At 46.8% G+C, this 72,089-nt stretch overlaps 1 protein-coding gene across 2 annotated transcripts; it reads left to right on the forward strand.

The window, feature by feature from the left end:
- The first annotated feature begins 13,999 nt into the window (after positions 1-13,999).
- Positions 14,000-57,605, forward strand: Steap3 (STEAP3 metalloreductase). 2 transcript variants are annotated; one of them, XM_027417788.2, is made up of 5 exons: positions 14,000-14,088; positions 34,557-35,056; positions 37,018-37,545; positions 45,840-46,004; positions 54,161-57,605. In XM_027417788.2, exons 2-5 carry the CDS (start codon positions 34,565-34,567, stop codon positions 54,440-54,442), a joined length of 1,467 nt encoding a protein of 488 aa, XP_027273589.1. In that variant the 5' UTR covers positions 14,000-14,088; positions 34,557-34,564; the 3' UTR covers positions 54,443-57,605. The 2 variants fall into 2 exon arrangements, with proteins under 2 accessions (XP_027273589.1, XP_035301554.1); XM_035445663.1 differs by lacking the exon at positions 14,000-14,088 and adding an exon at positions 30,844-31,096.
- Positions 57,606-72,089: the final 14,484 nt, after the last annotated feature.

Consider the following 72,089-nt stretch of genomic DNA (forward strand, 5'->3'; position numbering starts at 1 on the left):
GTGACTCACACCTTTAATCCCAGCACTCCAGAGGCAGAGGCAGGTGGATCTCTGTGAATTCGAAGCCAGCCTGGTCTAGAGAGAGAGTTCCAGGACAACCTCCAAAGCAATACAGAGAAACCCTGTCTCAAAAAACCAAAAACAAAAAAAAAAAAATGAGTTAACATCAACCCTTTCTCCTTCACAATGCTTTTGTCAGAGCATTTTATCACAGCATCAGGGAAAAAAGCTAGACGGCCAGAACTTCATTCTTCTTGATAGCTGAAAACAATTCCTGTGTGTATATATACCACATTTTCCTTATATGCTATCCTCTGTTGATGGACAATTCTAATTAGTTCTATAACTTAGCTATTGCCTATAGGACTGCAATAAATATGGGTATGCAAGTATCTTGAGTATGTTCCAGGAGAGGTACACATGGACCATACTGCATATTTATCTTTAGGTTGCTTTTAGGAAGCTTCATACAAATGTCCATAGTGACTGGCCTGGCTTGCTTTCCCACCATCAGTGAGTAAGGGCTCCCTTCTGTCCACATCCTGGTCAGCATTTATTGTTTAATGACTGCCATTCTGACTGGTGTGAAGTGGACTCTCAATGTTGTTTTATTTACATTTCTCTGGTGGCTGGTGAACTGAACATCTTTTCTTGAGTTTATTGGTTATTTGTACTTTGTCTTCTTAAATGTTTTTGAGATTTTATTTATTTTTACTTTATGTATATGAGTGGTTGAAGTGTCCGTGCACCACCTGTGTGCAATGCCCGAGGAGGCCAGAAGAAGGCACTGGATCCCAGGGGACTACAGTCACAGACTGCTGAGGGTCACTGTGTGGTTCTGGGAACTGGACCCATGTCCTTTGGAAAAGCAGCCAGAGCTCTTAACTTCTGAGCCATCTCTCCAGCCTCATCTTTTGAGAATTTCCTGATCATTCATTTCTTTAGCCAATTTATTGATTGAGTTGCTTGGGGTGCATATGTGCATGGGTGCTTGTGTGTGTGTGGTTTATTTTTAGTTATTTTTATATTATAGATATTAATTGTCAGATATCAAGCTAGAAAAGTTTTTCTCCAATTCTCTAAGCCATGTCTTCACTTGATTGTTTTCTTTGCTGTTTTAACTTTAAAACACTGAAGAAATTGAAGAAGCTACTAAAAAATGGAAAGACCTCAATGCTGTTAGACTAGAAATTTTTGTTTATAATAATGTTTTTATTAATCTTTTGAGAATTTCAGGCAATGTAGTTTTTAAGCTTTGAGAATGCAATTTAATTACAGTATTTCTCCCTTCCCTTTCTTCTCTCCAAACTTTCCCATATACCTTCTCACAATTCTCTTTTGAATTCATGGCCTCTTTTTCATTAACTGTTATTGCATGCATATATGTATTTGTGTGTATATATATTATATTATATATATTATATTATATAATTATTATATTATATATATTATATATATTATATTATATTTAAGGATATATATATATATATCCTTAAATATAATCTGTTGAGTCCATATAATGTTACTTGTATGTATGTTTTCAGGACTGAGGTTTTAGATTAGAAATTTTAATATTGTGAACTGGCTGTACTACCAAAACCAATCTACAGATTCAATATAATAGTCATCAAAATCCCACTATCATTCTTCACAGAACTAGAAAACCAATCTAAAATACACACAGAATCACAAAAGGCCCCAGCTAGCCAAAGCAAACCTAAACAAATAAACAAACAAAATTATTCATGGTACTGGAGGTATCACCACATCTGATTTTCAGACCTGCAGGAACAAAAATAGCATGGTTCTGTCACAAAATAGCATGTAGATCAATGGACTGGACCAGGAAAACAAAACAAAACAAATGCAAAGCCACGAAGCTGCAATAAACATTGAAATAGACACAATCTCTGCAACAGATGGTGCTGGGAAGCTGATGTTCACACGCAAAAGAATGAGACTGGATCCCTATCTTTCATTGTGTACAAAACTCAATTCCAACTGGATCAAACACTTTAACATAAGACCTTCTGGAGGGGGGTACTTCGAGATGTTGGTGTTATGGTTAATCTTGTTTGCCAACTTGATTCTAGATGTACTAGAATCAACCAAAATCATAGTGGAGGGGCACACATAGTGGGGGGGGTTCTTGATTGGATTATTTGAGGTTGGAAGACCTCCCCTAAATCTGGAACCTTCTTGTGGCAGCCCACAGAAGGACATGCCTGTTTAACCTCACTCACACTGGCAAGTTTATCTATCCCATCTCCGAGGCATCCTCTACTGATATTAGAGTCTTCTTATGGGGATTCCAACATAGACTGAAGACCAGCTGAGACATCCAGCCTCCTGGACTGAACAACGATTATATTCTTGGCCTTTCTAGTGGAGACAACCATTGTTGGAATAGCTAGACCACAGACTGTAAGCCACTCTAAAGCAACATCCTCTTTTAAAGTGTGTGTGTGTGTGTGTGTGTGTGTGTGTGTGTGTGTGTGTTCCTTCAGAGAACTCTGACACAGTTGGCATAAGCAATTACTTCCCAGCAGGACTCTAGTTGCTCAGGAAATAGCTCTCACAATTAACAACTGAGAGTCCATGAAAAACATGGTTTTAAAACACTGTTTAAATGATTAATCCTTTGTACATTTCTATACTTCATTTTGAACCTTTGTACATTTCATAGCATTTCTGATGTTCATTGCTTTACTGTTTTCAGTTTAAAGGATCTGGCTATGCAATTGTTTATGTGCATGTTTCTCTCTTTTTAGATTTTCTTAGACGTACGGCTTAAACAATGAAAAGTCAATTTAAAACTGTAACAACAGTTGAGAATCCCAATGAAGAGGATCATGGTGCTGTCATAGAAGCATTTAAAAGGTATTTAATTTTTAAGAAGTATGCATATGTATGAGTCTGTGTGGGCATGAAACAACCTGTATAGGTCAGAAGAGACATTTGAGCCCCCTGGATCTGCAGTCACTGTGGTCCTACGACCCGAACTCTGGTCCTCTGTAAAAACAGTGTCTTAGTCAGGGTTTCTATTACTGTGAGGAGACACCATGACCACAGCAGCTTTTATAAAGGAAAACATTTAATTGAGGTGGCTTACATTTTCAGAGGTTTATTATCATCTTGGTGGGACATGGCAGCATGCAGGCAGACTTGGTGCTGGAGAGGTAGCTGAGAGTTCTATATTTTGACACTCAGCAACAAGAAGTGGCCTGAGACACTGGGCGGTATCTTGAGCATGTATGAGACCACCTCCACAGTGACACTCTTCCTCCAACTAGGCCACACCTACTCGTACAAAGCCACACCTCTTAATAGTGCCACTTTATTTGGAGGCCATTTTCTTTCAAACCACCACAAATGGCAAGTGCTTTAGCCCCTGAGCCATCTCTCTAACAGATATTGTGTGAAACATTTAAAACATAAACTTTAGGGCTCAGTGGTGCTGTGATTGCCCAGCCTGCACAAGGTCTTGGATTTCCATTTACAACACTGGCAAACTAACTGAATGAATGGAATAAATGAATGTATAGCTCAAAGGAAATTCCAACTTATTTTTTGCTATTTGCCATAAAGTAAGAAAAAAATACTGGAATATAAGTGTCCTCAACTGAGAGATAGACATTTGGGAGCCATTCTAACAGAGTTATTGTGTAAGTTTTTCTGGAAAAACTAGGACAAATGTCTATTTACCACAAACAAAGTATCAGGACAGACCACAGAAAACCCAAGGTCTGGCTTGTTGAATTTATGGGTTTGCTGAGGTTACATATAGGAGTGTTGGTGAAGGGATACTTAGGAGAGTTCCTTGATCTAGTTCCTTGATCTAGAGAACATGAGTGACTGCATAAGTGGTGGATGACTCATGAAAAAAGCAAGTCTGGAGCCTCTGCAGGACTTGGAGTCAGGTCCACAGTAGCCTCCTCTCCATGGCAACAGTTACTGCTTATATATCCTTGGCCAGGGCATTTATAGCATGAATAATAAACCCCAGAGACAGATATTGAGGTTTAAGCTGAAGATTAGAGAAGCAAAGCAGCCAGCCACTTGAGAGTTCTCACCTCTACCAATGCTCAAACCAAAGGGGCGAACCACAGATTGCATCTCCAGACTGCACTGCCCTCCACCAAGCCCTGGGACCTAGACTGGCTCTGTTCTCCTCAAAGTGACACATGAGCCCTCTCTAGTGCTGGGGTTAAAAGTGTAAGGTCTGTTACTCTTTTAAACTGATTCACTGGGAGTAAATCAGAGAAATCCAACTGCCTCTGTCTCCTGAGTCCTGGGGTTAAAGATGTGCGCTACCAGTGCCCGGTTTCTATAGCTTTGCATTCAGATCTCTGGTGGCTTTATTAGATCAAAAACAATGTATCACCACAGAGGGCCTTATGAATCTTGCACCTTTCAGAGCTTTGTGAAACTTGTAAGTTTTATTTACTTCCTGGGTGGTACATGCCTTCCTCCTCTAGGAGGGAAGGTTTCTGTTCAAATGATATAGAGCTATACAGCAGGAAAAGAAGTCAGCATGATAATCTCAAAAAAGTCCAAGCATGGTAATCTCAGCATCCCGGAGGTAGGCAGGTGGATCCCTAGGACTAGTGGCCAACCAATCTCGTCCGTTTAAAGAGCTCCAAAGCATTGAGGTAAGTTGTCTTCAGAAATGGTGTTCTGTGTTTTGTGAGATGGCTCAGAGGTGAAGCGTGTGCACTGCTCTTGCAGAGGACCCCAGTTTGGACTCAGCATTCAGAGCAGACAGCTGTGGACTGCCTGTAACTCTTTCTCCAGCCCCAGTCCCCCACCATCTCCAAAGGCACCTACGCTATGTCTATAGAGCCTAGCCTGGGATATATAGTGACTTCCAAGTCAGCCTGAATTATAGCTAAACTGTTCCAAAAGCTAAGATACAGTTCAACAGTAAAGCATTCCTTAGCTTCCTTAGCACACTCAAAACCTGGGGTTCTTCCCTCCACAAAAAAAAAAAAAAAAAAAAAAAAAGCCTAAAGCAAACTTTAAGGATCTGATGGCAAGTTTTCATGCCCTAAGCCATGCACAGGACTGGCATGGAGAGAATCCAAGACTGCTGTGTTCCAGCATACCTGGGTCTCCTACAACATAGGAAAGACTATCCAAGGGGATCTAAAGTGACCCCACAGCCACATGTATAGGCACATCAGCTATTTCCAACATTTATTTCCCTCCTTCTCTTCCTCTTTCCCTCCCGGGCTTCTCTTACTCTGATGCTGGTGATGGAACCCAGGGCCTCATGTACGCCAAGCCAGAGTTCTCCCACTGACACACACACATGCATAGGTGCCCATGTTCATACTGAAAGACCTGGGAGCCCCCCAGGATCTTGGTCCAGGACCATGGTCACCCCAATCACCAGGCGGAGTTGAAAGCTTGATGCAAACTGCACAAGGCTTTATTATAGTTGTTTAATGAGCTAACCCCATGTTAGCTCGGGTCTTTCATCCACCCACCATGGTGGATAGCTAGGAAAGACAGCTCGAAGTGTCTGCATAGAGATCTTATAGGGCAGCATAAGGGGAGTGTCTAGGGGTACACACAGGCTCAGGATTGGTGTGGCTCCAGGCTTGGAGTGTTTGCCCTGTGTTGTTATGGCCCATAGGCCCTCCCAGGGCGGTTGCTATGCTCTGTGTGTCATTGCTGTGCACTTGTCCGTAAAGCACACCCAGAGCCATAAAGCATAGCACCACTAGCTAACTTCTGATTGGTTCTTGCCACGAGGCAGGCATCTGACCTGCTAGTGACCAAGGCAAGGTCAGACAAGCACATGTTCGGCTGTTATGGCTGTTGAAATGGGGAGCTGGTCCCTTCAATACCACATCTGTTCCTTCAAGAGTGAGGCTGCAATGATAGCAAGCCATCAGGCAGGCAGGTGTGGTAGGATTGCAGCACCACTACCCTTTGGCTATGGGTCAGGAAAACCTGCAGCATCTTTCCAAGAACCACAGACTTCCCTTCCTATTAAATGAGGTCACTCCTGAATCACACTGTGCTGCACCTAAGGGTTCACTTGAGGTTGCCCCTCTGTTGTCTTTCAGAACCCTTGCTCTGTGGAGCCCACTTACAGTAAGTGCTCTACAGTTGCTTATTGTCTCCTGCTAACGCCCACTGAGAAGAGGAACTGTGCAGAAGGAAGCCAGTGGGTCTGTCCCTGTAAAGTCCTCAGAGGCTTAAGGCAAAGTCAGTAGGAAAAGAGAGGGCACACCCCATCCTCAACCAGCTGCCACTATCCTTGGGTAAGTACCCTAAGGGTAGCTTCATTTGCATGTTATTTGCATAACTCTGCTCAAGCTCTCTATTCCCTATGGGTCTTGCAGCCTCTCATTTCATTCAGACAGCTCTGCCTTCCATAAAGGGACATCATGGGACTGGGAGATGACTCAGTTAGTAAACCACTTGCTTCATAAGTGTGAAGAGAGGAGTTTGATTTCCATAACCCACAAAAAAAGCCAGGCACAACTGGACATATTTGTGATCCCAAAAGTGGCTAGATGGGTGGAGACAGGTGATCTCTGGAAGCTTGAGGGGTCCAAAACTACTGAGTTCCAGTTATCGAGAGACCCTGTCACAGATAAAAGGTTGCAAGCATCTAAGGAATGACAACTTATAGTGTCCTCTGGCCTTTACATTCATGCTTACCAGTGCGCATAAACACACACACACACACACACACACACACACACATGCAAGTGCATACTTGTAATAAGGAATCTAAGTTCTCAAATTCTGTCTCTTTGATATACTCCTGTGAGGCCTTGTTTGGCCTCGTGGAGCTTCTACACTCCAGGGATCAATTCCCATCATCCTCTCCCCTGACTACAGAAAAGAGAAGCAAGATGGAAAGAGACCTTTCCACTCAAGAAGCTGGTAGGTGGACAGTATCACCTCTCCCTCCTGTTAGCATCAGAGAGAGATGATCTTGGCTCAACTGCCAGTTCAGTCTGGGCCATAGGGCTTCTGCAGGCAGTTGTTTTGAACTCTCAATGTGTCACTCACTATAAGCCTCAGGGACAAGTTGCCAAGCCACAAGATCTACTATGTCTTCTGAAAAACTTCAAGATATAAGGACTCATCCACCTGACTGTTGCTAATTATCCCAGCCTCATTTCTTCCCATTTTGTTTTTGCTTTTGTTTTGTTTTGTGACCCAGTATCATGCAGCACTAGACGGGCCTTAAACTTGCTATGTAGCCAAGGATGACACTGAACTTCTGAGTCTCCTGCCTCCATTTCCCAAGTGCCACCCACGCCTGGTTTATGCAGAGCTGGGCATGGAACCAGAGCTTTGTGCATGCTAGGAGTGATGGTTTAAATAGGAATGGCCCCCATAGACTCATGTGTTTGAATACTTAGCCCATAGGGAATGGCACTATTAGGAGGTGTGGCCTAGTTGGAGTGGGTATGGCCTTGCTAGAGGAAGTGTGTCACTATGTGGGTGGGCTTTGAGATCACATATGCTCAAGCAACACCCAGTGTGGCACACAGTCTCCTTTTGCTTCCTGCAGATCAAGATGTAGAACGCTCAGCTCCTTCTCCAGTCCCATGTCATGCTGTCATGCTTCCTGCCATGATGATAATGAACTAAACCTCTGAACTGTAAGCCAGCCCCAATTAAATGTTTTCCTTTATAAGAGTTGCCTTGGTCATGGTTTCTCTTCACAGTAATAAAACCCTAATGAAGACACTAGGCAAACACTGAGCCACATCCCAAACTTCCTTTTTGGATCCACTGTCTCATAGCTGGGAGGAAGAGAGTCATTTCTGGAGTGAGCATAGACAACTAGAACACAGTGGTAGACAAGACATGGGTAGCATGCCCCATAGATGTCACACTGTGTACACCAGGCAGCTGATATAATCTTCTTATGCCTCGAGGCCCTTGTTTGAAAATGAGAAAATGCACTAGAAAGATTAAATGAGTAAACACAATTCTAACACCTAATTCAAAGTACAACCCATGCTGTGTAGCAGGCACAAAAGGCAGTGCAAGCTATTTTGTCACAGATGCTGGCCCTCTTCAACCCTCCCTGGATTCCACTGCCCACATGAGGTAGCAAAAGCAAGCCAGGCCTTTCCTCCCCTGTACCTTTTCTCCCCAGTCTCTTCTTGCAGAGTTATGGGGGTCCTGGCAGTTCTAACAATCAAGACTGGGATACTGGTCCTCAAGACATCAATTAAACATACAAGTAATAGTGAAAACTGTTGCATAAGTTTTCCCTGAGACTGAAATACTTGGTCCTGCAGGGAAGCTCCTTAATACAGAAAATAGGCAACGCAAAATAGCTTCAGGAAGTCCCTGAAACCAACCAGATTCACTAGTGTTCTCCTTTATTGTTTCCAAAAGGAAACAATAAAGACTGCTGAGAGTCACTCTTAGATGAACTGCAAAAAAGACTGATAACAGACCAGCTGAGTTGCCTTGAAGGGGCTTAGGACAACTAAGTTACCTGGAAAGGACATTTTCCAACCTGTTGAGCTGCCTGCAGGATGTGCAATGTGCTCCAGGTTTCCAGATTTTACTGTGGGCATTGGTAATACAACTGTATTTGGATTGTTTTGGCTCCTGTAAGTAACCCCTCACCCATGGTACTGTAAGTAACCTGTGGTGGTTTCAATAATAGTGGCTCCCATAGGCTCATATATTTGAATGCTAAGTCACCAAGGAGTGGAACTCTTCAGTAGGATTAGAAGGATTAGGAGGTGTGGCCTTGTTGGAGGAAGTATATCACTAGGGTGGGCTTTGAGCTCTCGCTCTCTCTCTCTCTCTCTCTCTCTCTCTCTCTCTCTCTCTCTCTCTCCAGATCAGGATGTAGGACTCTGAGCTGCTGCTCCAGCAACTACCTGGCACCACGTTCCTCGCCACGATGATAATGGACTAAACCTCTGAAAGTGTAAGTAAGCCCCCAGCTAAATGCCCTCTTTTATAAGAATTGCCTTGGTTATGATGACTCTTCACAGCAACAGAACCGTGTCTAAGACTTGACTCCACTAAAACTCATCGGTTCACCAAGTTGAACTTTGGTATTGTCCATTCTTTGGCCTGTGGTGGGCTCCCAATATGGGATGAGTAGATGTGGTGTGTTGCATCTCCTCAGGAAAAGCCTGTCACACGGCAAAGCAGAGAAATGGGGGCTTATTCAGTGCAGTAACATTGGAAAGAGGAACAAACAAAGAGGTCCAGTGACACTTCAAGTTCATCTTCCAGGTCCTGACATGAGGTTTAGGTTTAAACAAAGGGCAAGAGGTGTGCATAGCTAATAAGTCCAGGTCAAGTGGGCCTGCTTATTGTGGTTGTCTGGCCTTCAGTCTCTCCTGCCAAGGTAGTCTGACATGGTGTCAGAGCTGTGGGACATCTCTTTCCAGGAAACTAGCTCCCCAAAAAGCCACCAGGCTTCAGGCCTTTTTTTCTCCCAGTAGATTCCTGGGGGGAAATTCTAGTTTCTATAAGTCCATTGTTTCAAAAGTTGTATAGCTGAAGAGTTTCTTTAGGCTGGGCATGGTGGCACATGCCTTTAATCCCAGCACTTGAGAGGCAGAGGCAGGTGGATCTCTGAGTTCCAGACCAGCCTAGTCTACACAGAGAGTTCCAGGACAGCCAGGGCTGTTATACAAAGAAACCCTGGAGAGAGGCTGAGAGAGAGAGAGAGAGAGAGTCTCTTCATTACTGCCTGGATGGTTATAGAACCTCTACAGTCCCCCACCTGTCATAGAGTGGAGTCCTTCCCTGTAGTTTTCACCACAGCTGGGAGTTGAAGCATGGAGCTGCCATCCCGTTAAGAGGCTGGGGACAGTTGCTGAGATCTCCCTAAGCAGGGTGGGGTGTGTGGTAAGCTGCTGTGGAGAGCATTATCTCCTTCCAGTCACTCAGCATTCACTACCCCTGAGAGGCCACGCCCTCAACATCTCAGACCTTGAGCTTAAGGAGTCTCCAAAGGCAAGGAGGCCACTGACTGCTGGAGCCCTCCACCTGAGAAGTAAAGGTGATCCTGGATTCATAGGAACCCGGTTCAAATCTCAGGTATGCCACACATTTCATGATGGGGAGTCACTCTGTTATCTGAATATGGGCCTGATCTATTTTTTTGTTTTAACATTTTTATTTCATTAACATTTTTATTACCTTTATTTACTTAATTGTATACATGTGTGGGGGTACATGTTTGGAGGTCAGAGGACAACTTGAGGGAGTTGGTTCTCTCTACCATGTTGGTCCCGGAGATGGAATCATAGTTGTCAGCACTGATTGCAGTCAATGAGTTTTCTCACTGGCCTTGGTCTATTCCCTTTTGTTTGTTTTGTCTTGACAGCCAAGGTCTCATTGTGTAGTCCTGACTGGCCTTGAACTCTGCCTGCCTCCAAGTCCAAGGGCTAGGATTAAAGATGTGCACCACCACATCCAACTCTGATCTATTCATTTTTCAGAGTTCTCAAAGTAGCGCTGTCACCAGCTCAGCTCAAATGTCACTCCCTCGCTTCCCCTCCCCTCCTTCTGCAGGGCCAAGTCCCAGGAAGCAGAGAACAACAGGACAGGGGGAACCACAACCGTTATACTAGAGGCTTTCTGTCCACCTTTGAACTCAGTGTGGTTGCAGATGACCTGAGGCCATTGACCAGCACTCTCGACATCCCACCAGGCCTGGGTGGGGCTGTGACCTGCTTATTCACCACTGCTCAAGCGGTATAGTGAGCTTCAACCACCCAGCCTGGGGGGGCCAGCTTCAGAAGAACAACATACAGAGACATGGCTGCCAAGGCCCATGGTCGGCAGGGCTCTTGTCTCACCATCCCCTCACAAAGCTACGGAGAATCACCAGAGAAGGACAGTGCAACCTACTCTAGACCTGGTGAGCTGGGGTCTATGGGGCAGGGAGGAGGCAGGGCATGGCAGGAGTAAGGTGTTGTAACCAACTCTCCCAGCAAGCACTCATCCCAGCTGCAGAGGTTCAAAGACACCCCCAGCAAGTGCGTACTCTCCTTCCTTTTCTTTTTTGTGCATGTGTGGACTCGTGCCTGGTGTGTGTGTGTGTGTGTGTGTGTGTGTGTGTGTGTGTGTAGACAAGAGGTGTCAACCTCAAGTGGCATCTGCCTAACTTTTTGAGAGAGAGTCTCATGGTCTGAAACTCACTGGGTTTAGCCAGGCTGGCCAGCCAGAGAGCCCCAGGGGATTATTGGTCTCTGTTTCCCTGGAGCTGGGTGCACCTCTAAACCTGTCTTTGTGTGTGTATGGAGAGAGTTTGGGGAATCAATTTCTGGTCCTCGTGCTTGCATGTCAAGAACTTTACTCACTCACCATACGAAAGCAATATCCTACTCCTTGTTGTGCCAAGGAGAAGATGAATCTTGGTTTTCCTCCTGGATATTCTTGTCCTCCTAGCCACAAGGCTAGCTAGCCTTATCTTCAAGTGAAAGAGTTACCTTAAGGTCTCTGTAAATAGAATAATAGTCAGCAACTGGATGTGCAAACACTGTTTGTGTGGCCTGTGCCCATTCTGCCACATTCCAGTGCTGTTGGGTACATGGAAGAGGAACAGGGTAGCTAGGAACCCTCACAGACAGAATTTCTATATATGTGATCATGCATGCATATGTGTGGTGGTGCATGTATGTGCTTGCATGTGGAGGCCAGAGGTCAACCTTAGGTGTTGTCCCACAGGATGTCTTACCTTGCTTTCCAGGCAATGTCTCTCATTGTACTGGCCTAGAGCTCAACAAGTAGGCTGCCCAGTGAGGCCCAGAATCTGCCCATCTCTGTCTCCCTAGTACTGATATTACAAACTTGTGTCATTATGCCTGGCTTTTTAATGCAAATCCTTAGGTCCTCATGCTTGCAAAACTTTGCTGACTGTCATCTCCTCAACTTCCCTAGACAAATTTTCAAGGTCAAGCACTATGTGTGGGCAGCATACCCAGGGGTATCATAGAGCTTGAAACACTGGTTCTTATCTACCCAAAGCAGGGGCCAGCCCTGGCACTTTGCCTAGCCCCCAGAACACTACATAACAACTTGGAGCATTATATGGACAGAGAGCCTTTAAGAATGGCCAAAGGAACAGAGATGTGTTTGCTGGGGCATGTTTGGACATTGGAACTCTCTAGACTTCAATGAGGCCCTGGGGTAGCCAGAATAAAGAGTTGGGGGTAAGCATTGTGGAACCCTGAAGGGAGCCCCTAACCAAGAGAAAGTTCAAGATGCTCATGGGAGCTCTGGAGCAGCATTCCCTCCACAGAGAGCACAGAACTTGCCTTCTTTATCCCACTGTACCTTTAAGGAAAACAGGTCACCTATTGCGTGTGCACACAAGGTTGAACAGTACACATATGGAGGTCAGAGGACAACTTTTAGTTCTCTTCACTTTGCAGGTCACAGAGACTGCACTGGGATTGACAGGAATTGACTTTACCTACTGACACCATCTTGCTGGTTCTCCCTTGATACTTTTAAGCAGCTGGTTTTGGGTCATTCCTGAGGCCCAGCCCCCTCACTTCCGACCTCTCTAAATCTTATCTCCCTGTTATCCCCGTGGGTTTCCTGGAAAACAGGATTCTCAGAATTCTTCAAAGTGACTTCAATTGAGGTATGGTGCCTCGCACCTATAATCCCTGCTGTGACAGGGTGACTACTGCAAGTTCAAAGGCAGTCTGGGCTACATAGGGAGGCACTGTTTCCAAACCAAAGGACTGGGGAGATGGTAAAGCCTTGCCAAGCAAGCTTGAGGATCTGGGTTCTGGTGTGGGCATCTAGGTAAAAAGCCAGCCAGCATAGCATGCTTGTAATACCAACACTGAGGGAAGGAGACAGGAGGCTCCCAGGGCTCCGAAGCCAGCCCAGCCGAACCAGTAAGCTCCAGGTTCTTCCAGGGACACTGTCTCAGAAAATAAAATGGAGATGCAATAAAGGAGAAGACCTAACATTAATCTGTGGCGTTCACACACGTATATTTGTGCAACCTTCCCCCACACACACATACGTGTACATATACAAACACTTCTACGGGCTCCTCACCCTCCCATGTGCACTGCAAAAGTCTAAGTTCCTTATTCTTATCAGGAGTTAGTGGAATATTCTTCTGAACTCTAGGAATGTCCCATGAGTCAAGAAAGCCATACCCCCACTTCCCATAAACTGGCCCCCAGAGCCATCAGTAGAGGGTAGGTGAGGCCATAACATAAGTTTAAAACAACAACATTATGCTGTGGCCTAGTGTGTTGCTGCACAACAAAGCTGGGGGCATTGTGTGTGTGGCGGGGCAGCATCAGGCAGTGTCCTAGGGCAGAGGACATCTTTTACCAGGAAGGGTGGCATCTTGGAACTCAGAGGTGTGTGTAGGATTCTTGTTTAGCCAGTAGTTCCCAGAGAGCCATGACAGACCAACACAAAACCAACAGGCCTTGAAATCTGCAGACTTCTTAGGGCAGGTCAAAAGTCATCTCTAAGGGAAGCAAGGGATGGAAATGTGATCCAGGTACAGCCACCCCCATTCTCCTTCCGGATGTAAGCCTGTGCTCCCTTGCTGTTGTTTCTACTTTCACTGCAGAAGAAGGAAGAAACCCACCCCCACTTGCCACCTTGGACTCCGCCCACCCGTGCAGCACTAGTTTGCCCGCCTAAACTACTACATTGACCTTGATCATAAACTGCGCTTGGATTTGAAGTGTTCTTCAAGTGGGGGAGGCAGGCAGAGTTCACCGTGTCTTCTCACTCCCTTCTCCTTGTCGGGGGTGGTCGGTTCTGCTCACTTTACTGTGGGCAGACAAGGAAGCGACAAGCCCGACTCTGAGACTCCCTAGGGGAACTGAGGAGGATGGTGGCTGGTGGCTTCCTCCACTTGTAGTGCAGGGCGGGGACCAAGGGCCTTGCGCTGGGTGATTGAGGGCGGGAGGGGTGGCACTGCTAGATAGGCGCCTGCGAGCTGGCGGGTAGCCACCACCAGGTCAGGTCCGGCCCTACGGGAGGGCGGGCGGGGCGCAGGGAGAGGAGGAGTCTGGGGCTGAGCCACCGCCTCCGCCGGCGACCTGAAGCTGCCACGGCTCCTCCAAGCGGCCAGCCGCCGAGGTGAGTGACCCTCTCCAGGCTCGGGTGCCTTAGGCAGTGCATTGTCCCCGGGACCCCTGGCGTGTGCCTGCTCTGACTCAACCCTGAGCGATCGCTACTGGTCGGGCAACCTCGTCCTGTAGAACCAAGCCACGTGAGCCTGGTGGCAGAAGATCCCAGCGGGGTGGCCACAGAGAAGGGGGAAGCAGGCGTCCAGAGCCCGTGTTGCACTTGTCAGTCACCCTCCAGGCAAGCCCTGGACTAGCACGGGTGCCACGTGCTCTTCGTTTTTGCTCAGCGGGTTTCAGGGAAGGGAGTGCCTAGCACCAGATAGGCAGGTCTGCCCAGTGCCCGCCTCTGCCCGCGGAGCCTTAGCCTGGAAAGTTCTTCCTCTTGCCCACTGAAACTTGGGAGCAAGCTGCCGGGAGGAGTATAGTGGTAACTTTGGTCACTCTGGTTAGCTAAAGTGGAGGCTGTGTCTTAGGCTGTTCGGGTCAAGAGGCAGCTTGTGTTGGTGGGGGGCAGGGGGCGATTAGGAGTGGTACAGGGCACCAAGAAGTCTAATAGGTGTTCTGAGCCACTTCTGAAACAGGCTCCAGAAGTAGGGGGTCGTGAAATGCCCTAGGGAGGTATGTCTGGCCGGCAGAGTGCCATTGTGATATAATCAGCAGCCAGCATTTCTCAGGCACTTATATGTGTGCCAGGCTGCTTGCTAGGGACTCTGCACATACTAGTCCAACTAATGCTGGCAGCCAGGAGGCCCTGTTCTTGTCTCTGGTTATTCAGGGGAATTCTGAGCCTTCCAGATCCCTGGTGTTTTGCAAGGACACACAGGTAGCAAGACATAGAAAGAAGTGGCAGACCTTTTGGACAAAGGTACCTTCTAGAAGCAGGCCAGATCCTCAGACTGGATAGCCCAATGAATGCAGTGCTGGGCAGACACAATGCCCACAAGACCGAAGGGCATGCCCTCTCAAGTCACTGCAAGGACTGGCTATGTGTAGTGTGTCCATGTTGAGGCCAGAGGTGGATGCTGGGCGTTTTCCTTTATCGATGTGCCCATTTTAAAAGATGGGACCATTCATTGAACCTGGAACTCACCAACTGACTAAGCTATCTGACCAGCAAGCCCTGGGAATCCTGCTGTCTCTACCTCCCCAAATGCTGCCATTCCAAGTGTTCATGAGTGCACTAGCTTTTTACCTGAGTTCTAGGCATTTACACTCAGTTCTTTGTGCTTGTATAGGAAACACTTCACTGACAGAACCATCTCCCTAGTCCCTGCAAAGGCTGTTAAAGACACAGATGCCCCAGTTCCCCTGGGCGGCTGACTGAATCAGTCAGATATACATGGAGGGCCCAGCTGTGTGTCTGTCTTGCTCATCTCTGTCACCAGTGGTCTGCACAGGGCTTGGCAACAAGCAAATGATTAATTAATGTCTGATGGATGGATAGATGGAATGGGACAGGCAATGTCACTGGGGGAAGTGGTGGGGATGGGAAGGAAGACTTTCTAAGGGAGGCCTTGGAATGGGATTGGAAGTATTGGCCTCAGGGCCAGCTGGGAGTTCAGGCCGGCCCAACTGGTCACGTGGAGTTTGACCAGACTGCCCCAAGCCTGCTGAAGTCCTGATCTGCTGAAGTTTGTATTTCTCCATCCTAAAGACATCAGAGCCATGAATTCCCCGCCTGTCCTGTTTTATCTCCTTTGTTATTCCTGGCCTGTCCTGCCTTCTGCCCTTGTTTCATGGTTCTTCCTTCCTCGGAATTATCAGACAGAGACCAGGTTTCAGGGTGTTAAAGAGTGAAAGTTCTTGATAGAGCTCCAAAGCCACAGATGCCTTCACTGTGGGTGGGTTGAAGGCAGGTAATTCTTGGTAGGGGAGTCTGCCAACACTGAAGTCTTCTGGCTCTCTGAACTTGGTTCTTCAGTTGTTAAGCCTTGCCCAGGGCTTTGGGCACCACATCTGCATAAAGCAGGGGGCGTGACACCCCAGGCAGTAATTAGATAGAACCCCAAGCTGTAGGAGTTAGTATCAGATCCCTCCCTCTGCTCCCGAAGGTTTGAATATCAATGTCCTGTGTTTGTGCTCATGTCTATGTTGAGGTGTGTGTACATATGTGTGTGCTCACATGAGCGTGAAGACCAGGGGTCAACCTCAGCTGTCCTTCCTCAGAAGCCATTCATCTTGTTTTTTCAAGACTGGTTCTCTCACTGCTCTGGGACTTGCCAATTCAAGGAGGCTGGCTGGCCAGGGAGCCCCAGGGTCTGCTGTTTCATCTGCTTCCCCCCACACACACACACACACAACTCTGTGATTACAAGCGTGTACCACCATGCCCAGGCTTTTTATATGGGTTCTGGGGATTAAACTCAGGTCCTGGTGCTTGAAAGGCCAGTGATTTATCAACCGAACTATTTCCCCAGGTCAGATTTGAGGATTAATCTGGTTGGGCCTTCTAGGTTCATTTGCTCTAGACCATAGAGGCCTAGAGCAGACTCTGAGATGCCCTTCTCTGTGATAGGTTTGGCCCTAGCTCCAGGCCCCAGGAACCCTTCTGCCCCAGAGCCTTGCTGCTTCCTGCTGTCTGCAAAAGGAAACCTTCCTTAGTAGGCTGGGGCAGGCATGGATGGCATTATGGGACTTGGGTTCTCTGCCTTCCAGCTGACACTGGATCTGCCTCTCACTGCCTTCCCTACCCTGCAGAGTGCTCAGGACTTTCTGGGTTGGGCAGGCAGTAGCACAGTACCTTGAGTAATCTATGCAATCTCTCTCTAGTATCTGGACTATCCATGTGCCTCTGGATTTAAAAGGAAGAAGTCTGTCCATTTAGAACCTTCATTGGCCCCTTGCCTATAGTCTTTGTGAAGGGATGAATGTGTGCCTCTGCTTGTGATGTGTGAAGACATGTGTGTGCCATGGTACACGTGTGAAGATCAGAGGGCAACCTGAGAGACCTCGAGGTTCTCCCTTTCTGTGTTTACATGGCCATCAGGTCATTGGGCTGGTGGAGGAATCCCTTTATCTACTGAGCTATCCTACCTGCCCACGTGCCTGTTTCCTACTTCCACCCCACCATGAAACCCCATCCTAATCTGTGAGGTTGTGAAGGTTATGAGGGGGTGAGCTCCCCGTGTGATATGCAAACATCCAGTCAGGAAATCACCTACTCTCTGGCCCACTCAGCCTCTCACAGTGCCCTCCAGCTCAGCACCCTTCCCATCTTGGCCTGCCATGCACTGATGCATGTCTGAAATGACAGGTCTCACACCTGAGCCTGGACCAAGCAGTATATACACGAGTTCACTGTACCTCGAGACTCATAGGAGATGGCGTTATTCTCCCAACCATGTGATTTTTTCCAAGGGCAGACTAGCTAGCCTTCAGCCTCTTCAACCCCAAATCAGACTCCTTACCACTTGCTCTGTGCCCGTCCAAATCCTGCTTCATCAATTATTCATTCAACTAACATTTACAGGCACTGACTGGATGCCAGGCACTCAACCGGCAGACTTGAGACTATCATTCGTTACACTCACATACTCATCCGTGCCCTCTGTAAATTCTGAATACAAGTAAGGAAAAGTCGTCTCTTCTGTGTGCCTCACTCTCTAGAGCACTGCTTAGAGTAGACCTCTGTCAGGCTGCCCCTGCAGTGTAAGAGCCTTGAATGGAGAGTTAACCCTCCCACAGCACATCCTGTCACCTGTCACTTTGGTTACCCGAAAGAGCAACTGTGAATATCGCAGTTCTGTGGTCGGGTGTCTGACTGTCTTCTGCTCCATGCTGGCAGCCTAGTGTTTAGACATTATTTCCATGCTCAGAACTAAACACAGGGCTAGAGCATGCTAGGCAAGTGCACTGTACTGCTCCCTTGCTTTTGAGCCTCCTCAGTTTAGGAGATTAATCTGTATAAACAAGAAGACAGCTCCAAGAGCATCACACTAGCCAGTGGCACAAATATAGAAGAATATGAGGACAGTGAAGGATGGAGTGGGCAGTCCCAGGTCCTGTGAAGACAGCAAGGCCCTCCTGGAGCTGGGGAGCAGGCTCTGGACAGTGACCCCTCCCCCGCACACTGTAAAGCACCTGGTATTTGTGAGGTGTCTGTCCAGTTGTGGGGGAATGGATCTGTCATTCTTCCTAGTAGGACTTATGAAGTTGGTATGACCCCAGAAGTGAGGTCTAATGTCTCTGGAGGCAAACTTGTTCTAGGTGGCTGTGATCCAGGCCCTCCTGGTGGAGCTGACCTGGTCAGTGTGAGATGTGACAAGGAGCCTGTGATGGGGTTATTTGGTGACCAGCCATGCCTGTGCAAGGGTCAGAAGCACACTGGAAGCAGTGGTTCTGTTCAGCAAACCGGTCTCCCCTCCCTGCCCCCTGAAGACTGAGCCACTGTATAGATGAGAGCAGTCCCTCTGGCTGGTCCTTGGACAGGTGGCCTCAGAATGGCCAGAGTTAGAAGAGAAGGAAGCAGTGTGAGCCGGCTGGGGATGGCATTCTGGAAAGCCTTGCTCCTGGGGATCCAGGCTCTCTGACTGGAGATGGAGACCAGAATACACCTGTGTTTACAGGGTCTCCATGGAAAAGCCCCATGGGAGCAGGAGGAACCATAAGGAACTGGAAAGGGAGTTTGTCATCTCCTTTCCTCTCCACCCAGCAGGTGATTTTTCCTGGGGAAATGTCCCTTCCGCTCAGAGCAGCTACTGTAAGGGGACCTGGAGATCACCAGCAGCCTTGACTGGGACACAGTACACTAAAAGCCCCTGGACTGAGTCAGGAATTCTGCCCCAAATCCTGCTGCCCCAGACCTCTGGGTAATTCTGGGACTCACTGGTGATGGAGAGCTCTCCTTGAGCCCCACTGGTGCCATAGGCATCTTCCAGCATCAAGTGAGCACAGCTCAGTGTAAAGAACTGTGAGAGATGACACACAGGTTTCTGTCCTCAACTGATGCTGTCTAGGGAACATGTGGTACCCTCAGTGGTAGTGAGCATATCCAGACCACAGACAGACATGTACAAACAATACTACCAGAATAACTTGTGTCTCTAACGGTGTTCTTAGTCACTGTTTTAATGATCAAAACATAGCGGGAACACTGGTGATGTAGCTCAGCCTGAAGAATGCTTGCTTAGCATGCATGAAGCCCTGGGCTCTAACCACAGAACCACATAAACTGGGCATAGTAGAGCATGCCTGTAATCCTAGCACTTGGGAGGTAGAGGCTGGAGGATCAAGAGTTCAAAGTCATTCTTTACAACACAGGGAGTCTAAGGCCACTAGGTCTACATGAGACCCTCAGAGTGGGAAAGAAGCCTACCCAAGGTCACACAGTTAGTGTGTGGTTGAACTCGGGGCTGTCTAGATGCAGCTACCAACTGCTAAACCAACCTTACTTGTTAGAGTGGGTAAATGCTGTCCACGAGAGCTGATAGGTGCCTTAAATATTATCCAACAGCACCAGTTGGATCTCCAAAGGAGGATTTGGGTGGGTCAGGAGCATGTTAAAACTCAGGTGGAAGTAGCAGGCCAAGTGCAGGGGGGTCATGGGTCAGGGCATGCAAGGATGAGAATACAAACCAGTCTCTGTATTAGCCTGTGCTGGACTCCAGGAGCTGCCAAAAGCTAGCCGTGTCCTCAAGACGCTTTAGCATTAGGGACAGGCACAGAGGACTGTCAAGCGGAGCAGTATGGGCCCTACGCTAGTGGTTGGTCTGGGATGTGGTGTGCATAGCAACAGCTTTCACTAGACTGCAAGATTGCTAGCTCCCTGACAGGTTAAAGACAATCAGATATGCCCATCCACAAGTCCAGAAAGCATGATTCCCTTCAACAATACAGAAGTTTTGTGAACTCTGGGCTGCCCTCGCAGCCTTGGAAACCAGCAGTGAGCCACCAGCAGCAGGTGGAGTGTGCCTTTATCTACCATTTCGGATGAAAGGCTCTTCTGATTGAAGAGCTGTCTGTCCTTCCATCATGGTTCTGCTGTGGGCATTGTCTGGCATGCGGTGACAGAGAAGCCTCCTGTATCAGCACAAAATGCTGAGAGAGTTATCACTGAGCCGGTGACAGCCATGGTGAAGGCAATGAATTACTCTCTGAGAAATTGATCAGTTGCTACTTTCTGTAACCATTACGCTTCCTTTGTACCCTGAAGGGTCTCAGTGCCTCTGCCTCTGCCTCCGCCCTTTGTGTTGGATGACATTTATTCATTTTATGCATCCTGGCTCTCCTGCCTCAATTCCTGTAGTAAAGGCACTGGAGTCTCAGCCACTAATTACTACACAGTGAGGTTTCCTCCCCAAACAGGAAGTCTCCCGCAGAATTGCTCTCTCAGGGCCCTCTCTAAGCAAGCATCAGTCACCCCTCCCAGGCCAGCCCTGTGGCCAGCTGTAGGCAGGCAAGCTGAGAGGGGAGGTGTCCCAGTCACCCACACCCTGGAAGGCCCGTGGCCACCCCACTTCTGAAAAACCAGAGTCAGGCTGCCGAAGGTGGACATTTTAGAACTTGCAGCGGGGTTGTCTAGGGGCTCTAGAACTTCAGCCCACACCTGAAGGCCAGATGTCGCAGTCGCCTGTAGCCGGTGGTAAGTCTGATCAGGGCTCCAAGGTAGCCACATCATTCACTAACACCACCCTGTGGCCCACTTGAGAGTTCCTCTCTCTGATATGTGGATTTGCCAGCGTCCAGAGACAGCAGTGTTTTCCTGAGGGCTACCCAGTCTGGTTGACATCGAAGAGCACAGTAGAAGGAAGTCTTAACAAAATAAAGTGAGATTGTCTACTGTGAGCATCTCAGGACACCCCCCCCCCTTTCAGGGGGTGTTCAGGCAGTGAACACAGGGCCTGTTCAGAGTGTAGGGCTCCAGTTTCCACACAAAGCAGCAGCTTTGTGGACTTTAGTGTGTGTTGCTTTAAAAGAAAAAAAAAGTTAATGTTCTTGATGTATTTCTGAGGAATGTGGGCCTGTTGGGAATTATAAATTTTACTTAATTGGTAACCATTTCTGCATTGGTTTATCACAGAAATGCTGGCTGCAAGTAATCGAACTGGATTTTTCTAGAAGGATTTGAAAAGCTAAATGTTTGTAAAAGCCCTATCAATTATTCATCCACTTTTATTTTGCAAAGTGATGTGGGGAGAAGATTCTGTTTTGTATCAGACCAAACCTGTGTGTAAGAGTCTGTATGTGGGGGAAGGTGGTGGGGGTTTATGTGCATGAGCTTTGCTTTCCCTTCAGTAGGAACACAACTACTGAGAAAAAAAAAAAAAAACTTCCTTAAAAAACATAATGATTTTTATGATGTCTAAATAACAATTCCAGGTAGTATTACAAGAAATGTAACAGCAAACTGTTTGGAACAGTCCATCAGATAGGAGACATGCTCACAGAGAAAACAGAAGTGTGCCATTTAAAAACGTGTTTGCCCATCATTACTCATTAGCTGTTTGCTTTATTTGGAGTGGAGCCTCCTGTAGCCCAAGCTGGTCTCTACCTTGTGTAACTGAGAATGACTTCGAACTTCTCACCCTCCTGCCTCTATCTACCTCCTATACGGGGATGGCAAACACACGACACCACACCATTTGTATGGTTCTAGGGATCAAACCCAGGGTTTCGTGTGTGCTATGTAGGTAAGTGCTCTAGCAACTGGCCTACATCTCCAGATCTGCCACCAGCTATTAAATGCTTATTTGAGACTGGTGGCCTCTCTTCTCTCCCCTCGCCTTGGGAGACAGAAGTAGGATTGAGCAAGGAGAGAGCTTTGGGTCCCCAAGCCTGAGAGGATAGGAAGGAATCTGTAACACCCACATACAGAGTCACCACCCAAGAGACCAGTTGGATGCACACACAAGATGGAGGCAGATCTAGGTCCAGGAGGAAGTCCCTTAACCTGTCTGAGTCTTGCTTTGTGATGCACAAAGTGGAAGGAGTGACTGTCTTCTGCAGGCCATATCACAACACACATCTGAGGTCATGACTGCTGCAGTGTAATCTGGCCTCCTAATCTCTTCAAATTGGACTCTGGGGATTTGGGCTGTCTGGGTACCAGGCAGCTGGGGTATGCTGGATGCCTCCCTCAGTAGCCTTATGCCCCAGGGAAACCCTGGATCACTACATGGAGAAGTCATGTGGCAGAAATGGGGAGAAGGAGTAGTCCCTGGGACTGACTTCCTTTTGTATAATAAGGGTATAATTTTCACTCAGGCTGTGCAGGCAAGCCCCAGCTTAATGATGGCTTGGCATAGGTCCTTTTAACTTAAGGGCCTTTGTTGGTACAAAACCAACAGCATTCAGTAGAAACTGTACTTCAAAGTTTGAATTAGGAACTTTTCCCAAGTATTTTAAACTTACAGTATCATCAGTTTAAAATGGATTTTCGGGCTGCAATCACACCCTAAGTCAAGGAACACATATGTCTTCACGTCTTTAAAATGAGCAAGATTTACATATGTCACTTGTATATGTTTGTATGTTCACACATGTGAGATTATATGTATGTATGTATGTATGTATGTATGTATCCATGGAGAGGTCAGAGGTCTTTCTCAATCATTCTCCACCATATATATTGAGGCAGTCTGTCACTTGATTCAATTGCTTTCCAATACTGCTAGTCTTTTTTTTTTTTTTTTTTTTTTGGTTTTTTGAGACAGGGTTTCTCTGTTTAGCTTTGGAGCCTATCCTGGCGCTCGCTCTGGAGACCAGGCTGGCCTCGAACTCACAGAGATCTGCCTGCTTCCTGAGTGCTGGGATTAAAGGCGTGCGCCATCAACGCCCGGCTCCCAATACTGTTAGTCTTACCCAAGGATCCCCTGTCTCTGTCTCTGGGATTACAGGCAGGCTGCCACTCCTGTCTGGCATTTACATGGGTGCTGGGGATCTGGTCTTTCCTTCCTTCCTTCCTTCCTTCCTTCCTTCCTTCCTTCCTTCCTTCCTTCCTTCCTTCCTTTCTTCGTTTCTTTGTTTTGTTTTTAGAGCAGGGTTTCTCTGTGTAACAGCCCTACCTGTCCTAGAACTCACTCTGTAGACCATGCTGGCCTTGAACTCACAAAGATCTGCCTGCCTCTGCTTCCCAAATGCTGGGATTAAAGGTGGGTGCCACCACTGCTTGGCTTGAACTCTGGTCTTTATGTGTTCATGGCATGCTCTATTCCTAAGCCATCTCCCCAGCCCAGAAAGATCATAGACATTATTGCTCCCACCACCCACCTGAGGGGTGTTAGGTTTAACATTGCCATAAATGTGTGGGAAGGGTGATGGGAGATTATAGGCTTCCCAACTCTAAGGGAAGGTACCTGGCTCTGTGCATTTGTTCCATCCCTGTGACGGAAAGCCTAGGGGATCAGAGGACAAAAACATCAATTTTTGTCTTAAAGAGGAACTGGGAGGCTTTTCCTCTTCCTCTTTAAAAATGCAGGCATGTGTGTGTGAGTATGTGCTTGTGCGTGTGCTCACATGTGTGTGTTGGGGTGGTTGTATATGGAGACCATACAATGACATCAGAGGTCACCTTCAGGAGCTCAACATTTAACTCAGAGACCATCCTGTCTTTGCCTCCCCAGCACTGGATTACAAGTGCGCGCCACCACGGTCCGTTTTGTATGGGAGTGCTGGGCTCAAGTGCAAACTCAAGTTTTTTACTGGTGTAGCACACCTCTTTATGGACCGCACTTCGTTTCAGCTCTAGGAGTCTGTTTAGCCTTGAGTCCCATTACATGTCTAGAGACAATGATTCACAGAAACTAAGGGACATCAGCATTGTCTTGCCCTGCATCTCCTTTAGGGAAAGTAGTTGCTTGTTCTACAGACATTGCAGAAGTAATTGCCCTGGGCAAGGGTGAAGAGGGCAATCAATACTCAAAAGAAAAAAATATGGAGGGGACATGACCTCTAAGGGTGGGGAGGCTACTTCCTCAGATGAAGAAATTTAAAGATTCAATGCCCTCAACCTCCGTAGGGTCCTCCCACATATCTCTATCCTAAGCCACAAGATCCCAATTCTTTTCTAATCAAGGTCCTCACTTCATCTTAACTGATGACATCCTTCAGGGCTGAGGCTCAAAGTATTGGTGTAAGTTGGCCAACCTTATAATGAGGGCTTGGTTTTGATTTTCGGCAACTTGAACTTTACGGCTGCTGGAGAGATTTCTTCTAGGACACACCTAAAAAAAACTTTAGCTCATTTGTGTGCATCTGGGGCTGATTATTTTATCACTAATTTCATTCTTTTCTTTTGTCACTTTATCTAGAGGTTCTAGAAGTCACCAGCAAGCATCATTATTTTTTTTGTATTTTTCCACAAATGGCCAAAGATTTTATGTACAGAGTGACTAAACTATTTGTTCCTCACAAGAGATGAATCAGGATACATTTTAGATTGACCTACAGGATGTGGTCCAGGTAATACAACAGTGGCTATCTTGTGCTAGAGAAGCCAGGAGTTGCTCAGTCTACCAGCTGGGTATCTCAGCAGTCCCAAATTGTCCTTAACAGTCTGGAGGACTCCTGGAGAGCCACTGGTTGAAGCTCAAAGAAGCTGGTTCTCACCTTGGTGAAGGATGCTACAGCAGCAAGATAAATGAACATGAGCAAGAGTGAAGATAGCAGGCAAAAAGCAGGAGTTTCTCTCTCCCATGTTCTTTTATCTGGGATGCCACCACAAGGTGCCACCCACATTTAGGGTGAGTCTTCCTGACGCAGATAATCTTATCAAGAGAGTCCCTCAGCTCAGTTTCCCCAGGGAAGCAAGAGACCACCTCATCTCAGAAGCTGAGGCTACAGATCAGGTGCTGTTTCCCCGTGGCCTCCAGCCTGGCTGGCTGGAGCAGCTGGCTGACCCATGGGCCCCCTTCTGGAGCTCCCTGGGCATAGCCATGCTGACCCTCCCTGACTCTCATGGTATCTGGCCAGGCTCTCATTGAAATCTGTGACAGTTAATAACAATTATGAACTTGGTGGGATCTAGAATCACCTATAAGACTGACTATATTAGCCTCTGGGCCTTTGAGGGAGTAGCTAGACTCCATTAACTGAGGTGAGAGGACCGAATCCTAAAAAGGAGAAAGTGGGCTGAGCACCTCTCTTGCCACCACCATCCCCTTCCATGGCATGATAGACCGTACCCTTGAACAATGAGCCATAATAAACCCTTTCTTCATTCAGTTGCTCTTTCCACGATATCTCATCACAGCAACAGGAAAAGAGACTGATAGAGTCTTCCACTTCAAGGTGTGTTGTGGAGCCAGCCCATCTCCTAAAATCTCTGTGAGAATCTAGTATCTTCTTTGCCCTGCGTACACAGAGGGGATTCAAGGAATAGTTGGGATTCCTCTGAGGAGGCATGGCTGGATTGAGTGTTATTGGGCACTGCTTGGCCACAGGGGGCGCTCTGCTTGGGTTACTGTGTAAAGACACTGTGTACAGATGATGATGAAGATGCAGGAGCTGGCTTATCCCAAAGCTTAGAGCCCCTGGCCTTACTGCTGACATCAGAGCCTCCACTTCCCTCTCCCAGCCAGCACTGATCATCACACTGAGTCTAATGGCCTGGGTTGAAGTGAGCTGTCCTGATAAGCTGTTCTGACTTTCACTGTTGAAGATGGGAGGTGGCCGAAATGCCAGAGTGTTTGTTAATGTCCTGGCCCTCCAGTCTTTGTGTGTTCCTAATATTACATGTCTCCCCAGCCTGCTGTGAGCCTGGCGGCCCTACCAGTGGCAGAATCAGAGACCATCAAGTTTGCTTCTTTGACTGAAATGCCACCACATCCCCCATCCTCCTCTGCTCACACTTGTTAAGAGTGCTGTATTAGTGACCTTCTCATCGTTGTAACAAAGTACCTGGCAGAATCAGCCTCAGGAAAGGAGGTTTATTTTGGCTCATTGTTTGGGGGTACACTCTATCTAGGTGGGGAACACACAACCCCAGAAGCATAAAGCATCTGGTCAGGAAGAGAAAGAGATAGGATACTGTTGTGTACCCAATTTTCTTCTTTTAGTTTATCCCAGGCCCAGCCCGTGGAGTGATGCCCTTCACATTTAAAGTGGGTCTTCCCACCACACTTCATCTAATCCAGAACCTCGCTTGCACACATAGCCAGAGGTTTGTCTCCTAAGTGATCCTAGGTCCTGTCAAGTTGATAGTATTGGCTTCTATCTTCTCGAAGGAAAGAATCCAGTCAAGAGACAGTTTAAGCAGAAGTTTATTAAAGCTAAGCAATTCAAACACTCCGAAGAGAGACGTGGGTGGACTGCCCCAAGGTAGGCAGCAGTCTAGTAAGTTCTTGTTTGGGATTTTTAAAGACATGTTTATGAATATTCATGAGGTAGGTCGCATATTCATGGAGCAAGATAAATTTTCCTTCCCAAATCATGTCAAACCAGTTATCCCTTTAACATGGGTCAGGGGTAGATGTCCAAAACTACAATACAAGTGATATGACAATGATGTTAGCTCTTTTGAAGATGCACATGTTTGTGGGAGAATGTCCTGGTAACTGAGAAGCTGAGGGTGACCTTGAACTTCTGAGATCCTCCTACTCCACCTTCAGAGTTCTGGGATTACCTTGCCCAGCCTATGTGGTCCTAGTGATCAAACACAGGGCATCATGCACACTAGGTGTGCTGGCTAGTTTTAAGTCAACTTGACACAGTCTAGAGTCATTTTGGAAGAGGAAACCTCAATTGAGAAAATACCCCCATCAGGTTGGCTTGTGGTCAATTTTGTGGGGCACTTTCTTGATTGTTATGGAAAGGGCCACACCACTGGGGGTAGTGTCACCCATGGGCTGGTGGTCCTGGTGCTATAAGAAAGCAGCTTGAGCAAGCCATGAGGAGCAATCCAGGAAGCAGTGTTCTTCCGTGGTTCCTGACTCGTGCTTCTGCCCTGACTCATGTCAGTGATGGAATGCGATGTGGAAGTATAAAGCTGAAGCAACCCTTCTCTCTCCACGTTGCTATGATGTTTATCATGGTAACAGAGAAGTAGCTAAGACCCTAGGCAAGTACTGAGTACACCCCAGCCCGCCCCCAGTTCTTCACCGAACACCTACCACAGTGGCATTCAGAGTGTGACCCCTAGACTTCCAGGAACCCAAGTTCTGGGAGAGTAGAGGAGCTCTGCAGTAGGTTCCACAGACTCCACAGATGCCAGTGTGAACTTAGCTGAAATTCACATGCCAGGAACGGCTCTAAGTGCTGGGGTCCACAAAGCAGAGGCAGCCCTTCAGGGCCGGGGAGGCACAGGGTTAGCAGTTGTGGGTTTAATTTGGGAAGTGGGTATCCTGGCAGGGAAGGATGGCTGGGGATGCTGTGACTTAAGAAATGTTGCTGGCAGGCACCCCAGGGCTTCACCCCAGATCTTACTGGTGCCCTGCCCATCGTCCTACTGTGCCCCCACCCCAGGCTTCACTTCCCCCTCTTCTAAGAGTCTCAGGCTGCTGCCTCTCCTTCCTTTTGGCTGTCTCTTTGTGTTTTTGTGTTTGTTTTCTTTTACCCCTGGGTCTTATGTAACCCAAGCTGGCCTCAAACTCACGCTGTAGGTGATGATTACCTCACAATTCTGATCCTCTTGCCTCTGGGATTACAGGCATGCACCACCACTTCCAGATTACTGCACAGGGGTCAAACCCAGGGCTTCTTGCATGCTAGGCCAGCACACTGCTGACTCAGCCACATCCCCACCCTATACCTGCCCCATTAAGCTGGATTTAAAGTAAAAGGCATGTGTGCCTTCAGGCCATTATCTCAGAGCACATTTTTAGAAAATGCTATCTATTGATTTGAGTGAATCTATTTCTGCTTTACAATAGACAAACTGAAGGGCTTTGTTATTTGTTAGTCTTTTAAATTCTAGACAGAAGAGTGAAATGAAAACATTAATTTAAGAATCCCAAAATCTGGACACACATGGTGGTATAAGCCTTTAGTTCAGGCCAGCTAGGCCTACACAGTGAAACCCTGTCTCAGAGAGGGAGAGAGAGACAGAGACAGAGAGAGAGAGAGAGAGAGAGAGAGAGAGAGAGAGAGAGAGAGAGAGAGAGAACAGAGCTGAGCCTTGGCCCTGAAGTGCCATGACATCTTGGATAGGGAAGAGGCTGGGTTCAGACAAAGTGAATTTGTAGGAATAGAATCTCCTCCCACTGGGTCCTAGGAATAGACATCAGGTTGTCAGGTTTGGTGGCACGTGCCTTTACCCACTTGTTTGCAATAATATGCAAATGGACACAGCAAGGAAACTGCTGGAATGACCACTCCATTAGGGGAAAGTTTTTATTGTAAATGAGAGAAACTATCCAGAGGCATCTGGAAGAGTCCAGAGCAGAGAGAGAAAGTGGACTGGACATGGACAAAGCTGTCTTAGAGAGAGGCAGAGAGCACAGGGTGGAAAAGTCATGTGGGTTATGAGGAGGATGGGTAGCTGGGGGCAGGTAAACCCATGAGTGGACCCCAAAGTTTAGGGTAGGGAGGAGGTTGGAAAGGCCAGGAGGCTAGTGTGGGGGCTTTGAAATATATAATGGGTACTGGTGAGTAGGGACTGAGGGAGCCTGGAGACCAGCATGGGCTTTGACATGCAACCACAGGTATACATCAGTGGAGAGCCACATGTCCTTTCTGCCAAAGGCAAAATGTCCCCTTTTGAGTTAACAGGAACCCATTTCACACGTTCCTGAAGAATTCTGGCTTTTATCTAACTGCCAGAAATCCTCCTATAGTCCAGCATGAGCTCATTCCTGACATATGGACTGTCTGAGTTCTAACACCACTGAGCCGTCTCATCAGGGCCCATATCCTGTCTCATTGACCTGGGACTTGCTGATTTGGCTATGTCAGATGGCCCAGGGAGCCCTAGGGATCCTTCCCCCCAGTTGTGGGATTACAAGTGAGCACCACTGTGGTAGGTTGAATGTATTTGGTCCCCATAAGCTCACAGGGAGTGAACTATTAGGAGGTGTGGTCTTGTTGGAGGAGGCTGGATAACACACGCCTTTAAAACGGACCTTGAGGCTGGAAGGCATACCTTTAATCTGGCCTATACCTTCTGTTGGAAATGTGTCACTGTGGGGGTGGGCTTTGAAGTCTTTTTCTCGAATGTCACTGGGTATGATAGTTGATTTCCTGTTGCTTGCAAGATGTAGCAGCAGTCTCAGCTCCAGCACCACCTCTGCTTGCATGGTGCCATGCTCCCTGCCTTGAACCTCTGAAACTGTAAGCGATCCCCCTCAAAAAAAAAATGTTTTCTTTAGAAGAATTGCCGTGGTCATGGTGCCTCTTCACAGCAATAGTAAACCCTAAGACAATAACTATGCTGACTTTTTTACATGGGTGCTGGGTATTGAACTTAGGTCCTCATGCCTGCAAGGCACAGTACTCTGTCCACTGAACATTCTCTCCAACCCTTTTAATCCACCTCTTAAATGCCCTTCCTCTTTGTATCTCATAATGGGGTTACCTTTCAATGTGAGTTTCAGAGAGGACAAAGCAGATTCACCCCAATGGAGGAATGAGATACAGTGCACCTCCTGGAAGATTTGCAGCTGTGTGTCCAATCCAGCTTCTTGGCCTTATTTAAACCCCCGGCCTTTCAGTGAATCACAGAGGATACCTCTGGTCCCCCTCAGCCCGAGCACATGTGTCCTATCCCCAGACCACTCTCGGAGCAGTGGAGTGGCCCCCAGACCTCAGCACTCATATACAGAACCAGACACACCACTCAGGAATGATGGACTCAGCAGTGGTAGAAACAAGCCACAGGGCCAGCCAAGACCAAGGATGTTGTTGAGCCAAGGGCGTAGTTGAGTCCCGGGGATGATGGCTCATCTCCAACAGTTAACTGTGGCTCTTGCATAACCTTGGCTTCTCTGCAGGTCATGGGACTTACAGGGCTCAACTAGGTAGAAAACAAGGAAGCAAGCCTTGGAGTGCAGAGACAGGTAAATCACAGAATCCAGGCTCAACCCCAAAGCGGGTTTACTCTTCAGCCACAGAAATAATAGTCCTTAGAAACTCTTTCAAAATAAAACTTGCGTGTGTGATGCCTGGGATTAAACCCAGAGTCTCTATGCTGAGCAAGCATATAAAATGTTTTTAAAGTTTTTATTATTTATTTTTATTTTTAATTGTGTGTTTGTGTATGGACACATGCACCATGAATGCAATGCCTGTGGAGGTCAGAGGCATCAGATTCTCCCTGAGCTGAAGTTACAGGCAGTTGTAAACCACACACTGTGCGCTGGGAACTGAACTCACATCTTCAAAAAGCAGTACGCGCTCTCAACCACTGAGCCACCATTCCAGCCTATATTTTACATATATTCAGTTTGCATATATTGCATATAAATGGGTTTTTGCATATATTCAGTCATGCAGCTGTCACCTCAATTTTGTAATATTTGTGTCAATACAACAAGAAACCCTGTGCTGCTGGGGAGCTCACTCCCCATTTTCCCGAAGCCCTCTTCTGCCTGCCATCACTAATCCACTTTCTGTCTGTGCATCTGTTTACTCTTGGTGTTTCACACTGGTGGACTCATAGGCTACATGGCCCTTCCTACCATCTTCCTCCTAAGCATCTACTTTCATTTGTTTGTTTGAGACAGGTCTCAGTGAGTAGCCCAGGCTGGTCTTGAACTCAGAGTCCTTCTGCTTCAGTCTTTCAAGTGTTTGGACTGTAGGCATGCACTACTTCAGCTGGCAAGCATCCTACTCACAAGGGTCATCCATGCTGGGGCAGGTGTTAATGTATAGTTCCACTTTACGGCTGAGTAGCATTCCACTCCTGGGATGGTCTCTGTTGTCAATCAGTTGGTAGCATTTGAGTTATTTCTACTTTTTGATACTATAAATATTGTTAAAATGTATTCTTATATGGATGTATTTTCATTTCTCCTGGGAGCAGAATGGTTGGAGTCGTGGAAAACTCTCTGCTTAACTTTAGGAGGGTCCTTCTACAGTGACCACGCCACTTTGCATTTGCACACAGCGTTCGAACTTCTGACTTCTGGGCTAGTGAGATGGCTCAGCAGGTGACTACAGAAAAAATGGCCCTATCAGATATGGGATTTTCTAAGGTCCTCTCCTGTTCTTGTGGGTCAACATTTTAGTGTCATGTTGGTGGATGGGGGATGGGGGATGAGGGGTGGTGCTTATGTGTAGCAGGTTAGCAGGACCCGGGTCTAGGAGGGACTGTCAGAGGCAAACATCTTCAATAAAGTCCTGACCATGAGAGATGAGGCTGAGGAATAAAAATATTCTGTAAGACAGGAGTGCTGGAGACATGGCTGCCCTGGATTTTCTTTGCATAACTGCATAAACCAGCTGCATTGGTGCACACCTCTAATCCCAGCACTCAGGAGGAATTAAAGGTTATCCTCCTCTATATAATGAGTGTGAGGAGAGACTGTGCTACATGAGACCCTTTCTCAAATTAAAAAAAAAAAAAAAGCTGGGGAAGTGGCTCAGAGGGTAGAGATCTTATATAGTGCAAGCGTGAAGACCTAAGTTCAGATTCCTAGAACGTACATTAAAGCCGAATGCATTGGTATGTGCCTGGACTCCCAGTGTTCTCGTGACAAGGCAAGTAGCAGAGATGGGAGAATCCTTGGAGCTTACAGCCCACCTAGCCTGTTGTGCACAGTAGTGAACAACAAAAGACCCCCATCTCAAATAAGGCGGTAGGTGAGGACTAACATCGAGGTTATTCTCTGACCTCCTCGTTTGAACTATGGGGATGTGCACACCCTTTCAACCTTTTCATCCCACCCCCACAACAGCTCTCTCTCTCTCTCTCTCTCTCTCTCTCTCTCTCTCTCTCTCTCTCTCTCATGTACTCACAAAGGTTAAAGAAGAAACAAACCCATAAGTGGCCAGAGGATGTAGATTAGTGTAGAATGAATTGGAGCCTTAGTGTGTTCCAATCCCTGCATTCATCCTTAGAGTGTGGACACACCCGATAATAACATGTGGGCATCCCTGGAGTGTGGACACACCCAAGGATAGCATGAGCATCCCTGGCAGTCTGAGGTTATCCTGGGTTCTGGTGGGAATCTGCCTGCTTTTCCTTATAGTATGTATTGTAATTTGTAAGGATAACTTTGCCCAAAGGTCCATGACCACTTAGAACCTGAAGGGTTGGCATAACCCATGAGAAAAGGCTAGGGCTATTGGCGGCAGGACTGTCCTTATTCCTGCCTACCCAAGAGCAGGCAGGAGCTGGCACGTTGGTTATACTTCAGCGCCAAAGTTGCAATCCGTGTTTTGGCTTTTCTGGGAAGTGAGATGGGACAAGGAGCCTGGCAGAGACCCAGAGGGGACTGGGTCATCCCAACCACAGTGCTCTTTTGTCTGTAGCTTGGCAGGGAGGTGAGTAGATCTGTATGCAGGCTACAGACCTAGGTCTACCAGCTGCAATTGGATCCCCTCTCCCTCTGTGCCCTCAGTCTATAAATAGATCCCATATCAGGGGCCAGGCACAGCTAGAGGCCAGACCAGACAACTCAAACTCTTACCTCCACCAAACACACAGGCAGCAGTGACTTCTGGGCCTCTCAGAACTCCAGGATGTGTGCCAACCACTCTGTCCTTCTCCATGGCTGTCAGACCAGTGGCAGGCCTTGTGCTTGGGTGTGGCCATACCCATGAAGAACTGTGAGGGAGGGGCTGGGGAAGTGTATCAGTGGGTAAAAAGCATTTACAGTGCAGGCATGAGGATCTGAGTTTGAATCCTCAGAACCCACAAAAAAGCTGGATATTGTAGTGAGTGTCTGTAACCCCAGCATTCCTATGGGGAGATGGATGGGAAGTGAAGACAGAAGTTCCCCGGGCCAGCTAGCCTGGTATGCACAGGAGAAACAACAGATCCCATCTCAAACACGGCAGAGTGAGGATCAACATACAAGGCTGTTCTCTGTCCACACATACACAGACTCACAGCTGTGCACACATATGTACAACACACACACACACACACACACATACACACACACACACACACCTGTGCTAGTGGCCTGATTTAGTTGCCAAGACCAAGGGTTTCAAGCTTTCCTCCTGCCAGTTTTCATATGTTGATTTTGTAAGGTTTTGCACAAAGCCTTCCCCAACCTTATTCTCTGCCCTATTCTTCTGTCTCAGCAATTTGAGAGTAGAGATGGAAGACACACTTCTGTCAATCCAGGCTTCTGAGATCATCAGGTGGTTAGCAAATGTAGACATCCTAGTCTTTGGGGTCAGGTGGGATGCCCCTCCCCCACCAGGTTCTAGGTGGCTGAACAGAGGGTTTCCATTGCCAACCTTCAGAGCGCTTGCCCTGATTCCCCCTGGCTCATCTCTAATCTCTAGGGCCTAAGAGGTGCCTGGCATTGATGCAGAGGGGGCTGCTCCTGCAGCCAGTGCTTTCTCAGTACTTATGACACCTGTGAGTGTAGATGTGCCCAGCCCTGTTCGACTTACTTCTGCAACCTTGTAAGGAATGCACTATTAATTATTTTAATTTGTATGTGCATGTGTATGTGCATGCATGCATGCTTGCACGTATGTATGTGTATAGGTCAGAGATCAATATCAGATGTCTTTTTCAGTCACTCCCCACCTTTTTTTTTTTTTTTTGAGGCAGGGTCTCTCACTGGGACCTGAAACCAATTTAGCTAGTCTGGCAGGCCCATGGTTCCCAAGGGATCTGCCTGACTGCACACAGATAGGAGTATATGCTACCACACCTGACTTTTGTACATGGACTCTGGAGATACAGACTCAGATCCTCATTCTTATGTGGCAAGGACTTTATCCTCTGAACCATCTCCCCATCCCAGGTCATTGCTACCTTACCATTCTTCTCTGTAGAAGCAAGTACAATCAGTATCAGCAACCGTCATGGCAACGTCATAACGTTGTCCATTGTGCTGGAATTCTGGCTTCTCAGCTGGTGAGAAGCTTCAGCCAGATTCCTTTCCCATGTCCTCTTAAGTTTCCCTGTCTTCTTTCTTTCCCTATGTCTGTGTGTGGTATGTGGAGGCCCAAAGCTGGCCTACATCCCCTGTTCTCCACCTTACTCAATGAAGCAGGGTTTCAAGGTGAACCCAAAACTCACCAATATGACTAGTCTAGCTATTCAGCTTATTCCAGGAATCCCCTCTCTTTGCTTTCTGAGTTCCGTGCCCACCCAGCATTAATGTGGGCTCTGGGGATCCAATCTCTAGTCTTCATGCTTGCATGGCAAGGGCTTTACCTGCTGATCCATCTTCCCAGCCTTCATTTTCTGTCTTTGCAGCCTTCCTCAGCGGGCAGGAGTCTCCCCACTCCCTGTGCATACGTGTTCTCATCTGGGTAGGGGCTGCTCTTGCTCAGCTTGTCGCCTGTGTTTGCAAATGGAATATTTAGTAATATCTGCTGGATGAAGGCCTGACCAGCCATGTTTGACACAAGGTGGGAGGTAGTGGACCAGATACCCTGGGAGCCCAATAGTGACCAGGTCTCTGACTTCTCTTACAGCCACCACAATGTCAGGGGAGATGGACAAGCCACTGATCAGTCGCCGCCTGGTGGACAGTGATGGCAGTCTGGCTGAGGTCCCCAACAAGGCTCCCAAAGTGGGCATCCTGGGCAGTGGGGATTTTGCCCGCTCCCTGGCTACGCGCCTGGTGGGCTCTGGCTTCAGCGTGGTGGTTGGCAGCCGTAACCCCAAACGCACAGCTGGCCTCTTCCCCTCTGCAGCCCAAGTGACTTTCCAGGAGGAGGCTGTGAGCTCTCCACAGGTCATCTTTGTAGCCATGTTCCGGGAGCACTATTCCTCACTGTGCAGTCTTAGTGACCAGTTGGCTGGCAAGATCCTAGTGGATGTAAGCAACCCCACAGAGAAGGAGCATCTTCAGCAACAGCAGTCGAACGCCGAGTACCTGGCCTCACTCTTCCCTGCTTGCACTGTGGTCAAGGCCTTCAATGTCATCTCTGCCTGGGCCCTGCAGGCTGGCCCAAAGGATGGGAACAGGCAGGTAGGTGCTAGGGGATGGCAGCCAGCATCCCTCACATCGCTCTAAAAGTCTCATCTTGACAGCAGGAAGTCGAAGCTTGGAGACATTAATGAGCTTAGCCCAGCACTGGTGAGTTGGGATTTGAACCCTATTTATATGGATGTGGAATCCATGGTGGCTGTTGACTTGGGAGTTGAGAAGGAGATATTTTGGGGTTGCAGAGATGGTGCAGTGGGTAAAATGCATGCCATGCAACCATTAGAACATGTTTAGAGCCACATAAAAACTGTATATAGTAGTTGTAATCCCAGCACTGGGGTGCAGAAACAGCCAGATCCCCTAGGGCTTGGTAACCAACCAGTCTAGCCAAAAAGGCAAGCTTCCAGTTCAGTGAGAGACCCTATTTCAAAAAACAGAATGGAAAGGGATAGGATAAGACACCTGACTTAACCTCTGCCCTCAACATGCACACACATATGTACTCATATGTACCCACATGCCTACAGTCTCACAAACACCACACACAACCAAAAAAAAACCAGAACAAAACAAAACAAAACCAGACTCCATACCTGTGGTAGAATGTCCACCAATAAACCTATCCAGAGCCCAGCTCTGAGAGAACCTAGAGGTACCTGGCTATTCCTCACTGTGTGACCTAGATGTGGCTGCACCATGGCACTTTCAGGTGGGCCCTAGACAGGTACAGTGGACAGGTTTTTATATGGTGCTCTCACTTCCTTTCTGTTGCTGGGATAAAACACTGCCTGAAAGCAACTTAGGAGGCAAAGGGCTTATTTCAGCCTACGGGTCACATGCCATCACTGGAGTAAATCAGGGTAAGAACCTAGGCCTCTATGCTATTTATGCAGCATCACTGCTGTACAGGGAACTCACTCTCAGCCAAGAAAGTACAACAGAAACCACAGAGGTTTACTGGCTCATTCAGGCTCATGGCTAACTAGCATTTTTACACAGCTCAGGATCACCTGCCTAGGAATGGTGCCTCCCACAGTGGACTGGGCCCTCCTGCATCAATTAACAATGAAGAGAATCCACCACAGACATGCCCATAGGCTCATCTGATTGGTGCAACTGCTTAATTGAAGCTCTCCTCTCAGGTGACTTAATGGCCTTGTTTACAGAAAAGCTGACTGGGACAGAGGGCTTGGAGGGGAAAAAGCAAGAGGACTTGCTGGAGAAGACCCTCAACTGGTCTTAGACTCAGGATCAGGAAGCAGGAGGGTACACCAGGCTGATTTGACAACCTGCATAGGTACCAAAGTCAAAACCAAGGTTCTCAGACCTTAGTCTGTTTATCTGAAAGATGGGTCTATTAGTGCTGACCTATAGGCTGTGCAGGAGCCTGAGATCACTCCTCAAACAGATGTACTGCTGGAGACTAGATAGACCTCAGCTGTGTCAACAGGAGTCCTCAGGGTCCTTGGGGACCCAAAGATACCAATATGTCTTCCACTGGAGCTCAGGAGGTGCAGTGGACTTGCAGGCTGAGATGGCAGGGCAGGCAGGGCTGGGGACTGAGGTCTCTGTGGAATCAAGGGATAGCACCATAGAGAACATACTCTGCACTGAAGGATGCATCCACAGCTGCTCTGCCTTGCAGTGGCCACATGCAAGAGGCAGTCACTGAACAGTCAGTCCTCAGAAGCAGCTGTTCCAGAGGCAACAGGGGTTGCTGGACTGAGCATCTGCCATGACAGTGATATCATCAAGCCAGCAGGACACCCACAAGGAGAGCTTTGTCTCTGCATCTCTGGGAGAGTCTACAGGACTTCCATTCCCAGATCCCTGGCGTGAGCATCAGAGCCATCTTGCATTCTTGGTTGTACCATCGGTTGGCCACTCACTGGTGCCTGCCCCTCTGTGCCTCAGTTTCTTCAAATCACTGACCCTGGTGGTCACCATAGTCATGCCCATACCTGTGACTCTCGCCAACTTTGTCCCCCTCTTTCTTCCTACAGGTGCTCATCTGCAGTGACCAGCTGGAAGCCAAACACACCATCTCAGAGATGGCACGTGCCATGGGTTTCACACCCCTGGACATGGGATCCCTGGCCTCAGCCCGGGAGATAGAAGCCATACCCCTGCGCCTCTTCCCTTCCTGGAAGGTGCCCACCCTTCTGGCACTGGGGCTCTTTGTGTTCTTCTATGCCTACAACTTCACCCGGGATGTACTGCATCCGTATGTGCGGAAGCATGAAAACAAGTTCTACAAGATGCCTTTGTCTGTGGTCAACACCACACTACCCTGTGTGGCTTATGTGCTGCTCTCCCTGGTATACCTGCCTGGTGTGCTGGCAGCTGCCCTTCAGCTGAAGAGGGGAACCAAGTACCAGCGCTTCCCGGACTGGCTGGACCACTGGCTGCAGCATCGCAAGCAGATCGGGCTGCTCAGTTTCTTCTTTGGGGTGCTGCATGCTCTCTACAGCTTTTGCCTTCCTCTGCGCCGCTCCCACCGCTATGACCTGGTCAACCTGGCTGTGAAGCAGGTACGATCCACCACCTCCCCTGCAAGCTGTCTGGGTACCATTGTGACTGTCCTCACTCATGCAGAATTAAGCAAGGCAAGCAAGGCCAAGGGAGAGAGCAGGTATAGAAGTTCTTGAGCACAGAGATGGAAGACACAGCAGGAAGAGAGTGTCACTGTGTGTGTGTGTGTGTGTGTGTGTGTGTGTGTGTGTGTGTGTGTGGCGTGTGGTGTGGTGTGTTGCTGCCTGTAAGTGCAGGTATGTTCCTGCCATGGAGCACTTGCAGAGGTCAGAGTTGGTCCTCACCTTCTACCTTGTTTGAGGCAGGGTCTGTTGTCTTTTCCCTCTGCTTTCCCTGCTGTCCTTCAAGTTTCTAAGACTCTCCTGTCTTTACATTCCTTCTCTCCACAGGAGTGCTGGGACTGTAGCTGTGTACTACAGCATCTAACATTATGTGGGGTTGGGGGATCTGAAGTCAGATCTTATGGCTTGCCAGCAAGCTCCAGATCTACCCATCTCCACTTCCCATCTTTGCATCCCTGGGATTAACATGTGTGTGTGTGTGTGTGTGTGTGTGTGTGTGTGTGTGTGTGTGTGTGTGTGTGTGTGTGTGTGTGTGTGTGTACCTGAGTGCATGTGACCTCATGCTTTGTGCTTTGTGGCAAGCACTTTACCCAGTGAACCATCTCCCCAGCCTATGCCCAGCTTATTCGTGGGTCCTAGGATTCAAACACAGATCTTCACACTTGCAAGACAAGCACTTTACCAACTGAGATGCTGCCTTAGCTCTCATCTTTAACTGCAATGAGGTCTTATTTACTCATTTAAGAAAGCCATATGGCGCCACTTTGCCCAGTGGGTTCTTGAACAGTGGAGGTCTTTGAGCCAAAGGAGTCAGAATGGTGGCATGAGCAGGTGGCAGTGCACACAAGAGTTGCCCACTGTGTTGCCTCCTTTCCCACTCAGTTCTCTACTCTTAGCCCCAAGTTCAGGACTCTATGTGTCTCCGCTTTTCTTTTTCCATATCAGCCTGGGGCCCATATAGGACATCAGTCACCCAGCAGGGTTCAGCCCAGTGCTAACAAAGTTCATCTCACCCACCCTCACTCCAGCTCCACCCTGACATGCTCACCTAGGGACACAGAGTACATGGGAGTGAGGTCACACCACTGCTGGACCACAGGTCTCCACCCCTGCCCACCTCAGGCACCTGGTACCACCTCTGTGGGCTCAGGCTTTGCTCAAAGAGGAAGCAACAGACTCAGGCAAGGGAGTGAGGAGCTGGCTGGAACTAAGAAGTGAAAAAAAAATAATAGTCACAAGTTCTTCCAAAGGAGCTCACTGTGTTCCAAGCATACTGAAGAACTGTATATACCCATGGTGGATTCATCGGCTCCCCTCCCCCACTCATTCCTTAGAGCAAGTGCTGTGCTATACTGATCTTTACAGATGAGAAAAACTTAAGGCTCTGAGAGGGTGAGTAACTAGACTGAAGACACACAGCAGTGTTAGGATCCACAACTGACCGTTCTATACCTGAGCCGTGCTGGTGCCCATATTACTTTCTACAGAAAAACAAACCAAATTAACAGTTGAGTAAATGATCTCAGAATTTGAGTCATTCGTTCGTTCACCGGGCACTCATTCCATAAGGCCCTGTTGCCACAGGCATGAGTAAAAAAAGGCCCATCTTGTCCCTGGCCTCAGCTGGTGTGGGGTGGCATGGAGGCCTGAAGATCAGAACCCTTCTCATCCCCCACCACTGACTAGAATCCCAGACTGTGGTCTGGGGTTGGGGTGACTCAGCCAGTAGAGTGCTTGCATGGTATGTCTGAAGCCCTGGTTGGAGTCCCAGCACCACATAAATGTGTGTGTGTGTGTGTGTGTGTGTGTGTATGTGTGTGTGTGTGTGTGTGTGTGTACACTTGCAAGCAGGAAGTTGAAGGCCATCCTTGGCTACTTAGTGAGTTAGAAGCCAGCCTGAGCTACATGAAACCCTGTCTCAAAATCAAAATAATAAAATAGTCACTATAAATAATCAATACAAATAAAACAATCACTATAAGCCGCAAGTCCTTTTAGCCTCAGGGTCCTACTGCAAAAGTCATTGACATTTCTTAGTGTTAATGGTTTTGATGTTCTGTACTGTTTTTGCTGTTCTTGTTTTACTGCAGTAGGGAAAAAACCCAGGATCTCCTTATAAACTAAACAAGTACTCTACCACAGAGTTACATAACCAACCCCCCTCTTTTCTTTTCTTTTGTCTTCTTTTCTCTTCTCTTCTTTTCTTTTCTTTCCTTTCCTTTCCTTTTCTTTTTGTTTCCTTCCTCTTTTTTTAAAATTGAGACAGGGTCTCACTAAGTTGCCTGGATTATCCTTGAACCTATCTGTAGCCTAGAAGTTCTGATCCTACCGCCTCAGCTTCCTAAGGTAATTGAGATTACAGACCTGCAGCAAACCCACATTGATGTTTTCTTCTACAAAAGGTGAGCTCCCTTGGTGTGGGAGCCATGTACTTCAGGGGCTTCAGACATCGTGTCCTGCCCTGTAAATAGCGATGTAGGGCTCCAAGCCCTCTCTGCTCTGCCGTGTGCTCTGCCCTCTCTGCTGAGTCAGCAAGTGTAGAGCTGAGGAAGAAAAGGCCCACCCTCACCCAGCACACAGAGGAAGCCACTGCCTCCTCCCCAGCCCCAACTAATTCCCCTTTTCTGTGTGTATGTGCATGCTCACTGTGTGCAGGTGCACATACATGTGGGGGCACATAAATGTGTGTGCCTGTACATGTGGAGGCAGAGACAACATAGGCTGTCAATCTTAAGTGCTATCCACCTTAGGTCTTGTCCTTTTTGCTTGTTTGTTTGTTTTATATTTTAAGACAAGGTCTCCCACTCCCTTGCCTGGAACTTGCTAAGTAGGTTATGCCACCTGGTCAGTGAGCCTCAGGGATCCACTTGTCTCTGCCTCCCCAGTGCTGGAGTTACAAGCACACGTCATCATGCCCAGCTTTGTCATGTGATCCAACATTGTAGCCACTGATTTCACCATCTTCCCTCCCTCTTAATCTATGCCATTCTCTGCATTTTCTGCCTGGCCCAGACCCTTCTGGAGTTATATTAATTCAGTGCTGTCTTCTCACCAACTTCATGGCCCAAATGGCACTGGTGAATTGTCTCACTCCTAGAGGACATAGTCTGTCCCCTAAAGGGGCTTAAGCTATTTTGCCAGATTCTCAAGGGGAGAGCCATGCTAATGGAGCGTGTCTGAGGTGACACTCAGAGAAAGGCTGGCAAATGCCAAAGCCTGACAATGATGAGCCAATTCAACCTGGATGTGTTTAGGCAGGCGACTGGTGGATCACTGATCGGCTGCACCTTTGGGTCCCAGGCCTGGACACTGTTGGGGAATGTTGTATCCAGCCCCTGAAGCCTTTCTTGCAGGAAGCAGCCACCCTTGCCTGCTCTTGGCCACCTCAGACAGTGCCTCTCTGTGGCCACTGCTCACACTGGCTGCTGCACAGAAGGCCTTGTGGGAATAGGGAGAACATTAACATTAAGAGGAACACAGGAAACTCCTCTGAGATTATCCTGAATCCCATGGCAGTGCAGACTGGGATGCCAAGGCCTTCAAGATCATGTTTGAGACAACATCGTTACTATTTCTTTTTTATTTTATTTTATTTTGGTGTATTCCAGGTAACCTAAGGTTTTGTTTTATTTTATTTTAGAAGCACTGTTACTTATATATCAATCCCCCCATTCCCTCACCCTCCCATTCTCCCGTGCTCCCCACCAACCTCCCCCAACCCACCCCCCACCCACTCCCCAAGGATAGTGAGGCCCTCCATGGGGGACCATCAAGGTCCATCACATCATTTGGGGGAGGGCCTAGACCCTCTTTCTTGTATCTGGGCTGCAATAGTATCCCTCCATAGGAAATGGGCTCCCAAAGTCCATTTGTGCTCTAGGGATAAAGACTGGCTCCACTGTTAGAGGTCCCATAGACTGCCCTGGCCTCCTAGCTGGCACCCACATTCAGAGGGCTTAGTTTGGTCCAAATCTGGTTCCCCAGCTTTATGACTAGGGTCTCCATGCTCTCACTAGGTCAGGTCAACTGTTTCTGTGGGTTTCTCCAGCAGTCTTGGCTCCTTTGCTCATCCCTCCTCCCTCTCCACAACTGGATTCCAGGAGTATGGCTCAGTGTTTAGCTGTGGTGCCTATTTCTGCTTCGATCAGCTACTGGATGAAGGCTCTAGGAATGGCAACCAAGGTCATCATCAGTCTCATTATAGGGGAAGGATATCAAAGGCAGTCTCTCCACCACTGCCTAGATTCTTAGTTGAAGTCATCCCTGTGGATCCCCTAACTTTTCCCCTGTCCAGACCTCTCTCCAAACCTGTACTGTCTCCCTCTATCAAGGCATCTCCTTCCTTGCCCTCCTCTATTCCTCCCCTGTCTCAGTCCTCCTGTTCTCTCCTGTTCTCCTCCCTACTCCTCTTCTCCTCCTCTCCCCTCCCCCACCTCCCGATTTTCTCAGGGGTTCTTGTCCCCCTCCCCTTCTTCAGGGAACCATGCATTCTTCTCTTGGTGTCCTCCTTGTTTCCTAGTTTCTCTGGTGGTATGGATTGTAGACTGGTAGTCCTTTGTTCTATGTCTAATATCCATATATGCTGGGCAGTGGTGGTGCACACCTTTAATCCCAGCACTCAGGAAGCAGAGGCAGGCGGATCTCTGAGTTCGAGACCAGCCTGGTCTACAAGAGCTAGTTCCAAGACAGCCCCTAAAGCCATAGAGAAATCCTGCCTCGAAAAATCCGTCCCCCCAAAATAATAGTATCTATATATGAGAGTATATGCCAAGTTTGTCTTTTTGTGATTGGGTTACCACACTCAGGATGTTTTCTTCCAGTTCCATCCATTTGTCTTCGAATTTCAAGATTTCATTGTTTTTTTCCGCTGAGTAGTACTCCATTGTGTAAATGTACCACATTTTCTCCATCCATTCTTCAGTTGAGGGGCATCTAGGTTGCTTCCATGTTCTAGCTATTACAAACAATGCCGCTATGAACATAGTTGAACAGATGTCCTTGTTGTATGAATGTGCATTCTTTGGGTATATGCCCAAGAGTGGAATTGCTGGATCTTAAGGTGGACTGATTCCAATTTTCCTGAGAAACTGCCATACTGATTTCCAAAGTGGTCATACAAGTTTACACTCCCACCAGCAATGGAGGAGTGTTCCTCTTTCTCCACATCCTCTCCAGCATAGACTGTCATTGGTATTTTTGATTTTAGCCATTCTGGCTGGTGTAAAATGGTATTTCACAGTTGTTTTGAGTCATTACTATTTCTAACTGGTGTTGGCATGACTTTGTGACTTCTCTGTGCTGTTCTTGGAGATGCATTTCCTGATTAGTCAGAAGTTAAGGTCAAAAGCAACATTTGACCCACAGGCAGCTTTCCCCCTGTCCTCCTCACTCCAAAGCTAACCAGCATGGGACCACTGGAGAAGAGATGAAACTTAGCTGACTATGGGCCTGGGGAGAGTCATTTAACAAAGTTCTTGCCTTGCATGAGGATCTGCGCTCACCCAATCCCCAGAGGCCGTGTAAAAATGCTGGGAATGATGCCCTGTGCCTGCCGTTCCAGCGCTGAGGAGGCAGATCCCCTGGGGGGGTTCCTGACCAGCAGAGACCAAGTTCCATATTCAGTAAGAAACCATCTTAATAAACAAGGTAGACAACTCCTGAAGAATGACACCCAATGTTGACCCCTGGCCTCCACACTCATGCACTCATACCATAAATGTGACAATGATCCAGATCCCCAGACATGTGACCTGCCCTTCCCTCCTCATCACTGCAGGGGGGTGGAGCATCCATTTTGCAAGCCACTGTTAACTATACTGCAGTCATGCACAGCTGACTTGTGATATTAGCCACCTGAGCTCAGCGAGCCGATGAGTAATGAGTGAACAGCAGAGCTTATGGAGATGACTCGCTTCACTAACACCACCAGCCATGAGTCAGTCTTGTTCGGGCACTGCTCTAGCAGGGACCTGTACCCTTTGTAGAGTTAGACCTGTCTCTCCCTGCTGGCAAACGCTGTTCCAGCTGGTTTTACCACATCGTGATTACCGGCCAAAATCCCAGCTCATTTGGATTTGTCAGATAAAGAAACCGGTCCCGAGATGGTGTCTAGGAGTCCCACAAGGCTAGTTAGCGGTCAGGAAAGAAGCTGGTCTCCCAACTCCTGGAACTTTGTGGCCTTCACACACCAGTATGAAGAAACCTGTCCTAAAATAATACAGAGTGGGAAACTGGGGATGCAGCTCAGCCGGTAGAGTGTTTGTTTAGCATGCACAAAGCCCTGGGTTCCATCCCAGCAACGCCCACAACCTGGCAGTGTGACACAAGCTTGAAATTATGCACTTACTTGGGAAGTGGAGGCAGGAGGATCAGAATTCAAGGTCATCCTTGACTACAATGTGAGTTGGAGGACAGCCTGGGCTACATGAGGCCTTGTCTCTAAAAACCAAACCAGGCAACCTTTTTCCACTCTACAGGCAGAGTGGCCATAGATGGTATTTTTTTTTCACTTCTTTAGTTTCCTTTATAAGCTTTGTAGCCATTTTTGCTTAACCCCTGGATTCATTTTTAATATTTTATTCCAGTAACAGGCTTACACAAGTTTTTTTTTCTTTTTTTTCTGCTGAAGTAGTTATACACACACACACACACACACACACACACACACACCACCGCTGAGTCATTCTGTAGCAGAGGCAGAGAGCAGCCTGCTTAGTCCTCTTTCCTTGGGGAGGCTTTCTTGCTTTTCTGATGGCAGATAAAAAGGACTAGTATTCAGGGCTGAGCTGGGAAATGATGACAATGACAGTCCTAATGGAAGGACCTTGATTCCAGTTCTTCTCCAAGCAGGTGCTGGGTCAGGGAGTGCCAACAGTGGGGCGTGGGGTGCATCTCAGGGCTGCAGAGCATCCCTGATGGATGTGTCCTTGAAGCTCAGTGGGAGTCACCAACATCATAATGGCCAATGTTCTCATTCTTTGTAGCCAAGGGCTCAGCGCACAGTAGGTACTTTCTAAGTGCTTGCTGAACTAACCTGGTGAGGGGATGTCAGTCTGTTGCCTGGCAACAATTGGGCCAGAGCTATGTGCCTCAGAGAGAAAAGGACACATGGAAGGAAAGGGGTCTGGGGGCTTTGAGTTTGGAGATTGGGGCTGGGGGTGGGGGGAGTAGCATTGAGTGTTATTGTGTGTCCTGAGTGCAAGCCAGTAATGAAGCAGGTTGGGAAGGGTCCAGGTGAGACAGCTGGGACAGGAGGGAGCTGGGAGGGGAGGCAGTTGGCAGAGCTATGAGTCTATAGACCGAGGGGGACGCAATCCTGAAATGCTACCTTTCCACTGCCCTGTACTGTGGGGTCCAGGAAACAATGCGGTACAGCCATGCTTAGGGAACATGTTGATGGGAGTTAGATATGAGAGACTCTCAATGAGTAGCCCAGGCTAGATTTGCACCAGTGACCCTCCTGACTTAGCTTCCCAAGTTCTGGAATTACAGACATGCATCCCCAGGCTGAGGGTCTGTATATCCTGGGACTCTCTGATCTCTTACCTTCAAGCTGAGATTGGCCACCAGCCAGTAAGGGAGCTGTGACTTTAAGAAACCAACTCAATCTTTGTCTCTTGTTTCCTTGATCCCTAAAATGGGCACATAGTGCTGTCCATTTTAAGGGGACATCATGAGATTAATGATTTTTTTTAAGATTTTATTTATTTAGTTAGTTATTACTGTTTTTTTCAAGATAGAGTTTTTCTGTGTCCTGGCTGACTGGAATTCTCTGTAGATCAGACTGGCCTTGAACTCACCGAGATCTGGCTGCTTCTGTCTCCCAAGTACTGGGATTAAAGGCCTGTGCCACCACCACCTGGCTTAAAGATTTATTTTTAATAACTTCTGTATGTCCATGTATGGGTATGTGTACATGAGTGCAAGTGCTCTTGAGGACCAGAGGAGGGTGTCAGAGCCTGGAGTGGGAGTTACAGGTGGTGGTGAGCTGTCAGACATGGGTGCAAGAGCAGCAAATGCTTTTAACTGCTGAACCATCTCTCCAGCCAGTGTGGCTTTCAAATACCTGGGGAGCACTTACAATGTACCTCATACATGCTAGCTGTCCAGCAGAGCATGAACATAGCTGTGGCTTTCTCTTGTCCTTTGCTGTATTCACATGCACTCTGGGGTGACACAGGCTCTAGGGTGCCAGCTTTTGTTGATCGTGGTCATGGTTTTTCTTTTGCCAGGTCCTGGCCAACAAGAGCCACCTCTGGGTTGAGGAAGAAGTCTGGCGCATGGAGATCTACCTCTCCCTGGGTGTGCTGGCCCTGGGTACGCTGTCACTGCTGGCCGTCACCTCACTTCCATCCATTGCCAACTCACTCAACTGGAAGGAGTTCAGTTTCGTGCAGGTAAAGCAGATTCCATTCCCCTTGAGAGCCAGCTGAAGCTTGGCCCTGGTCCGCCCTGGTTTTGTGCTCTATGAACTATTTCAGCTTAGATCCTGGTTGTAGCAGGACACTGGGTCAGGTAGAGAGGACTCCCCGTCTTGTAAGGTCTCCCACCCTACTGATCCAGCTTCAGCTTGACCAGGGCAAGTTAATCTTCCTGACCCTGAGAAGTCTACCACATCTGACAAGGATGGAGGTCAGGGCATGGAACCCTGGGCTGAACTTGCTCAGGGAACATGGTGCTTTCATACAGAGTCATTGCAGGATCCCTGTGTATGTGGAAGGCAGTGAGCTGTGAGTGAGCTTAAAACTCCTCCACCAACACATAACCTTCATCTCAACCCCACCAACACACACACACACACACCCTCAACTCAATCTCACCAACACACACACACAACCCCCTCATCTCAACCCCACCAACACACACACACACACACCCTCAGCTTAACCTCACCAACACACACACACACACCCTCAGCTTAACCTCACCAACACACACACACACACCCTCAGCTTAACCTCACCAACACACACACACACACCCTCAGCTTAACCTCACCAACACACACACACACACAACCCCCTCAGCTCAACCTCACCAACACACACACACACACACACACACTCAACTCAACCTCCACTGACACAGACACCCTCAACTCAGTCTCCACCAACACACACCCTCAGCTCAGCCTGGTGCTCTGTTCCCCTGTGGGGCAGGTGGGAACTAAGTGTGAGGACTGTTGTGTGGTGGGATGAAGTAGTGTTTCCTAAATGGTGCTGTTTCTTGGACAAATCCAGAGAAAAAGGTATGAAGACTGGGGTGTCACTTACATTACAGGTAGATTACTTGCTAAGCATGTGCAAGGCCCTTGTTTAAATCTCTGTAAGATAGATGATAGATAGATAGATAGATAGATAGATAGATAGATAGATAGATAGGACAGGCAGATAACTAAATAATAGATGATAGAGATAAATAGATGACATATACATACATACATACATACATACATACATACATACATACATACATACATACACACACAGAGTGGATTCATGTTGGTATAGGTGGATGGATGGACAGATAGATGAATGAATGCATGGGTGAACTGATGGTAATAGATAGACAGATGGCAGTTCTCCAATAAATAAATTATGGATTTACTTCCTGTAGGAGAGTCACAGTAGGCCTTGGCATATCAGAGATTCTAGTGTGGTTTTACACACACAAACTTCTGATAACCGGATATCTGTGAACACTGTCACCTCCATTCTGTTTCTCAACTAATCCTGGGAACACTCAGGGAAACAAAGCTGCTGGGAAAGGGTCTCCTTGCAGTTTTCAAGGCAGTGGACACTCTAAGCATATACTGTGTGCCAGGTGTCACTATAGGCCTGGGGTCAAGGTGAGCAGAGATTGATTGTAAGGGATGCAAACTACATGGGGGACATCTCAAATTCCCTGGGCACCCCCAATGTTCTTCAGAAAGTACAGGAGGGTCAGTGCTGGCAGACCAACTCATCCCTTTGGTGGATAGAGGCTGACTCATCTTGGCTCCTGCCAGTTGTATTGTATCAGGGCAGAGAACAGCTATATCCACCCCCACTGTCAACCAAAATCTGTAGCTTCTCTGTTCAACAAGGACTCAGAGGGACAGTGACAGAATACTGCTCTTATATAACCCAAATTAATTCTTCGTGACTGGGACCCTTAGCGTACCTTAGAACCAAACAGTTGTGGCTGATTTCTAAAGCATGGCTGCCAATCTCCAGGGCTGTGCTTCTCCTCGAAGGCCCCTGGAGGAGGGCTCAGGGCTGACACATGCAGGCCTAAGAGGGTGGGGAGGGAAGGAATTTTCTTGATCTGCCACTAATCCCTGTTTGTCTCATACCCAAATCTCGGATTTTTCACTTCCCGCCTCAAGTATCCTGGGTATGTGGTTTGGCCACAATTAAAACAGGCTGTGGGTCGCTTCCCTTTCCAGAAAGTTCTTCCCTTAAGCAGCTGTAGATTACATGTTCCGGTTCTGGCTGCTGGAAGAAGCCTATGGATTTGGTTTTGTTAGCAAAAGCTGACTGGGACTCCAGAAGTCATGTTTTGCTTTACATATTGAAGCGAGTAGTTTCATTTATGGGGGTCTGATGCCTGCACTGTAGCCCCAGAAACCTCATGCTCCCTCTCCCAAGAGCCCCAGTATGGAGGAGGGTCTGCCAGGGACTCCGAAGTCAGTTCCAGCACCACCTGCTCTGTGGGTGTGGGCAGTCCACGCCCCTCCCCCTAAGCCTTATTTTACACTCCTAAAAAATGAAATTAATGCCATAAGAGAAATTTTTGTGACGCATGGTGAAACATTATAGGTGAAAGAAAAACAGCACATTGCTGCTTTTCTTGGGGTATCTGGTCACAGCCCCACTATCTCTGATAAGCACCAACCACCACCTGTTTCTGTTTTGATTTTGGAGACGGGTCTCACTGCACTACAGAGACTGGCCTCAAACTCTTGGGCTCAAGAGATCCTCCTAGCTGGGACTCCATCACCTAATTGCTACTGTCTCTCTGTGTCTCCCTCTCAATTCTGTGTCATACCTGGCTGTACCCTGGGCGTGTGTAATGCATAATGGACCTCTTATTGTCAGCCACCATCAAAAATGTCCATAGCAGGGGGGCGAGGGTAAAGCCACAAAGCACTTCTAGAGAGATCAGATGTCAGACCGCCCCGTTACCAAAGGTCTAAAGATGCTCAGGGACAGTCTGGAAGTCCGGGTGACCCCTAAATGTGCATGCTGCCCTCCAGTGGCAGGAACACAGAGTCGGGTCCAAAGTACCCATTGGCCTCCCTGCTCCATCAGACATGTCTCCATGTTTTGGAGCTTCAGTCTCATCACTTCTACCTGTAGTAACCCAGGACCATGACAAGAATGTCACGGATATGGGATACATGGAAAATATAGGCTTTCTGTGTCCAGTAATAGCTGGGTTTTTTTTTTTGCAGATTTTTTTTATTTGAATTAGAAACAAGATTGTTTTACATGACAATCCCAGTTCCCTATCCCCTCCCCTGTCCTCCCCTACCACCCCACCCCAACTAAAACCCTACCTATCACATATCCTTTCTGCTCCCCCTAGATGGTGAGACCTTCCATAGGGGATCATCAGAGTCTATCGTATCCTTTGGGATCGGGCCTAGGCCCACTCCCGTGTGTCTTGGCTCAGGGAGTATTCCTCTATGTGGAATGGGCTCCCAAAGTCCACACCTATGCTAGGGATAAGTACTGAACTACTACAGGAGGTCCCGTAGATTTCTGAGGTTTCCTCACTGAAACCCATGTTCCTAGGGTCTGGATCAGTCCCATGCTGGTATGCTGGGATATTTTTTAAAAATTAATCTATTTATTTTACATCCCAGCCACAGCCTCCCTGCTCCATCCTCTCCTTCCAGTCCCTTTTCCCCACCCCACCCCCACTTCCCCAATCCCCTGCCTCTTCCATCTCCATCTGGGAAAAGGCAGGTCTCCTATGAGTATCAATAAACATGGCACATCAGATAAAGACTAAACACCTCCCCAAGTATTAAAGCTGGACAAGGTGACCCAGTATGAGGAGTAGGGCCCCCAAAGCCAGTAAGAGTTGGAGACAGTCCTTGTTCAGCTGGGAGATTTTTTTAGGGAAGCTCTGGCCTTCTTGACTCCTGTCAAGTTCATGAGCAGTGAGGAACCATTGGATTTAGAAACCTATTGGTGTTCCGAAGAGCCTGGGCCAACCCCTGGGCCTAGAATGCTCTGTTTAGCTGAGCTGAGAGCCATTGGAATAGTGATCCCATTAAAAGACTCCTTATGCCTGAATTTAACCTTTTATTTCCAAGGTGATTTGGATATTGTTTCGTTTTATTTAGTTTGAGGGGCAGGGTCCCATATAGTTCAGGCTGGCCTCAAACTTGAGTTGCATAGTCAAGGAAAACATTGAATGCCTGCCTGATCTTTCTGCCTCAACCTCCCAAGTGCTGGGGTCACAGGCATGTACCATCCATCACACCCATTTCTGTGGCACTGTGATGAAATCTGAGGCTTTGAGCATGATAAGCAAGCATTCAACCAGCTGAATTATACCTTCAACTCCTTGTTTGTTTGTTTGTTTGTTTGTTTGTTTGTCTGTTTCCCTTTGGAGACAGGATTCCTTGAAGCCCAGGCTAGTCTCAAATATTTATATTTGAGATGACCTTGAATTTCTGATCCTCCTGCCTCTGCTTCCCAAATGCTGAGATTACGTGTGTGCACACCAGTCCCTGATTATGAAGTGCTGGATCCTAGGGACTTGTACATGCTAGACCAGCAATGTACTCCTGAGCTATATCCCCAACTATTCACCATGGGTTCAAAGTTTTCAGTTTGTGTTTGTTTGGGTGTTTATATTTGGCTTCGGCTGTATTGAACCCTCCCTATTCACTTAAACCCCATAAGATTGTGGTGTCTAGGGGTCTTCAATGCTCCTGTGTAGAAAACCCCAGGTGCAGCTCTGAAAGCCCAAGTTCTGACCTTGCTCAGTGCTGCCACTGCCTGAAATAATGACAAGGACCAGCCTGACCCACAGTTGGTGAGCAATGGCCAAAGCGCCTTCATGCTGTAGTACTTGAGTGCCAGCAGGAGCCACAGCTAACAAGCTTCTGTGTAATAAAAATGTCTCTAGCTTGGTGTGTGTGTCTGGGGGTGGGGGTTATTAATGGCCTTATGACAACCCTTTTTCTTTTAATTTCCTTTGGTTATTGTAGGGTTTTTAAAAATTGTTCCCAAGGACAGAGAGGATTTTAGGAAGAACAAATTCTCTGGAAACATCCGGGCTTCCCAGCAGGATTGGAAAATCTAAAGCCTTTCTGGCTGTCAGCCCTGGCTAGAAACTACTAGCCCAAAGTTGGGATTTCTGCCATGTGTATCACGAGACTCAATAAAACAAAGAAAAGAGGGACTATGAGGTTCTGGCTGTGGGTGGTGGACCCTGGAAAGGTCTCCATGCTGGGCCAGCATGTTCATCCCTCAGGCTTCAGATGGAGTGCTGCAGACAGTTGCCCACAGGGGTCACACACGGGCAGTCCAGGGCTTCTCACTGGAAGAGAGCTGGGTCCTCTGTGAGGCTACCATCCTAGCCTCAGTGGATTATTACTGCTGCATCTCAGAACGCCTGTGGTCACACACGGGTCCAGTGATTTTTTTTTCTGAAGAGCTAGAGCTGGGCCCTCACCAATAAAACAGCATGGGCACTAGGGCCCTGCGTGGGTTCTTCAACCTCCAGCTAGAAGGGTGTGGGTGAGAGGGTTTCCAAAATTAGTGGCTTAGTCCTGGTGACACATTTGTATCATCTGCTGAACTCTGAAAAACAACAGATGACTGAGCTCCACCCTAACCTAGTTGAATTTGAATTGCCAAGGGCAAGGCTGATGCTTTCATGTTTCCCCCAAGCTTCCCAGGTGATTTTGACATTCAGCTTCCACTTGAAACCAGCCTCTGATTAACCAGTCCTTAGAAATAAAATCAGATGAAGAGAGATGGGGGTAAGGGGGTTGCTCATTGAATTTGGGTGTTTTATTTGGAGTTTTAAAAATGTAGTGGGAGCAAGGCTAGGAAGATGGCTCATTGGTTAAAATGCTAGCCACACAACTTGAGGACCGGAGTTTTGGTTTCTAGAACCCACATAAATGCTGGGTAGGCATAGTGGCCTACCTGTAATTCCGACTTTAGAACAAGATAAGATGGGAACCCTAAACAAGATAAGCTAGTGAGACTAGGCTCATTAGCAAGCTCTGGTTTTGATTGAGAGACCCTGCCTCAGTAAATAAGGTGGAAGAGTGATCATGGATGATAACCAACATCAACCTCAGGCCTCCACATGTGCACATGCACACGCACACGCACACACACAGAGGAGTGCATCTGTACTCACACACACGTGTGACTCACACACACAAATGGAAAAAGAAAAAGAGTGTTCCCAGGCAGCTACCCATGAATACAGTGTGCAGCATTAGAAAATGCTTACTGGAATGCTTAACTGGAACAGCACAAGCAAGCCTTCTGAACGATGCTCTTTCTCCAGCTGGAACTCCCCATCCTGGTTTTTCACAAGAGCAGGTACAAGTGGCAAGAATAAGGTTCACTGCATGATTAGCCCCATCCATTCATCTTTGTTATGTTTTAGTTTTGCTATGCTGTGGATGGATCCCAGGATCCTCCACATGCTAGGTTAGGCAGAGGCATTACCACTGAGCCAGCCCCCACCCCACTAGACCCAGGTCCCTTTGAGAATGGAGTCTGAGGTGAGCTCACACAAGGCGGCATCTCTCAGCCAAGGCCCCAACTCTATGCTGACAAGCCTGGCTAGGAAGAAATCTAGGAAGCTAGTTGCAGCCTTTCTAGGAAACTCCAAACCAATGTCTATGGGGCACCAGCCATATGAATGTGTAGCCACTTTAATTTAAACAAGCACAATGGCTCCTTGAAGAAAATATATAGTGCTATTTGCTTGATGATGACCACCATGTATCTCCACAGCCTAAATCCTCAGTGGCTCCTAGTGGTCACAGAGTTCATCCAGAGATGTCCAGAGCTCTCCTCTTGCCCCACACAGCACATGATACCCCACCCATGCCTCGATAAGGCTTGCTGTTGTAATCCCCTGCTTCTTACTGAGGCTGATAATGTGTTGTGCTCGGGACCACCGCCAATCAAGCCCAGCAGGCATGGCAAGATCAGCATCTCCTATCTGTGGTCCATGAGAATACAACCTGGGCCAGAAAGTGGTGGTGCACACCTTTAATCCCAGCACTTGGGAGGCAGAGGCAGGTGGACCTCTGGTTCAAGGACAGTTTGAACTTCAGAGCAAGTTTCAGGATAGCCAAGGTTACACAGAAAAACCCTGTCTCAAAAAACAAAAGGAGGAAGAGGAAAGAGAAAGCAAGAGTCCAGTGTTCATTGTCTTCTCTTGCCTGGAAATGACTTGCAAATGCTACCTATACCTGCAAGGGTGGAAGCCCATTATAAGAATGCTCAGACATTTGAGTCTGGACTGTGATGTTCCTAAGACTGCAATATCATTCACTTTTTCCAAGTGGGAAGTTGGAAGTTAGTGCTGGGCAGGAAGGAGATGATGCCAACAAAGAACATCTTGGTGGTTGTGTGAGGCTTTCTATACAGGGCCAGGTCACCAGACCACAGGCTCCTGGAGCCCCCTTCACTATTGATGCTGAGTCCTGTATGCAAACGAGCAAACTACCTTGTGTTTCTCTATCATCTGTCTGTCTGTCTGAGACAGGGTCTTACTATGTAGCTCTGATAGTCTTGAACTCACAGAGATCTGCCTACTTATGCTTCTAGTGATGGTATTAAAGGCTCATGCCACCATGCCCAGCTCCTTGTGTTTCTCTGTAAGACAATTTATAACGAATTCCCTTTTTAATTCATCCTCACCTCAGCCAGGTATTATCTGTAAGATTCTGGTTTGGATTTGCCAGCAGACCTGAAGTCCAAACACCATAGTTGGAAGAAAAGACCGTGTTTTTTGTCCTTAAATGCCTTTAGCCTGGAAGCGTGGCTCCAATTTTCAGTCAGGGACACTGGGGCCGGGATAGTTTTGGAAGTGATCATGGTTTCCTTCATGCTTAGGGAGAGCAGAGGGCCCTAAGGCTGTGGTTCAGGGGATGAGGCTTGCTCTGCGCACATCAAGTCCCAGGTTCTCTCTTTCACGGAGTGCTTGTGAGTTAGCGGTGGGGAGGTCAGGAGGAGGTAATCCTCAGCTAGATAGTGAGTTTGAGGCTAGACTGGAAGAGGAGAAGAAGCCCAGTGCAGAAGAAGTGAAAGAGAGAGGGGAAGGGGCACAGAGCCGGGGCCAGCAAGATGGCTGGGGTTGAGGCAGTTGCGGCTGACAAGCCGAGTTTCATCCCTGGGGAAGGAGAAAACCAATTTCCCCAAGGTGGCACCTGACCTACACACACACACACACACACACACCAAATAAAATGTTTAAATTTTTTTTTAAGAGAAAGAAGTGGGGGCGGAGGTTGGAACACAGCAGTTCCCTGGCTTCCAGGGCCATTGTCTCATTTCTGCCTTCTTTCTTTCCACAGTCCACTCTGGGCTTTGTGGCCCTGATGCTGACTACGCTGCACACACTCACCTATGGCTGGACCCGTGCCTTTGAGGAAAACCACTACAAGTTCTACCTGCCGCCTACGTTCACGCTCACACTGTTCCTGCCTTGTGTGATCATCCTGGCCAAGGGTCTCTTCCTCCTTCCCTGCCTCAGCCTCAGACTTACCAAGATCCGCAGGGGCTGGGAGAAGGATGGTGCTGTCAAGTTCATGTTGCCTGCTGACCACAGGCAGGGGGAGAAAACAAGCCACGTGTGAGGCCCTGGAAACAGAGATGGGCACAGCTTGTGGGGGTCCTGAGCTGGGTTCAGGTCTCTTTTCTGGATGCTGCACTGGAGTGATGATATATGGGATCAAATTCCTGGGATGCAGGTGAATGCCAGGATATTCAGAATGACACACCATACATGTGATATGTATTCATATATATTTCATATATAATAGGATTTGGTATTATTCCTACTTAACTAAAAAAGGTGGGTCCATATATTTCAAAGCAAGTGCCACACATTAATCAGCAGATACCACCCTTGTTACATTTGCAGAGGCAGACACATACTTGATATAGGAGAAATTTGTATTTTGCTGTGTTCTTTAATCTCTGTTCTCTATATTCCCTGTTAGCTACATCCTAAAGTTGGTACAGAGCTGGGCCAAGAACTGCCCAGGTGCAGCCTACCCCACATGCCTGGGCTAAGAAGGAGGCCCTGAGTGTGCAGAGGATCTGGGTGCAAATGCAGATGCTCCCCTGGCATGTGTGGGGAAGCTCACCAAGATGCCCTGGAATCCATGCAGGAGCTTTTTGCAGGCCTGTCCTTTCTCCAGGGAAGGGACTGAAGCTGCCCCATCTGATCCTAGCTGAGCTGACGGGATTGTTCCTCCTCCCTGAAAGTCCAGAGTCACTGTGCAGCCTGCAAATTGATCCTGCAAAGGTGTGAAGTCACCTCCTCGCCAGAGCCATTAATGAACCTGATCTTCAGAAGTATAATTGTTCTCCCTCCATTAAGTTGCTGGTGACCCTCCTTTAAATCACTGTGCCTTCTCACCTTTCCCATCATTAATTTGGACATCTCCCTGGAAGACATGAAGTAGACTCCTGTCATAGCAACCCAAGACAGGGGGTGGGGGTGGGGGTGGGTGGAGGCTCCAGAGGGTGGTTGCTAGAGCTTTCAGAGAATAATCAGCCAAACCATCCCCTTGGATTCATCCCAGGGCTTGGGGACTGCCTTCCATAAAATTGGTTCCTAAGGAGAACAACAGGGACCCCTATCGATTTACTCTGTTGCCTGTGGGCAGACAGCCTACCTTCTAAGCACACAGAAACCACATTGGCTGCATGCTCCTCCTCTGGGGATTCCACAGCCCCCCCTTGCCCATGCTTTTACCTCCCTCCCTTTCAGTTACAAGCAAGCACAAAAGTCTGCAACTATTGTTTTTTTAATCTTAAACATAACCATATTCTCATTTTAAATAGTTACAATTTCCTTTGTTGTTATTACTCTCTTCCTGTGCTTGGTTTATTAATTAGACCTACTCATGGATCTGTATAGGGGAAATGTGACTTATGCGTGTGAGTGTGTGCATGCATGCATGTGTCTTTCAGTCTGTCTAGAATAGACCCTGTATTATAATTCAAAACAACTGGGAGGGGCTTTTCCACTAAAGCTACATACAAGTGTCAAACTTTGCTGCCCCAAAGCACAGAAGGCCAGACCATAGCCAGGGCATAGGGCATCTATCCTCCAAGTCCTGTGACATTCATCTGTGAGGGCAGCTCCTCAGGCCAACCCCCATATCATTCAGAGATGGAGTGATCTACCACCATTACAAAACAGTGATCCCATGGGCCTCCCCTGGGCCAGGAAGCATCTTTTGATGCAGGGAAGAAAGAAACGGCCAGCGTACACAGGATGAGATGTTCATCTTCCCACCAGGGAGGCATCATCAGAGACCTTAAGTAAAGGGATAGAAGCCCAGTGCAAGAACCTCCCTTTAGGCCCACAATGGGCAGAGGCATCACACCGGAGAGCCTGGCTGCTTCTTGCAGAAAAGGCCAGCCAATATCCTGTGCCAGAAATAGGGCCTAGGACTTGAACTGGCACCCATTGTGGCCCACAGAGAGGACCACTGGAGGCAAAACAGAGATGTTAACATAACAGCAGCCAATGAATTCCCTGCTGACCAAAAGCAGGAAGAACACTGGAAACAGCAAAAGTGGAAGCCCTACCTGGTAGGGGCCTACTGCCTTCTCCATCTCTCTCTGGAGGGAGATGGTTCCTTGTACCAAAGGTACCCCCAGGGGGGGCAGTGGGACACCCTCCCTTTCCTCACCCTACCTCTACCGCATTGCTACACATGGTAAGTGGGCACTTACCAATCAGCTCATGGATGGCAGGTGGACCATGTACTTGGTCCCAATCTTGCCATCTGTGCCTGCTTCTCCCCATCTCCCCAAGCAGTCAGCAGCTTCCAGGGGGCTGGTCACTCCCTAAGGCTGGCAGTCTTCATTCTTTGGGTCCCAGGGTACCCCAGCCCAGTGCTTTAGAAACTAAATGCACAGCCTGAGATGGACATGCAGCATATGGTGGGCTCAGCATCCCTGTTTCATCTTGTAGAGTTGTCTCAGAAGTGGTGACAGTACACAGTCACCTTTTGAACTTCAGACTTTCCTTTCAGGAAAGCAGATCACATGAGCATCACTTCCTTTGTGGATTCAGCTAGTTCTGTGGCTGGAGCCTGTGCTCACTCGGCCATACATTAGATGGAGGGGTTGCCAAGGTGAGCATTAATCTGTGCCAGAGGTAGCCACTGAGGAATGGCAGGTGTGCAGAGGAGTGACAGGCCAGTGATGGAACAGATGAGGTCCCCACGACAGAGTCTGGGTTGTAAAAAACAGTGCAAGAGGAATGAAAGTCATGGTTGTCCTCTAGCCTACACACATATACACACAAAACTCTATATTTTTTTGATAGCACAGAAAGTAGCTATTTTTTTTTTTGCCCCACAATTTCCCTATGACTCCAGACAGTTTATCTCTGCAAAATTTGGTCTCTGATAGTTGTTCAGAAATGCTCCTGTTTCATACTCAAGTGGAAACTTGGATGCACTGGCCATGTGACCCTCCCTTCCCGCCCATGAGGTGAATAATGAGGCCCTGTCTACTGAGTGCTGATTTCAATTACTGGACCAGAAACCTGACTTGTTTCTGTAAGTTCCCGTTGTAGGCAGAGCCTGGCTTTCAAAACAGTCTTAGTTGTGAAAGATTTCCCTAACCATCAGGCTTCCATTTCCAAAAGGATCTATCCTGCTACTTCCAGTTTCTGGACAGAAACGATACTTTTTGTTTAATTTTTTTATTATAGTGTGCATGTGTACCTGTGTGTATTGTGTGTGTGAGCGGGTGTGTGTGAGCATGTCTATGTGAGAGAGAGAGCATGGGTGTGTGTGTGTGTCAGGAGGACAATTCGAAGGAGTCAGTTTTCTCTTGGAAGCACATGCCTTTACTCACTGAGCCATTTGCTTTTGCGGTTCCACTGAACGCTCAGGAAGCAAAGAAATTATTGGGACTGAAAACAAAGGCTACGAGCTAGTGGCTGATTCCTGGTGAAAAACAACTTTGTTCATACCAGCTCACCTTTGACAAACCACAGGTAAAACAGCACAGGAGCATCCCCCAGGGACTTCAGAGAACAGAACTGGTGTCTTCTAGATATGACGGAACCACTGCACTCATGAACCCAAAGCAGCCATGGCTGCCTGCACAAGATGGAGCCACTCAATATTCAAGCATGGAGTTGTGTTCCACCTCCATGGGAGGAGCTATTGTCAGCTGATGGCTTTCAGAGTAGGGAGAGCCTATGTTAAGGAAACATGAGGTAATTATATTTTTGAAAGAGGCACTGGAGAGATGACCTTTCATTTAAGAGCACTTGCTGCTTTTCCAGAAGACTGGGACTCAGTTTCCAGCATCTACAGGATGGCTCACAACCCTCTGTAACTCCAGTCCCAGGGGACCTAACACCCTCTTCCGGCCTCTGCAGGCACCAGGTATGCAAGAGGTGCCCAGACAAAAATGCAGGTGAAACATCCATACACATAAAATAAAACAATAATAAAAGTTTTTTTAAAAGAAAAGGCAATTATAACTAATGGTCCTGGGGCAGGAGCTATTGCTCAGGTGAAGAGTGTTTGCTGCTCTTCCAGAGGACAGGAGTCCAGTTCCCAGCACTCACATTAGGTGGCTCACAAGCCCCTGTAATTCCAGATATCCCATAGATATCCCATACTTGGCCTCAGTAGGCCCCTGAACACATATGGTACACACACACACACAAATGTACATTTCAAATAAAAACCTGTAAAAGGGGGAGAGGCTGGAGAGGTAGCTCAGTGGTTAATAACACTTGTTGCTCTTGTATAGGATTCCCAGCACCCACATGGTGATTTGCAAACACCTGTAACCCCCATTCTAGGGGCTCCAACAGGTATGCACATGGTGCACATATATGCATACATACAGGCAAATATTCAAACACAAAAAGTAAATAAAACATCTTAAGAAAGAAAAGGAGACTCTCATACACCAATTACTGGTGTTACAAAGGGAAAGAATTGTGGGAAGGCAAATTTTGAAGAAGGGAAAACCAAGATTTTCTAAAGCCAGTAAGACTGGGATCTAACTGAAGCAGAAAGCAGCGTTTGCGAGCAAGCAGGGAAACAAATTAAAAGTAAGCCACACTCAGACGCAGCAAGCAGCTCGGAGAAGCAGCCAGGAAAGACAAAGACAGGTCACCTACAGTTGTGGAACCGTAAGAGATTTCCTAACAGGTTGGTGCGAATCAGAAAATAGTGGCCACAGCTCTTAAAAGACAGAGAGGAAGTGATCGTCTTTAGTTATGTATTTGCATATTCATTTGCATATTTAACATTGACATATTTGTGTATACGTGTATGTATTAAAGGAATGAGGGCAAAATGACTGTTTCCAGGAAACAAAACTTAAGAGGTTCCCAACACTTCTTCCCTAAAGATGTGCTCACTGAGAAGAAAAAGGGGAGGGTGAAAAGGAAGAAGGATTAGAAAGTAAAGAAACCCCAAGCAATGAGATGGCTCAGGGAGTGAAGGGGCTTGCCACAAATTCTGAAGACCCAAGTTTGATTCCTAGGATCCACATGGCATATGGTAAAGAGAACCAACTCCCACAGCGTGTTCTCTCTCTCTCTCCTCTCTCTCCTCTCCTCTCCTCTCCTCACACATACACACACACATACACACACACACACACACACACACACACACACACACACACACACACACACACACACATACACTAAACATAAGACATACAAAGAAAAAGACTCATGAAAAATTAAAGGTAGATGCTAGAAATACATCCCATGAGGAGACCATTGAGCACTGTGGCAAACTCACCAATGTCTAAGACCTCGAAATCCCCTCATTTCTTAAATCTGACAGGGTCTTTCCAACACAAACTCACTGTCCTGAGGCTTTGCATAAACCTACATACCAGTGTCTACCAAGGTAGAGCCAGGAGTCCAGCTCCAGGGTTTCCGGCTCACAGTGACACCCTGCAAGCCTGCCTTCCAGCACATGGACGCTGCCAGAACAGAAACCAGCCTTCCCACTGCAGCCCAGGAGCTCAGGAGGCATCCACTCTAGGTTTATATCCAGGAGACACTGAAATCACAGGGCACACACTGGCAGCACTAATTAGACCCAGTGAGTTAAACAAAAGAAGTTGTGAGGGAAATGTGACAGGAAGGTCTGGGAGAAGTTGATTGGGAAGGATTGGGGTAGTTGGTTTTTGTTTTGTTTTTGGTTTTTGGTTTTTTGTTGTTGTTGTTGTTTGTTGTTGTTGTTTTGTTTTTGTTTTTTTTTTGGGTTTTTTTGGTTTTTTGAGACAGGGTTTCTCTGTGGCTTTGGAGGCTGTCCTGGAACTAGCTCTTGTAGACCCGGGCTGGTCTCGAACTCACAGAGATCCACCTGCCTCTGCCTCCCGAATGCTGGGATTAAAGGTGTGCACTACCAACGCCCAGCTAGACTTGGGGTAGTTTTTATCAAAAGCATTTGTAAAATGAAAATGTTATTCTGGAAGGATAAACAAAATGTATTTTAAAAGAAGGAGGCTGTCGCCAAGCAGTGGTAGTGCACGCCTTTAATCCCAACACTGGTGAGGCAGAGGCAGGAGGATCTCTGTGAGTTCAAGACCAGCCGGGTCTACAAGAGCTAGTTCCAGGACAGCCTCCAAAGCCACAGAGAATCTCTGTCTCTAACCTCTCTCCAACCCCCAAGGGAAAAAAAAAAGGCTGTCTGTTTGGATTTTGTCAATATAGTTATGTATATAATTAATTGAGCATCCAGCTGCATATCTAAAGACTAAAGGCAATGGTAAGAGGAAATGTGCTAGGAAGGAAGAAACATTAAGATGGGTGCTGTGGAGTATTCCTTTACACTGCGAGAATATATGTTGCTGTGGTTGGTTTAATGAAGAAGCAGACTGGCCAATAGCCAAACAGAATAAGGTTAGGCAGGAGAGCCAGACCAGGAGAATTCTGGGAAGAAGAAGGGCAGAGTCTGGAGTTGACAGTGAGGTGCAGAACTGTTGGACACACAAAATGGGATGGAGGTAAAAGCAACAAGCCTTGGGGCTGCAGAGGGGATGAATAGAAATGAATTGAATTGTAAGAGCTAGGTAGTAACAAGCCTGAGTTATTGGTTGAGCATTTATAAGTAATCTTAAGCCTCTGTGCTCGTTATCTGGGAGCAAGTGGTTAGGACAGGAAAACTCTGCCTACAGAAGGGGGTGGCTACATCATCATATAAAATATCCTTTATGACAAAAGGCATTATTTGGGGTAGAGAGGGTCATGACATAATGATAAAATATTTAAATATTTATAATTCAATATATTAAATAATGTTGCCTCGAGATACATAAAAAGCATCTGGAAAGATTTTCAGTGGTTAGGAACATTTGCTGATCTCCCAGGGGACCCACATCCTATTCCCAGCATCCACATTGGGCAGCTCACAACCAATTGTGACTCCCGTTCCAGAGGCTTCCACCAAGCCTTTCTGGCCTCTTCAGACATCTGCACTCACATGCATATATACATAGACACATATAATTAAAAATATAAATAAATATCTTTTAAAGGAAGAGACGCATCCTAGGTGGCATTCTATTGCTGTGATAAATACCGTGACCAAAAGCAAGTTGAAGAGGAAAGGGTTTAGTTCATCTTATACCTCACATTATGAAGGAAGTCAGGGCAGGAACTCCAGGCAGGAACCTGGAGGCAGGAACTGAAGCATAAGCCATGGAGGGGAGCTGCTTACTGGCTTGTTCCCTATGACTTGCTCAGCCTGCTTTCTCATTCAGCCCAGGGTGACACTGCCCATGGCAGGCACAGAGTTGCCTACAGGCAATCTGATGGCAGCAATCCCTAGGTTCCCTCTTCCAAGATGATTCTATCCAAGTGGATTACAACAACTGGCCACCTCAGGAGGGATGAGGCAGGAGGGATAGAGGAAAAGGGAGGGGGATGTCACCATGCTAAATCCCCACATGTAAGAATCACATGTGTGTTTAACAAGCTTGACATCCTAATCGGAAAATTCTAGTCCTAAGAAAACATATTAAGCCATAATTTTTTTTAACAAATATCAAAGAGTAAGAACGTAGAAAACATTCTCTAAATTCAATGAAAAACACATTAGAATTCAAGAAGAACATGGCATTTTAAATGCCCAAACATTTGAAATTTAAAATATTCATTTCTAATTAGGTCATTAATCAAAGAGAAAATTGTAATAGAAACTTTTCAAAAATTTTAATTGGATTATTATTAAATACCCCTATCAAAGAGTTCAGGTTACAACAAAAATATTAATTAGAAGGAAACCCATAGCCTTGACAGGAATCACACACCAAATAAATACATGAAAGTAAAAAATGAAAAATTTAAAATCCAGACAAAGTACCCAGAATGATAAACAAAATGTAAGAGCAGGAATTTGTGAAACAAGAGACAAAGACTTGGTAGAGAGAATAGCAAAATTGAATAAATAAACCTTTGATAAGACTGATCATGACTAGAAAGACAAAGGTTCAAATAAAGCAAGCTTAAGAGGAGACAACAGTACAGATTAAATAGATTTTTTAAGAGACCATAAGCAATTACATGTGAGGGCCGGAGGGATGGCTTAGTGGTTAAGAACACCTGCTGTTCTTCCAGAGGACCTGGGCTCAGTTCCCAGCATCTATGTCAAGGGTCTCACAACCACCCAGAACTCCAGCTCCAGGGGGATCTGCACCATAGACCTCCTTGGGAGCTGCACTCACGCACACATACTGACACAATACACATAATTTAAAATAATGAAAATAAAACTTTAAAAAGTTTACATGTGAGATTATGCAAATAAGCTTGGAAACTTGGACAGAATGAACAAGGCTATAATTACATGTGCATAGTGCTCAGGGAAGCCAGAAGAGAACATTTGATCTATTGGAATTGGAGTTACGGACAGTTCTGAACAGCTATGTGGGTACCGGGAACCAAATCCAGGTCCTCTGCAAGAGCAGCAAGTGGTAACCACTGAGCCATCTCTCCAGACTCCTAATAATATTTTTTAAAGCAGACTATTCTCTAACTTACTCTATGGGATTATGAAGGATAGTAAAAGATAATATACAGTAAAAGAAAATCATAGTCTATTCTTAGTCCTAACATGAAGGAGAAAATTGCAAGCAAAGCGGGCTTAATCTTGTGATGTGACCAAGAGCATACATGTGACTACATTGGTTTATTCTAGGAACATAAGTGTATCTTAAAGCAGATTCTACAAATATCAATAACCACAGTCACCACATGATACTTTGGATTATCTCAATAGAAAGAAAAAAAGGAAAATGATAAAAATCTATCATCTATTTGCTATGGTTTGGATATAGTGTAAATGTGTCTCACAAAGGTTCATGCATTGTACACCTGTCCCTCTGTGGTATTATAAAGAAGTGACTGGACTTCTTAGAGGTGAGGCCCGTTGGGGAGGATGACTAGGTCATCACTGAGCATTGCCCTTGATGGGGAATTAATACAGGTCTCAAGCCCTGCAATAATTGGTTGATAGAAAAAAATAACTACAGAAAATAAAAACAAACCAACAAAAACTCATCAGGGCCAGGGAGGCAGCTCAGTTTGTGTCTTACTGCTGTGATGAAACACCATGACCAAAAGAAACTCTAGGAGGAAAGGGTTTTTTTGGCTTATATATCCTAAATCATACTTCACTGAGGGAAGCCAAGGCAGGAACTCAAACCAGCCAGGAGCTGTTTTGATAAATCTTTCTGCCAAAAGCCGCCTGAGCCCCACCGCCACGTGTGAGCTTTACGCCAGCCGCCCGCCTGAGTTAGGGCCCAAATGAATACACAGAAACTTGTATTAGGCACAATGCTGCTTGGCCAATGACTAGGATTCTCATCTGTTAGCTCAGTCTTAACTATCATAAACCTATATATTTTATAAGACTTATCTTATCGGATGCCTTATTGGCGTCCCTCCTTGCTGGGAAAAGAGGAGTGTGTCCTGTTTCTCCTTCTTTAAATGTGAGTCTCCTTGCTATGTCACTTCCTGCCTGGATCACGACTTCTCTACTACATTTCCCAGAATCCTCTTTGACTCCTAGTTCTATCTAACTTGCTGTCTCATTGGCCAAACAGTATTTTATTCAACAATCAATAAGATAAACATACACAGAAGTACTTTCCCCATCAAAGAGCTAATACAGTGGCCATGTAGGAATGCTGCTTACTGGATTGCTCCCTATGGCTTTGCTCAGCCTGCTTTCTTATAGAACCAGGACCACCTTCCCAGGAATGGAACCACCTACAAAGGGCTGCGCCCTCCCCCATCAATTACTAATTAAGAAAACTCACTAAAGTTTGCCTACAGCTGGCTCTTAAAGAGGCAATGTCTCAATTGAGGTTCACTCTCTCAGGTGACACTAGCTTGTGTCAATTGGCACCAACCTAGTCAGCACAATTGGTAAAGTTCTCACCTTATGAGCATGAGGACTTGAGTCTGATTAGCCAGAAGCCCCCAACATACACACTTTTTCCAAAAAGCCAAGCACGCTGGTGTGCCGTTGTAATCTCAGCATGGAGGAGATAAGACAGGCAGATTCCCGAGGCTCACTGGCTGAGCAGCCTGGCCTACTGAGCAATTTCTGGGTAAGAGACCTTGTCTCTAAAAACAGGGTGTATGACACCTGAGGTTATCCCTGGCCTCCATACATACATGCATGTACTTGTCCTCAAACCATGTACATATGGATCTGCACACACACACACACACACACACACACACACACACACACGAAAGAACAGCTTCTTCCTTCTTGTTCCCCAGCCTTCTATCACACATGAGATATTGCCTTCTGCACATATCCCCACAGCTGTGTTGCCATCTACCAAAAACCTATCAAAACCAAATCCATAATTCTGTCCAGTCATGAACTTTCAGCCTCCAAAACTGTCAACAAAACCTGTCTTCTTTATAAATCATTGAACTTCGTGTATTTTGTTATAGCAGCAGAAAACAATACCACTCATGATGAGAGGAGAGAGAAAACTGTCTTAGAAAAAGAGAAATCCAACAGTTTTTTTCCTTAACCCAATACACATCATCTATAAATTTACAGCAACTATCATTCTAGAACTGAAACGTTAGTCACATTTACTTTAAAATCAAGAACAAGGGCTGCAGGTGCAGGTCAGTGGCCTAGCATTGGCCTAGCATGTTCAGAGCTCTGGATTCCATCCCCAGTGTTGCCAAGATTTAATTACTAATTAATTAAAGAACAAGACAAGGACATTCACCATCACTACCCTATGTAAGACCATATCTATTGCAGAGATCTCAGCCAAGGAGTAAGGACCAAAGGATTAAAGAGGCAAAGCTACATGCAACAGTGAAGATGCACCTCTCAGTACTTTGAAATAACAGTCACTTGCACTGAAAAGTCAGAAGAATGAATGTTCTCACAGCCACTCGGAGGCTTTAGCCAGTCTGCTTTTCATTAACATAAAGATCTGCTGAGGCCTGGAAAGTGGCTCAGTCAGTAGAGAACTTGCCTAGCATGCACAAAGCCCTGAGTTCCTGAGTTCTACCCCCAGCATAGAATAAACCAGGGCTGGTGATTCAAACCCAGTACTCATGGGGAGAGGGGTGGAGGCATAAGGATCATGAGTTCAGTGTCAGCTTCCATTGTTTAGGGAGTTTGAGGCTATATACTGGGCTATGACACCCTACCCCCAAATAAATATATGGGTAGATAGGTGGGTAGATAGGTAAATAGACTGTTTAACCTTCAGGATCCTCTTTCAAGAAAATAAAAAATGGCCAGGTTGTGGTGGCGCACACCTTTAATCTCAACACTTGGGAGGCAGAGGCAGGCAAATCTCTGAGTTTGAGGCCAGCCTAGTCTACAGACTGAGTTCCAGGACAGCCAGGGCTACAAAACAAACAAACAAAATCCTGAATTCTCATATGCTAACAGCCATGGTTTAGAAAAAGAACATTTTAAAAACCTGAATTCTCGGGCTGGAGAGATGGCTCAGAGGTTAAGAGCACCAACTGCTCTTCCAGGGGTTCTGAGTTCAATTCCCAGCAACCACATGGTGGCTCACAACCATCCGTTATGAGATCTGGTGCCCTCTTCTGGTGTGCAGATATACATGGAAGCAGAATGTTGTATACATAATAAATAAAATCTTAAAAAAAAAAAAAAACCTGAATTCTCATATGCTAACAGCCGTGGTTTAGGAAAAAAACATTTTAAAATGGCTTTTACAATAACAACAACAATATAAGCTGTGTAGAATAAAATATAATACATATCGGAAAGAACTGTAAATGAAATGACGGAATTTTATTGAAAGCATTATATATGATCTCGGGAAGGAAAACCCCATGTTAGAATTCTCAGTTTTCTCTAAATTTATCTAATATATCCATTGCGATCAAAGTCCAATCATTTCTTAAAACAGAAATTGTCCAGCTATTTTAACAGGTTTCATTAGTATTTTGTTACAGTTTTGCCAATAGAGCATTCTTGAACTCACAGATCTGGTCAGAGAGATTCACCATGCTACGATTGGCCACACGGGGGAGCACTGGGGTCAGTCGGGAAGGGGGGTGGCAATTGACTTAATCATGGTGTCCACCACAGGGAACTGACAGGGTAGAGCAAGCAGGTTTAGGATACCAATGGGCTCTGGGAATATGGACTGTCTCAAGGTGTTGAATATCTGGCTGTGAGATGACTCTGTAGGTGCAGAGAGACCTAAAGTGTGAGACTCCAATACAGAAGTGGCTGGGGGCACACAGTGAGGATTTTATTTTTAAAATGTGGCCTGGAGAAATGTCTCAGTTGGTTAAGAGTGCTTGCTATGCAAGCAGTAGGACCTGAATTCAGACTCCAGAACCCACACCAAAAGCCAGGACTGGAGGCTGGAGAGATGGCTAAGAACATTGATTGCTCTTCCAAAGAACACAGGTTCAATTTCCAGCACCCACATGGTGGCTCCCAACTGTCTGTAATTCCAGTTCCAGGAGATCTGACACCCTCTTCTGGCAACTACGTGGTACACAGACATAGAGGCAAAACACCCATATACACAAAACAAAAATAAGTAAAATTTTTAAATAATAGCAATAAAAAGCCAGGCTTGTCTGAGTGCTTCTGTAACCCCGTCCTACAGAGGGGAGGGAATGAGGACCACTGGGGCTTGCTGGTACCAGCTCACACCAGGCATAGTGAGGGATAGAACGGGATGCCCAACATCTTCCTCTGACCTCTGCATGTGTATGTGTGCATTCACACACACACACACCATATACAAATGCAATGTGTACCCTAGAAGCAAGTGGGTGATAAAGAAGCAAGGAGCCAAGGCAAAGTGACTTGATCATATTATCAGGTTGTCCAAAATAAGGAGTGCCTGGCAAACACAGGTAGGGTTGGTGTGACAGGCTCCCCAGAAGCTGGAGCCACAGTTCAGAAGCTAGTGCCAACATCTCTACAGAGAAACCGAAAGCCCAAGTCAAGTTAAGGTACTCGTGATGAATCAGATGTGGAAATGCGCCCTACCAAATATCAAGATGTATTTTAAGGTTATCCTAATTAACACAGTGTGGTGGAAGCCCAGGAACAGATAGAACAGAAAACCTAAAAACAGACCCTCACAGATATGGAAACCTGATACAGGTTTTATTGATTCAGCGACACATACTTTGCATATTTTAATTTCTTTGAAATTAGAACGTTCCTTGCAATTGGTAGCCTCTACAGCGCCACTGGCTGGCAGTTACTCAACTGCTAACACCCACCAGCACATGATAGTCTTTTAAATTATTACATTATTTATCTATTTGTATGTGTGCAGACGTGTATATGTGCATGGATTCACATATGTCACAGTGCATATGCCAGAGAACATTTTGTAGTAGTTGTTCTCTCCCTCCAGCATGTGGACATCGAACTCAGGTCATCAGGCTTGGCAGCAAGCATCTCCACCTGCTAAGCCATCTTGCCAGCCCCTACCTTACTTTTTGACTCTCCTTCTTGTACTTGATCTTTCAGGCAGGAAGTGATTTAAGGAGTAGCATAAATAGAAGCAAAGATGTAGTGGTTCTCACAGTAGAGCTACCCACTGGCAAAATGAGGACAGTGACTTTGGAGGGGATGGTGGTGCAAGCGAGGAATCCCAGCACTTGGAAGTCAAGGCAGAAAAACCAGAAGCTCCAGGTTCTTCTCTGCTACACAGCAAGCTTGGGGCCAGCCTGGGGTACAGAAGACCCTGAAAAATGAAAGAGAGGGAGAGGAAGAAAGGAGGGGAGAGAGGGAGGAAAGTGCCTTTGCTACAACTTACAGGATACTTATCCAGGTGTATGGAGGAAAATTCCAGAAAAAAAAAAAAAAACTAGTTCATCAAACTAATTTGTCACTCTTCTGAAAGTCCTGCATCATATAAAGAATGGAGCTATTGGTACATACAACTACTGGTTCACCAATAAAGACTTCACACTGAGCCAGAGGAAGCCAGCCACAGAGGGACACAAAAAGGGCACACTCAGAATCCATTCATGCCTGAGGAGGGCAAAGTTAAGAGACATGGAAAAGAATTCAATAACAAACAGGAAGAGAGGCCGCCAGACAAGGACATCAGTCCCTTTGGGGGATGGTGGACATGTGTGGGTGGAGATGTGTGGGTCATATCAGCAAGAGTGGGGTTAAATGGCATGTAGAGTTATAGAGGCTCAAGCAATGCATGAGATCCACATTTCAACAGTTTACTCATTATGCCTCAAAACACAATTTTTCAAATTATGTATCAGCAGTGCTTCATTGTGTTTATTTATTCTCCTCTTTGGTGGAGAATAAAACCCCCACCCCAACCCCCAGCTACACAAGGAGTTTGAGGCCACTAGGAGCTATACAAGGCTATGGAGAAGGAGAAGCAAGGTAGGAAGAGGAGAAGGGTGTGTAAAGAAAGATTAAAGAGGAAAGAAAAACCTGCCCCCCAAATGGACAGAATCAACTTTTCCTGAAGTCTGGAAATGAGTCAAACATTTATGATCACCTGGAGTTAACACTGGAAACAGCCGACTGTGAGGAAGAGTGGGGCTCTGTGCTGTTTAACTTGCTGGCCTATGTGTGTGTGTCTGCATGCGAGCATATTTGTCATATTTATGTGTATGTAACACACGTGTGTATGTGTGTATACGTATAGAGGTCAAAGGACAACATCAGCTGTCAATCCTCAAGAGCTAATCACCTTGCCTTTTGAGAAAGGTTATTTTACTGGGACCTGGAGCTCACCAGTTCACCAAGGAGTCTCCTCTCTGCCTCCCTAGCACTGGGATTACAAATGTATGCCACCAAGTCCCACTTTAAAAATACTTTTAAAGTGTATGAGTGTTTTGCTTTTATGTATCCTATGCATGCAGTACCCTAGGAGGTCAGAAAATGGCATCGGATTCCCTGGAACTGGATTCTATTGATGACTCTAAGTCACCATGTTGGTGCTGGGAATCAAACCCCAGTCCCTTTGGAAGAACAGCTAGTGCTCTTAACTCCTAAGCCATCTCTCCAGCCCATGTTCAGCTTTTTTACTGGGTTCTGGAAGGTCTAACTCAGGGCCTCATGTTTGCAAAGCAAACAAACAACTGGGCCTTTCTTTCTTTTTGAGGGTTTCACACTGCAGTCCAGGCTAGCCCTGAACTCTTGACAACCTTCCTGCCCCAGTTTTCCACATGCTGGGATTACAGGTGTGTATGCTACCATGCCTGGTGTGTTGTTTTTGATCTTAAGTTGCTCAAACTGGTCTTGGATTCAATTCTCTGAACTCACCTTTCCAAGTCACTGGGATTACAGGCGTACACAACAGTGCTCAGCCAGAGACTTTTGTGAAAGACACTGACAGACATTTCACTGCAGCTGCCTTGGACGTTAGGTAAGAGTCAGGGCAAACTGGATGAGCTACAGAGCAAGATGAGAGAAAGAGAGAGGGGAGAGGGAGGGAGGGGAAAGAAGAGAGAGGGAAAAAACTGGGAGGGTCTGAGAAGAGTTGGGGTAAACATGATTAAAATATATGGTACGAATATGCAGAATCTCAAGGAATTAATAAAAAACACATTTAAAGTCAAAGTCTATATTATTTTGCCTACCCTCCAAGAAAGAGGTCATCCCTAACCTTCTTTTTGATGCAACATCTAACATTCAAAAACTGAAAGGGAAAATATCTAGCCGTTAAAATAACTGTTCACACAGGTGGCATTCAGCATAAAACAAGACAAAGGTTAACGAGATAGAACAATGATCACAGTCCATGAAAAAAAATTGCTCAATGCCATAAGCTTGGCCCTTCCTTTCCCAAACAGTGTTCCCTTTCCTACCCAGAGCAACCTCCCACCTTGGAGATAATGGGCTCTAATCTCTCCTTTGCATCAGGGCCTCCCTGTCTAACCTTTCCTTTCTCCCTGCTGTTGTCTGTTTAGATCTATTCTATCCAGTAGGTTCCTGTCATCTCTTCCATCACTGTCCCTTGTCACTTTAGATATTGCTCCTAGTAGGTTGGTGAGATACTCAGCTGGGAAAGTCACTTGCTGCCAAGCCTGATGACTCAGATTCCATCCCTGGAACCCCCACAGTGGAAGGAGAGAACTGACTCTCCTAGGTTGTCCTCTGCTCCCACACATGCTGTACACACACACACACACACACACACACACACACACACACACACACACGCACGCACACATGCACACACATAAATGTATTTTAAATTTACATAGCGTTATTGTACATAATTGCTCCAAACTGGAAAGCAACTCAGATTTAATCTACAGGAGCCTGCATGGATAAATTAAGCCATTCAAATGATGAACAACCTATAGCTGAGTGAAACTTTTTTTTTCTTTCGAGGCAGGGTTTCTCTGTGGCTTTGGAAGCTGTCCTGGAACTAGCTCTTGTAGACCAGGCTGGTCTCGAACTCACAGAGATCCACCTGCCTCTTCCTCCCAAGTGCTGGGATTAAAGGCATGCACCACCACTGCCCCGCTAGCTGAGTGAAACTTAAAAACACAACATGGGATAAGGGAATGGCAAGTAACAGAATACCATATGTCATGAGCTGCCGTTTACATAAACCTCAGGAGCTAAGCAAAAGCTGAATAATATACTGTTGAGAGATGCATAATTACATGACTTTTAAAACTGTGTTTCAAGTAAGCATGATGGATAAAAACAAATTTAGGATAGGTTATATCCTTTTGATATTATTTTTATAACGATTACACACAATCACAGACAAACATTTAGCAATGCAATTTAACTTTTTTAAATGGCCTTTATTTATTTATTCTCTTTAAACTTATTGTATGTATATAAGGTGTGCATACATGCCACTGTGTTCATGGGTAGTTGTCAGAGAACAATTTGCAGGACCTGGTTCTCTCTCCAGGACGTGGGACATGGACCAAGTGAAGGTTGCCAGCCTTAGCAGCAGGTGCCTTCATCCATTGAGCCACCATGTCAGCCCTAGATATGTGATTCTTAAAACTGTTTTTAAAAAGCAAAGAAGATGATGAAAAAAATCCAAGATCGTTTTTGCTGTTTGTAGCGGGAGCTGTTGAGGTCCAGCCCCAGTGCCCCCTCGGGGTTCAGAGAGGATGCTTCAGCAAATGAGAAATTAGAAATTCTGAGGGCAAATGAATTCTCCCCACATGCTTTTCTGAATCAGTTTCTTTATTCTTCTGCATTGTTCTACTTCTCCTGTCCTTCTTCTAATTCCTCCTAGCTGCTTCTTCTATTCTAAGAACTTTTCTCCTCCGGGAGCCTTGAAGCAATAAAGAAAATTTACAAGAGTTAACTTTCTCATTGGTCAAAGAACATTCCTAGGGTAAGAGATGGGGAACTGAGCCATTGCCATGGCAGCACTAGGGTTTCAAGGTCATAGGAGCAAGACTGTGACCAGACTTGGGAGTGGGGGGAATCACATGGAGCCCAGGGACAACTTTGTGACATGGATCCATTGTTAACAGACTTGGCAAGCAAAGAACTAGCATGCTCTTCCTAGGGTGCTCTGCACAGCAACCTGGCCAGATATCTGTGACTCTGACCTTGTGCAAGCTGCAAAGTCTTAAACTTATGATCTATTTACAAAAAGCCTTTAATCTAGTTTGAACTTGCTCTGAGGTGAAAGTGAACTAATTGTGTGCAGTTAGTCTGAGCAACAGGACAAAGCTGGCTTTTAACTGTCCACAGTCCTTATGGGACAAATAGATCCAGTTATGAAGCATGTCCCAGTATATGTTCT

This window comes from Cricetulus griseus, chromosome 5 (genome assembly GCF_003668045.3).
Source record: "Cricetulus griseus strain 17A/GY chromosome 5, alternate assembly CriGri-PICRH-1.0, whole genome shotgun sequence".
Classification (NCBI taxonomy): domain Eukaryota; kingdom Metazoa; phylum Chordata; class Mammalia; order Rodentia; family Cricetidae; genus Cricetulus; species Cricetulus griseus.

Bases quoted from the DNA above. Each gene is read 5' to 3' on its own strand.
- Steap3 (XM_027417788.2), top strand. From the start codon at position 34,565: ATGTCAGGGGAGATGGACAAGCCACTGATCAGTCGCCGCCTGGTGGAC. The intron at 35,057-37,017 runs GTAGGTGCTAGG...TTCTTCCTACAG, and splicing joins CAAAGGATGGGAACAGGCAG to GTGCTCATCTGCAGTGACCA. The intron at 46,005-54,160 runs GTAAAGCAGATT...TTCTTTCCACAG, and splicing joins AGGAGTTCAGTTTCGTGCAG to TCCACTCTGGGCTTTGTGGC.